The following is a 72,089-nucleotide window of genomic DNA, read 5'->3' as shown; positions in this document are numbered from 1 at the left end:
CTCCCATCTGTTAATAAACAGTGTAAATGGGACAGAATTCATCATTTGCTTTTGGAGACACAAAGGTTAAGTGCTTTGTCCCACCCTACAAATCAAAACACTGTCAGAGCCCAGAAGGGAATAGGGAAAATTGACAAGACTCTTTGCAATCTACCAACACCTTTCTCCACAGAACTATTAGTTGACTAAAATACCTTCATGAAAGTCAGAAAATGGTAGTTAAAGAAAAACATAAAGCACCCAGAGCAAGTGATTAATGCTTGAAGTAAAACTACAAGAGAGTCCAAGTAGCAATATTCGGTTAACAGACTCCAATCTTCTCCACATTGAAAGGCAAGTTGAATTTGTTGAATTTCATCCCATCCATGCTATAAAACAAATGAGCTCCATTTAAAGAAAGAATTTCAAAATTCTCCAATGATATTGACTCATTTACCCCTCATTTCCAGGCTTATTAGATAGGGCAGATTGCCACCTCATCATATCTGAAAATAGTTTGGGCAACATCTAAAGAAAAATATTTTCTGGACATTATTCTTTATCTGACTTCTTAAAGTACCAAGGGACAGAGATAAATATGTCTTAAAAATAAACCAGAAGGTATTAGCTGGATGCCTCCCCCATTCCACGCTTGGGTTCAACAAATCTTTACAAATTTCTTCCTCTCAGAAGTTCCCAAAGACTTAATATTCCACTACGCACTGGGTAAATCCAGCTTAAAATCTTTCAATGTCTGTCTGTTCTAATCAGGAAGAGAGCTAAGTCCTTATCGTGGTCTACAAGAACTTACATGATCTGTCTTTTCTCTGACCTTACTTTGTCTCCCCGCTAGGATGTAAGTTCATGCAGAGATGGATTTTAGTTGGTTGTATTTACAATTTGTGTTGCAAATTTTATAATATTTGGTTTGGTGACTTTCCTAAGACACATAGTCTGAATCAATGGACCTGATTCAGGAATCTGAGATCTCTGAGATCAGAAAGTCCTGACAGTCCTAGCCTTCCCAGACCTTGGATTTCAAGCTTCCAACTCAGGACAAATGTCTCATTTGACTCCTTCTACATATAATGCCCCTTCTTTCCTAGATCACTGCATTGTTTTTCCAAGTTAAAGAAGCTGCTAAAGGCATGGGTCCTGAAGCTGTGGTGAAGACTGGATCCTTAAATGGATACATTAGCTTCCTTCTCTGCCATGAGCACAAAATGCACCATCTTGGAACACCATTATTTCAAAGAGGAAGAAGTCAACAAGCATGGATGAATCAGCAGAAAGTCACTTTCCTTCAAGGGCTGCTTGTTATCTTTAGGATCATGTCCAAATCTCCTAGCATAGTGGAAAAGACATGCCATAATCTGCCTCTGCCAGTATTTTCATCCTCATCTTTCATCACTCTTTCCTATGAACCCAGGGCTCCAGCCTTGCCCATATGCCTTCAGTTGCCAGAATGTTTCAGGTTCTTTCTTTTCTTTCTGACTTCTACACATGCTGTTTGCAGTTGCTGGGAATTTCTTGAAGTACAAATGGCCTCTCCTCTGGGAAACATGTGCCAGGCAGAGTTAAGGGCTTCCATTTTGTGCATCCATAGTACCTTGAAGTATACTTCTTTAGAGTATATTTTTTGAAATTTCTGTGTTCATGCGTTTCTCCTCCACTAAATCTGGGGCTCCTAGAGGTGAAATAGGCTTGTCACAATACAGGTGTTTAACAAATATTTACTAAGTGGAGAATTTGATTATTAGAAATACAACCATAAGTGCATTTTTTTAAATGACAATGAATTAGAAAGCCTAATCTTTCTTACATAATTTTCCAATTTTCCCCATGGGCTTTAGATGTTGATCCTATAGATCCTTCAATTGTCAGTCTGGGCATCTGCTAATGACTCTTTAGAATCACAAAGAAATAGTCTTATAAATCTAATAGCGAAAAAAAAGTTTAAAATTCCTATAGAAAAGTATTTTAATTACTTTATATTTGCCCATAATATATCATATTATACTATGTGCACCATACAAGTGAGATTCCATTTTGTTTCTGACCACCCATGAGAGGTCATGGGAGAGGAATTTATCAGGAACAGAATGCTCAGGTAGGTTGATGCTACTACATTTGATTTTTTAAAGCTGCAAATATGGAGGAAGGAATGTTCCTGAATGTGTTATTGCATGATTTATGATCCTCTCAGTCCTAAGAAGCAAATTAAAGTCTAGCAGATGGTTCTCCAAAGCCCTGTAACTATAGTTACATGTTTTAAAATCAGAAACATCTTAGTGAATTGTTACTGAATTGTAGAGCTTCTTCATGCCACAGAAACGCTTCTCCACCCAGAAGAGGGTATAGCACTGAGTTGGGCAGCCCACCTGCTGGCTCAGTGCCTGGCAAGAGCCTTCCCAGAGGCCTGCGCTGTGCTTCCCAGGTCTCAAGGACCAAACCATGTACGTAGCATTGGTCCCATTGGATGGATGACACTTGCTTGATATGGAGTAACTAACTTCCCGAGAATGTAAGTTCATGTGGAGATGGATTTTAGTTGTTTTTATTCATGGAAGTACCCTAAGCCCTTGATTCGTGCTGGCACACAGTAGGTATACAATAACTGTTGAATGAATGAATGAATAGTCCTGGTAGTTTGACCTCTCAGGAGTGCCTCTGTGTGACTATCGTGGCCCTGTGTGTTCCCCAAGCACTGAGAAGTGCTTGCTGGGAGGAAGGGGATCATCAAACTCCTGGGCCTGAGCTCTGAAGAGTATAGGTCTGCTCCTCTCCTGACCCAGCACTCAGCCCAGTCTTGCCCAGATTCCCATTTGAGCTTCATTCACATGATGGAAATCCATTCTTCTTCAGTCTCCTGAGGACACTGTTTGCCTACAGCTAGAGATGGCTGCTGTTTGCTTTGCCAACCCATTGAACTTGCATATTCCAACAAACGATGCTCAGTAGCACCTGCCTCCTCTCTGGGATGTAATGGCACATCCTGGCCCTTCCTCGAGCTCTGCTTCCCTGTGGGTACACAGCCATGCCTGTCCAGAAATCCCTGAGTTTTGAGAGAAATCATGAGCCCACTGATGTGCTAGCACTGAAGCAAATAAGGTCATCTGAGAGATACTGACGCATCCATATAATTGGACACTTGAGCTATTTCTTTACGTTGGTTGATCCAATTTTCGGAGCCAGTTCTCCTTGCTTGAGACATAAAATCCCAAGTCCTGGAAGACTCAGCTTCTCCCTTTCAACGGAGTTTTTTCAGTCAAGCCGCTTTAGAGATTATCAAGGGTCATTTTAATCAAAATGAAAGACATCTCTTATTAAGATGGCTTTGCTGACAAATAATTAAGATGTATTACTAGCATATACTTATCCCAGATGGCTCATTGGTGTCCATTTGAAGTAAGCATATGAAGCCCATAGTCCATGCCTCAGCTTTTTTAAAAGCAATTTATAACCTAGCTTACCATCCTAACTACCTGAGAAGATTTTAATCCTAAACCTGTCACCACCTATTATTTTCACAGGGTCCTGACAGTTCTACATTAAAACAGTTTATACGTAAAAGTTAACAAGGCCTAGAGAGAGTGATTTATGTTTTACGGTGTGCAACAGTCAACTTTCTTTCCCTGGCCAAAGATAGCCCAGAGCTCTCTATGGGCTGAAGGGAGAAAATTATCTTGGAAAGATGAATGGCTTGTGCCTTTGGGCAGGTGGCTGATGAGTGGTCCTGGGCCCAAGTCCCAGGCATCAGGCAAAGCTTATGGATGTGAGGAACCGAGAGCAGCACCTCCTCCTTCCCCACTCCTTTCCGGCATTACCGCCCTCCTGGGTCTCTGTCATCTTTCAGGTATTTGGTGGCATGAAGAAAACGTTAACTTTCCTCTTTATAAAATGTTGATGACTCAGAAATTATCCTGGATTCATCAAAACTGACAGTGAGGACTTGTAAATCAGTCCTGTTTGCCACTGACAAATACGGACGGATGAGTCAGAGGAGCAGGAGAAGTGTTTACGACAGAGACCACGCCCCCAAAAAACCACACCCTAGGAAAGACAGGGCAGCCAAATGCTTTCTCTCTTTAAACCTGAGCTCCCTTCCGTGGTGTCCCGACCAACACACCTTCTGAAAAGCTGCCTTTCTGGGAAGAGCCATCCCACTCCCACCCCAGTTGTATTAGTTTGTCCAGGCTGCACAACAAAATGCTACTAACTGAGTAGTTTACACAGCAGGAATTTATTTTCTGACAGTTCTGGAGACTCAAAGTCTAAGATGAAGGTGTTAGCAGACGGTTTCTTCTGAGGCCTCATTCCTTGGCTTCCAGACTGCCGCCTTCTCACTGCGTTCTCACGTGGTCTTTCCTCTGTGCACACACACATCCCTGCTGTCTCTGTGCATTCAACTTTTCTCTTCTTATGACTCCAGTCAGACGGGATTAGGGCCTACCCTAATGGCCTCATTTTAACATAATCACCCCCTTAAAGGTGATTTCCAAATACAGTCACATTCTGAAGTAGTAGGAGCTAGGGCTTTGGGAAGGGGGGATTTGGAGAGGTTGTAGTTCAGCCCATAACACCAACTGATTGCAGAAGCACTGTAGCTGAAAATATCTACAGAGGAAGTAAACTGAGGAGTTTCTCTAACTCTTGATCTGGCCAAAATAATCCCATTTTGAGGAATAAATATAACACTCTTGACAAAAGGAAGCAGAAATGCCAACTTAGAAAGGAAGCTATCAAAGAACTGAAAAACATCTCAGCAAAACAAACTCCTTTCAGGACATTCATTTCATTTTCTTCCTTTGATGCAGCACGGATCAAATCTCCATCTCTCTTTTTCTTCTTTTTAAAAGAAAAAGGGGGCTTCTCCTTTCTCGTTTTATTCAAAGATACCATTAAAGCAACATCCTCTCTTTGCCACAACTGCATTCCATTTTTGGCACCCAACTTTCTAAATGTGAACAGAAACTAATTTAGGGTGCTCAGTCTGAAGCTGGAATGGAAGGTATTTCTCCATCCATTATTTCAAGTTATAATAAGCCAGTGTGATTGGAGTTGCTCCCAAGAGAAGCAGGCCATAATATTTTCACTGTCACCATGATCACAGACTAAGATAAGAGGCCAACATGCTATTTTTACTCCCGATTTTTTACTCCTGGTGTTAAATACAAGGAGAACAAGTGAAAAACAAACTGCCTTGGCCCCTGCCGCAGAGTACAAAACAGCCAACCATTTCCTTTTCCAAGCCGGCCACGATGTACGTCAAGGATGACACAGATACTATTGAGGTGATCTGATGCCGAGGAGATGCCTCTTAATTGTGTTTGCAGCGCAGAACAGAAAGCATGCCCATTCGAAGTACTTGTTGTATCATTTTTAAATCAAGGCCATCTTTTTCTCAGTGGTAAACGTGAAATGTTTTTAAAGGCCAGACTTAGCATAAAATCTATTGGTTGCCATGGATACCACTTACCACACAGGACTGCGCTCTGTGTTCAACTGTGTGATTTTCTCTATTCAAAGGTTCAGCATTGTCAAAAAACAAATTACTTTTTCTGTTGTTTATCTCAAAGTTCATTATGGGAAAGGCAATAATAAATAAGAAGATATGCATGTATAGAGGGCAGCAACGTGGGGAGTCACTTGGGCACCATGTTTTAAAATTCAGTATTTTACAATAATTATAGCCAAATTGGCTATTGTTAGGAAATAAAATGCATTTTGATCTTTTTTGTGTATGTGAATATAAAGTAAAGCAGGTACTTGGAAGTCTGTTCCCAACAAAATTACATGGTAATGAGGCTTTTCACACCTACACAGTACTTAGTTACAAAGCTCTGAAAGAAGGTTAAGCCCTGATAGGTTTGAAACTTGGTACCTGAGGCTTGTGGCTTTCCTCTTTATGGGAGAAAACGTGGGTTCGGGACCTATGCTTGCTGAATTATTCGTGCCATCTCTCCATCAGACATCTTTAGGGGTGGAACCCATTAGGCTGCTATTATTAAGCATGTGGGTCCACCCTGTCCTGACACAGCCCAGAAGCCTGCACCACTGCCCTTGGCTAATTAGCTGGAATACTTGCCGTGGGCCACGCCTTCCCCTCCCCACTTCTTCCCTCCCACCTCTGCTCCTAAAGGAAAAGTGGGGGGAAAAAAAACTCACAGAAAAGTTACATAAGTAGCAAAAGGGAGTTTCTCACATTACTGGAGGGTATGCAAACGTAATTTGTTGTCAGCAAGTTCCCATTGGCTGAAGCCAGGTGTCTTTTGCTGTAACTCCCAATTAATCAAGGAATGCCCTGAACATTGACTTGTTACTTATTTAAGATGCTCTTCCATCACCTCTCCAGCACTTTTTAGACGCCTTCATTTGGGTGATTTGCATAACAATGAGGTAAAGGGGAGGCCTGAATGAAGGCATCTGTTTTTGAATGTGCTTGTGGCTTTGGGTGCCTGTAGTAATAGCCTGGAGGGCGCTGGTATTCTCATTTGGGTTCACCGTAAAGCAGTACAAGGATGCCTGCTAATATGCAAATTCCAACTTGTCACCACAATTATGCCTATAGCTGGTGGAATTGTCAAGGCTGCAGAGTAACAGTCGACTTGTGGCTGGGCATGACCCACTTGCAAGATGCACTAGTAATTAATTTACATATTGCAAACATAAAAGCAAGGCAAAATGAAAGTGAGAATGCCCAGGGAAAGCTCCAGCAGTGTTGGTAATCTCCTCACTGTGCACTTGCCTTTGTGGGAAACTGACTGGGCCTGTCTTGCAGCTTCAGGACAAGGAAACAGAGGCGAGAACCTTAAGCCAGGAGTTTCCCTGGCTGGAAATCGGAAGTGGTGGCTGTGAAACAGACGCAAGGAAGGCAGGGTTGTAATCTGTTTTGTTCACAGATGTATCTCAGTCCCTAGACATTGTCTGGCACACGGTATATACAAAAGGTATATTTGTTATTGAGTTAGACAACAGACAGTACTGAAAGGTAGTTGTATTGTCACCTGTGGCAAATCCACGTGGGTCTGCAGCATCCTCAATGCTTGCCTCCTCAGAAGAAAGAATTCAACTGAGGGGCATAAGGCAGAGCGAGAGATCGAGGCAAATTTAAGAGCAGGAGTGAAAGTTTATGAAAAAGTTTAGAACAGCAATGAAAGGAAGTAAAGTACACTCGGAAGAGGGCCGAGGGGGTGAATTGAAAAATCAGGTACGTGGTTGACCTTTGACTTGGGGTTTTACATGTTGGCATGCTTCCGGGGGATTGCATCCCTTCCCTTATTCTTCCCTTGGGGTGGGCTGTCCGCGTGTGGGGTGGCCTGCCAGCACTTGGGAGGGGCTCGTGCACAGTGTGCTTGCCAGAGTTGCACGCATGCTCACTTGAGGCGTTCTTCCCTTACTAGTTCCTCCCTTGCAAGTCAGAATGTTCCTAGAAGGTCATCGGCCAGTTAAACTCTGCCATTTTGCCTCTTAGTGCACATGCTTGAGAGCCCATTCACCCAACTCCTGAGAGCTTACTGGGAAGCCGATGACCAGTTTCAGGTTCTTCTATCTATTGGGAGACTATCTTTCCCTGGTGCTGACTGTGATCAATTATTGTTTTAGAGAAGCAGTGTAACAACCACTTGACCATCACCTGATGTTTGCCTGATATTCCCGGTTGGGGGCCTCTCTTGCCATGCTCATGGATGACTAGCTACCTACTGTAGCTACCTACTATAACAGTATCAGTTAAACACAGCTTTGTGGCAAGCAACAAGCACCAACTGTGCTTAGCTTATGCAGAGACAGTACTTATAATCTTGCCGTGGGGAAAAGTAAAAAACCAGACAACAGGAATCAGGGTAGTTTTAGGAGTCTAGGAGGAAGAAATCAATGGAGGATAGCTTCAAGATGCTGCCACTGGGATGGTGTAGCTCCAACTTGTTTCAGCCTTTTTGTCATTCTGCCCAACATTCAAATTTTGAGGAAGAGGTCTTTTACCTTAGTTTGGGTTATGCGTCCACCTCTGGACTAGAAGTTTTACCTGGAGCACTGGGGGCATGAGTTTGGCTAGAAACTACAAGTCCCAGGCTCCCTTGCAGCCAAGTGTAGTCAAGAGATGAAGTTCTCATCAATGGAATATGAGTTAAAGTAATATACAGCTGTTTACAGGCCTGGACCTAAAGACACAGACTGGACACTCTTCCATGCTCTACTTCCTTCCTGCTCGACAGAAATGGCAAGGACTGGATCAACCATGGAACTGTGTGTTCAGAATAGCAGAGCTGCCCCCATAGCCTAGGTCCCTGCATGACTATGTGGAGCAGAACCTATCTACTGGCTCTGGGTTGTTAAGACAACCAATCATTTTTCTTGTTTGAGTCATTACATTTTGAGGTCTCTGTGTTATGTCTACTAAGCTTTCACTTTTTCTAATACTAGTGGTGAGAAGAGAAGCAGCATTCCCTACCCCAGCCAAGCAATCTGTGAGCTTCCTTTTTTTTTTGAGACAAAGTCTCACTCTGTCACCCAGGCTGGAGGGCAGTGGTGCAATCTCAGCTTTGCTGCCCAGGTTCAAGGATTCTCCTGTCTCAGCCTCCCACGTAGCTGAGATTACAGATGCCTGCTACCGTACGCAGCTAATTTTTGCAGCTTTTAATAGAGACAGGGTTTCACCATGTTGGCCAGGCGGATCTTGAACTCCTGACCTCGTGATCCACCCACCTCGGCCTCCCAAAGTGCTGGGATAACAGGTGTGGATACTAGAGGTGGGAAGAGAAGCATCATTCCCCACCCTAGCCAAGGAATCTGTGAGTTTCCTTTCCTTTCATCAGAAGGAGAAATGAGTATTTGGAAGCACACTCAATAAATGCCCACAGCAATAGTTGTTGTTATTGGCAACATGATCATTGTGCACGGGCTACATTCAGCATAAGTATTCCCAGCTCCTGCTCACAGACTAAACTATCTTGTTTGAAATCCCTAACCAGGAAGCACCCCTTTCTTTGCCACTCACAGGCATGACTTGCCCCAAGTTGCCAAGTGTGGTGCAGCTCTCCTCCACTTACTGAAATGCCAATCATAGAATCCTCGTTTAAGGAACCGGTGGTGAATGAAGTCACAATTTACTATAAAATAAAAGGAATTTAAATCTTGTGCCTGCCCTCTTGTCTCTGTAGCTACCACCGTTTGTGATACAGACTAATCTTTAACACTGATGAGCACATGCCCAGCCTCAACAAGCCCCATTTTGCCCTAACAAGGTTAAGGAGAAGTCACTGCCAGTGAAATAAACAACTCATTAGTTTGGGGAGAGAATAATCAGCAGAAGCATGGACTTCTAATTTGCGTTTTTATTTTGTGATTTATTTTCAATCAATCAGCAAGTACTTATCGATTGCTTACTATGTGCCTATCCATGCTTTCATTTTGAGTAGAATAATGCATTGTTTTCAACCTGAGTATTATTGTCAGTGTTTAATAAAACATATTGGATTTTTTCCTAATTAAAATACAGACACACACCCACTGATGGACTTTAACTCTTGCTGTGGCATTAGTGGTAACTTTTCTACTTCATGCTGGAAATCAAAAGGAAAATGGGATTTTATTTCAAATAATTTCATTCTTGAGTAAACTTTTTCTGGAATGTGCTTATTTCATTGATAATGGCTTTATTTTTTTTCCTTTCTTCAATTTACTTGTATTCCACTGTTGTACCAATCTCTTTGCCCAATTTTGGCATTACACAAATCTGAGACCTTTCATTATTAACTGTGCAGGTGTTTTTTTTTTTTTTCTTTTCTGAGACAGAGTCTCACTCTGTCGCCAGGATGAAGTGCAGTGATGCAATCTTGGCTCACCACAACCTCCGCCTCCCGATTCAAGCGATTCTCTTGCTTCAGCCTCTCGAGTAGCTGAGACTACAGGCACGTGCCACCACACCCAGCTAATTTTTGTATTTTCAGTACATTCAGGGTTTCACTATGTTGGCCAGAATGGTCTCGATCTTCTGACCTTGTGATCCACCCACCTCAGCCTCCCAAAGTGCTGGGATCACAGATGTGAGCCATTGCGCCCAGCATCCATGCACGTTGCTTAACCAGTTCAGGGTTTTTTTCAAATGAGAGTTAGACTTACCTCTCTATTCTTTCCAACTCTCAGCCTGAAAAACTTTTAGAGATGGTCTTTCCTGCTTTGCCCAAGTACCTGGTTCTGATTAGGCCAGCTCTGATCACCAGCGTCGAGACACAAAACCTCCTCGACTGCTCAGCCACCTCCAATCCTTAAATTTTCCTTGGCCATTGGCCTGCTGATCCCCATAGGGAATGGCTTGCTCCTCACCCCAAAAAGAAAAAGAGAAAACACTCCAATGCTTCAACATTCTAGCAGAGAGGTGCAATTCTGGCCAGAAGTAGAGAGCCGGTCCTTTAGTGTAAGAAAAACCATAGAATGAGCTTTGCTTATGTAGAGATGGGTAGAATCTCATTTAGGGAACAGGCTTAAACAAAAAGAAATTATGGGTTACTGGGCAGGGGGGTTCTTGGTGTATTGAAAAGGAATGGGTATTTGTGGGGAGGGAAGTCTGGAGCTAGAAGAAAAGTTAAGATAGTCTAAAGGAGAACACTCTATAATGACAGAACTGTTTCATATCTTTACTATCCAGTATAGTGACCATTAGCCACACGTGGCTATTGAGCACTTTTACTTTTATTTAATTTTAATTCATTTCCATTTAAATAGTCACACACAGCCAGGCACAGTGGCTCACACCTGTAATCCCAGCACTCTGGGAGGCTGAGGCAGGTGGATCACTTGTGGTCAGGAGCTCGAGACCAAGCTGGCTGACATGGTGAAACCTCGTCTCTACTAAAAATACAAAAAAAAAAAAAAAAAAAAAAAAAGTTAGCTGGGCATGGTGGTGCACACCTGTAATCTCAGCTACTTGGGAGGCTGAGGCAGGAGAATTGCTTGAACCCAGGAGACGGAGGTTACAGTGAGTTGAGATCGCGCCACTGCACACCAGCCTGGAGGACAGAGCAAAACTCTGTCTCAAAAAAGAAAAAAAGTTACACATGTGGCTAGTCTCTTCTGACTACTGTTTTGGACCATGCAGGTCTAGGTAGAAAGCCTCAGCAAATCCAAGATGAAGCCTTAGAAACAGCCCGTGAGAAACTGCCTGCAGTAAGGAAGGCTTTCTGCCATGCGGTGACAGTATGCTCTGTAGCGTTGGGAATGGAAGGAGGAGGGAATATGAATGGAACACTGGGAGGGGAGGGTTAGGAGGCTTTGACAGGTCCTTTTAGCCTTAGTATCCAAAAGGGTTGTGACAGACTAAGTCAATGAAAACAGAGGCTGGGTAGAGTTAGAAGTGATCCCAGGGAGGACAATGAAGGTCTGATCTGCAGGTAAATGTAGGCAAGCTAGGTGAAGAAAGAGGATTGCAGGCTGTTAATATCTCTGCTGGACAAACGCCCACCTGCTGCAGTGCCACAGCAGAGCTTTGGAAGATACGGTGGAGAGGGTGGGACTGCCGGGGACCCACAGGGCAGAGGCCAGCCTTCCTGAGCCTACTTTTGGGACAGAAACATTAGTCCTCTTGAGTGGTGGAAGTAGGAGGTTCCTCAACAGAGGGGATGAGGCCTCCCTTCAGAAGCTGCCAAATGTTGCCTTTGTCCCAGGAGGTCCTTCCCTGGAGTGCTCCAGTCTGATCATTACCCCCACCCCTGTCATCATCATCTTCCTCCCAGTATGGCCTGCGTACTTACAGAGAGGAAATGAGCAAAATCACTTGACATCCATGGGATGAACTTGCAGCTACAGTGGCTGCCGAATAAATTAGGAGGCAAATCAGTCTGAGCACCCACTTACAGGTACCTGAGGTTTCAAAGTAGCATAGAGCCATGTAGGCCTTTCAGGTGCTCCCCAAGTGGCTAGACCAGGGATCCCCAACCCCTGGGCCACAGACCGGGTCAGTGGCTGGTTAGGAACCAGGCCACACAGCAGGAGGTGAGTGGCGAGCAAGTGAGCATTACCGCCTGAGCGCAGCCTCCTGTCAGATCAGCAGGGGCGTTCGATTCTCACAGGAACGCGAATCCCACTGTGAACCCCACATTCGCATTCAAGGGATCTAGGTTGCATGCTCCTTATGAGATGATCTGTCACTGCCTAATGATCTGTCACTGTCTCTCATCACCCCCAGATGGGACCATCTAGTTGCAGGAAAACAAACTCGGGGCTCCCACTGATTCTGCATTATGGTCAGTTGTATAATTATTTCATTATATATTACAATGTAATAATAATAGCAATAAAGTGCACAATAAATGTAATGCCCGTGAATCATCCTGAAACCACCCCGACCCCCAGTCCATGAAAAAATTCTTTTCCATGTAATGAGTCCCTGGTTCCAAAAAGGTTAGAGAATCAAAACATCCTCCCTTAGCAGAAAGGCCAAGGGCTATCTCCAACACGAAGGCCTTTGCTCCTCCTCCCGCCTGTGACACGTCTTCTCTGGCTCTCTGCTGACAAGAGGCTAGTCCCCATGTGGGTACACAGCTCCAGTTCCTCCTGAACCCTGGTGCTGACAAACAGAGGGCTCAGCTCTCCCAGCCTGCCAAATCTAGTACTCTCATGAACACTACATTGACTTAATTATTTTAATTGAAAAAAATAGGCGACTAATGATTATCGCTCTCTTAGCCAATACCTAATGGAGCCACAAAGCTAAAAGAACTGAGGTCCACTGTGAGTTTCAAAGCCTTGTTATTGCAGAATGGCTCTCACGTTTGGGTTAGGGCGGGGAGCTGCCACCCTTCAGGGAGGGATAGTTAACATAGTTGATGTCAATGCATTTCTTTTGCTTTTCATGGAAAACCCACCCCATGGCTCTGCCTGAGTCAAAAGGGTTCTGGAGTGCTTATGCTTTCTTGCTCAAGAGAAAAATAGCCTTTTGCATAATTCTGAGAGCAAGCAACATGACTCTCCACCACATCTTGGAAAATTCCGAGATACACAATGCATAAGATGAATAGAGATCCCAGCAAGCAAGCCGTGATAAGGAGGTGTGTAGCATTCCACGCCAGTCTCCTGCCTGTGAAGTGACATAAAAGCCCAGTTAGTGCTGAGTAACGGCTGTTTTTCTTGTCTACAAATTCCAGTTGTATGAAAGCAGCACGCAACAAGGAAACCCCATGTCTGCTAATAATGGAAATTGTTTGAGAGTTCTGAAGAATTGGTGAACAAGAGGGGGTTGCACTGAGGTAGCTTTGGGAGTTTATGTCTTGCCTGAAGATTTGGACACAGGCTTGTTGCTCTTAACTTAGCAGCCTCAAACAGGGACGAGAGGAAATTTTGTGCTTAGGTGGGATGGGGGAGGTGAGGGGCATATAGAATTTGAGGGTCTGGCCAGGCACGGTGACTCAATCCTGTAATCCCAGTGCTTTGGGAGGATGAAGAGGTAGATCACCTAAGGTCAGGAGTTCAAGACCAGCCTGGTCAACATGGTGAACCCCATCTCTACCAAAAATACAAAAATTAGCTGGGCGTGGTGGTGGGCACCTGTAATCCCAGTTACTCAGGTGGCTGAGGCAAGAGAATTGCTTGAATCCAGGAGGCGGAGGTTGCAGTGAGATGAGATTGTACCATTGCACTCCAGCCTGGGCAACAGAACGAGAGTCCCTCTCCAAAAAAAAAAAAAAAAAAAAAAAGAATTTGAGGGTCTGTGGAGACTAGACAATCTAGTATGGGAACCTCCTGTAGGTTCTTCCAATCTCTGGCCAGTTACTACCACATCCTGAGTTCTGCCCAAAGACCTTAGAAGGCCAGAGCAGAGACACATTAGCAAGAAGTTTTCACCTCTGGATCGAGGCATCCTCCGCAAGCAGGCTCTCAATTGTCCTTCCATCTGCTGCTCTCTCACTTTCTAGATCCCAGGTCATGGTGGGGACATGGGACATGGAGCCTCATGACCACCCATGAGGTGGCCTTGGTGTATAGTATTATGTCCAGTTTTATAGATGAGGACGTCGGGGCTTTGAAAATGGGAATGCCTGAGGCCGCGCTTCTACCAAACAGCAGAGGCAGAATGCAAACCCAGCCTCTTGAAGTCATGCTCAGTGTCCTTCATTACCTTTCCCCTCCTCTACAGATGCACTCAGCTCTGACCTTCACCTTGCCCTTTGGGCCCCTACCTTGCTTTGCCCTTCAATGTATCCATCTGGCTCCCAATAGCCTGCTTGTCTCAGCCTCCAGTGCCTGCCCACACCCCTGCCTCTGCTTACAGTACTGCTTCGGAAAGGTGGTTGCTGGTTTCCTCTGTTTCCAAACTCCTGACCATCTATCTGCCTGGTTTCTGACCTCAACTTCAGCCCACTCCAGGTCTGACTGTGTTGGGTTCTAGCTGTCTCTGTGCTTCATGGTCACATTTGCTAGAGGACTGCCCATGAAGCTGGGCCGTATTTGGTGGAAGCTGGGCCAAACAGCAGGCCATCAGCCAATGACCACTCTGAGATGCTGGGCCAGATGGGAGAAGCAAAGTCAGAAGCCGAGGAATGGAGCCAAAGGTGCATCTGGGGCAGGAACCCATGCATAGGTCAGCAGAGTATGAGCCATGGAAATATGCCAGGCAAAGGCAGATAAAATGGGGTGGTTCTGGAGGCCATTCCATGACCTCTGGCCACCTACCATGGAGTAGCCTGTGAAAACATGGCCAAGCATGTTTTACTAGTGTTTCAACCATATTATCCTGTGTGCGGAATTGGGAGGCCAGACATAGAACAAGAGAGAGAAGCGGGGTAGGGTGGTTCAGATGCTTATATTCACAGTTCCCTGGGAAGAACAGAGCACACGATGTGGGACTGTCCCTGGTTGACTGCTCCTTGGCCTTGAGGCAATTAGGACTAGTATTTATTAGCCCAGGAGTGTCAGACAGTGGAAGGCACTGTAGGGGTGTGGATTTAATTGGCTACTCAGAAAGGGGAACTAATCAGCCTCTGGCCAGTGTGCCTCAAAACTGGGTCAAGACAGCATTAATAAAAGCTGTATTATTTATAAGTGGGTTGTGATGGACTCCTGAAGAGAGTTTTATATATATATATTTAATATATTTATAATATATAAAAAATATATATTTATATATGTATATAATATATATTTTTAAATACATATTATATATATATAACTAAAAGACTGTCGTCTCAAATATATGTACATATATGTATATATACACACATATATATACATACATCTCAAATATATACATATGTGTATATATATCTACATATATACATACATTTGAGACAGAGTCTTACTCTGTTGCCCAGGTTGGAGTGCAGTAGCATGATCTCGATTCACTGCAATTTCCACCTGCTAGGTTTAGGCGATTCTCCTGCCTCAGCCTCCTGAGTAGCTTGGATTACAGGCACCTGCCACCATGCCCAGATAATTTTTGTATTTTTAGTAGAGACAGGGTTTCACCATGTTGACCAGGCTGGTCTTGAACTCCTAACCTCAAGAAATCCACCTGCCTCGGCCTCCCAAAGTGCTGGAATTTACAGGTGTGACCCGCCGCGCCCAGCCTAGTTATATTTTTAATTACCAAAAGTAGTATATAGAAGTTGAAAAATTCAGGCCAGGCACAGTGGCTCACACCTATAATCCCAGCACTTTGGGAGGCTGAGGGGGGCAGATCACGAGGCCAAGAGTTTGAAACCAGCCTGGTCAACCTGGTGAAACCCCATCTCTAAAAAAAATAAAATAAAAAGATTTTAAAAAAAAGAAGAAGAAGTTGAAACATTCAATAACACAGTGAAAACTGATTTTATAAATGACTCTCCAGCATTACAGGGGAAACTGCTATTCATAGATAAATATACATTTTTTCAGAACATTGGCTATGCTGATAGATAATGTGTATTTTGAACATTCATGCATATACACATTGTTTTGTAGTTTATAATAAAGATTAAAAAGCATATCCTATGTGGGATAATTTCCTTTTTTTAACTCAATAATACATCATGGGTCTTCTGCCATATCAATACATACAGACTGACACCATTCTCTTTTAAGGGCTGCATAGTATTCCATGGTTTGGCTCATTCTACTGTTAATTAATATTTGTGTTTTCTTCAGGTTTTTACTATTACATTGACTAAATGAACACTGTACACACTTGTATGACTTTTCTGAGGAATAAGTTCCTATAAGTGAAATTTCTGGATCAAAAATTGTATGCATTTAAATTGTATTAGTTGCTATTCAATTTTTCTCTAAAAAGATTATACCAGTTTATATTCCCTCAGAAGTTTATGACTAGACATTAAACATTATTGAACTTCATTTTTCCAATCTATTGCTGGGAAATGTGACTCTGTTTTAATTTGTGTATATCTGATCACTAGGGAGGTATGTCGGTCTTCTTAAATGTTATCTGTTTGAATAGCCCCACCTATAAATTAACTCTTCTGGTCTTTTTCCATTTTAAAACTTCATTCTTTGTAGATTAAGAATATTAACTTTCGTCCATGTCAATTATAAATATTTTTATTAGTCTATCATTTGCATTTTGGTTTGTTTACAGTATTTTGTTCTGTATAAAAGCTTTTCTGTTTTATATAGTAAAATCTGCCAGTATTTTCTTTCATGACCTCTGGGTTTCCTGTCTTGTTTAGGAAGGTCTTCCCGATAGGGTAAATTTTTCAGGGGAGTGGGCTGGGAGAGACAACATTCCCAGCAAGGATGTGATCCTGATGAGGCTGAGGCTGCTGGGGGATGGGGGAGAGGTGTTGCCAGTGCAAGCCACTTTAAAGTGCTTCTTAACTTTTTGTGTGCCATATGCTTCTCTGTGATTCTGATAAAAGCTATGGACCTCACTTATAATGTTGACTATGATTTCAGAGGTTTTACAGACCACCTGAAGCATATCACAGACCCCCCTGCTTATCTTCCTCTGGTTAAGAGCCCTCCCCAAGGTTGCGGGGAGCCAAGATCGCGCCACTGCACTGTAGCCTGGCGCCTGGCAACAGAACAAAACTCTGTCTCAAAAAAAAAAAAAAAAAAAAAAAAAAAAAAAAAAAAAAAAAAAAAAAAAGAACCCTCCCTATTGCACTGGTAAATATCCAATCTAGGAAAACGTTGCAAGTGATTTCTGCTGTCAAATATAGACCCTCGATCGACTCCACCAGTCAAATTTCACCTGGGAAGCTGGTTATTTATTCTAAGGCAGTTGCTTTCTGCAACCCACTTGCCTACCCTGGAAATTCATGACTCCTTCGGCCCTGAATGCACAGACGAGCGTCACCCTTCTTTGGGACCAGCATTCCCAGCCCTTCTCAGTAGAGCAGCCTTTTTCACTGCACCCATGTGTTCCCTACAGTCACTCTGACTTCGCTGGATTTCAGACCTGGGGAGGTGACGGCTGGGGCTCTGGGCCAGGAGCTGGAGGGCCGGTGTGGGATTGTGGGGAGGGATACTAAGAGTTACAAGACACCATCAAGGAGATTAGAATCTGCCTGCCTTCAAAGAGCCCATGATGAAGGACAGTAAATTTAGCAGCAGGATCTTACAAGGGCTCTGTGCTGTTCTGATCTAGAGTGCTGTCTGTTGAGATTTTGCCCTTTGCATATGTCCTATGATGTTATTATCTCTTGGAGGTCTAAGTTGGAGTATCTTTTTCTTGTTTCATTTGCAAGAAATCTTTAATTTTGGCTTATATTCTCTATCAACTAATTTCTTCAAAGGTTAGTCTTTCTAAAACCACAAAATGCTGGTTGCCTACAACCCACTTGCTCCTCCTTCGTCCTTTGGTGTGTCTGTATTCTCTCTTCATTGTCAGCTACAATCAGCATTCTCCACGCTGTGAAGATGGAAGGGGAGTTTTAAATTTCTTTTGGTGGAAAAATTCCTTTCTACTTCAGGGATAAATGAGAATTCATTTCTTCACCATATATAAGTGCCTGGTGATTCCTGTGTAACACAATCAAACATTCTCTCCTGCACCTCCTCAAAACGTACACACACAATTACATAAGACTATACATAGTCACCTAAGAAGAGAGCCTCCTTAACATTTTATATCATGTTGTATAAGCCAAGGGGCAAAGCTGCCTAAAGTAGGCAGTATTTTTAGTGGTACAGATTCCTGAGCCCAGCCTGGACTTTGGATTAGACGCCTTGAGGGTAAGCCCTGAGGGTCCCTATGCCCAGCCTAGCTAACTTCTCTGGTGGTTTGCCGTATGTAGCCAGCCAGGCACAGGTATGAAAACTAGGATCGTTTACAATGACAAAGAGTAAGTGCATTGAGTATATTATATAATCATACAAAGTAAAAGAAGCAGAGAAAGTTTCTTCTCCTTGAAATTGGGGAAACATTTACAGAAGAACGAGTATTTCAGACCAGCCTGAATGAAGAGAGCTCACCAAGGAGCAGGCATTGTAGGCAGCAACAGAGCCAGGGTGAGATTCAGAAGTGGGCATGGAATAAAGGGGAATTCTGCCGATATCCTGGGAGAAATGAAGAGGACGAGCTGGCTTGCTTCAGGTTTTGTGATCCTTCGCTCTTCCAGGATTCCCTACTTTGATGAGAAAGCGCTTTCATCCTCAGATTTGTGAAACTGGGCAGAGGGAAGATGTGCATTGATAGCAATGAAGTTCCCAAGCAGACCAGAGGGGTCTCCCCAGCTGGAAATCCCTGCCTAGAGCTGTACCTCTTGCCTGAGCAACCCACCATCAGGGTCTCCAAGGCCACCCAACCCTTGTTGCACATTAGAGTCACCTGGACCCTTTTGAAAAATACGAATGCCCAGCCCCCTTCCCCAATATTCTGATTTAATCGGTTTCGGGTGAGGTCCCGGCATAGGTATTTTTTAAAGGCCCTAGATGATTCTAATGTGCAGCCAGAGTTGAGAACCACTGACCTGGCCAGTTGGAGCCAAGCAGCTGGGAAATTCTTGTTGACCTTGAGCCTCAATGTCCTCATTGGTTCTGGGGGACGTTGCCGAGGTGATGGCCCGGTCTCCAGTACCTCCCTGTCTTCTCTTCGCAGGCATCTGGTTCTCTCTCCCAGCCTCTCTACTGCTCCCCGTGGCGTTTTCCTCCCACTCCGTTTTCCCCTTCAGATCTTATCTGTTATGCTTCGGTTCCTGCGGACACAGATCTCTGCTAACTGACAAAGACTGCTAATTACTTAATCAGATAAACTAATTGCTGTTAACACTACCTGACTGAAGCATTCCCTTGCAAGTAAAACGCTACCTCGAGCCACTAAGATTGTGCTTCCCCAGGAGCCAAGAACAGCCTCTACAGCGTGATTTTCAGGCAGAGCCGGTAGTGAATACCAGGGCCTTGCTGTCCCTCCGAGCCTACCACGGAGGGGCTGTATCTTCGGACAGAGAAAGTGGGATAGAGAAAACCGCAGCTTCCCGACCTTACTGGCTGTTCGAAACCAGGCCATTACCTGGTTTCTCTGTTATTTAAGGGGTAGCAACACTTACCCTCCAGAATGATCACTAATGGCCCATAAAGGGATGCGGCATGTTGTAGGTGTTCTGTAAATATTAGCCTCCATTTTCCTTCCGAAGCCCAGATTCAAATACTCATTTTGATAGCTACATCTCACTTTTAACACCCAGGGATTAAATATGTAGCTAAGCTATGTCTCTCCCATCCTGCACTTGGGCAATTCTTTTTTCCTTTTCCTTTTTCTTTTTTAGACAGAGTTTTGCTCTGTTGCTTAGACTGGAGTGCAGTGGCATAATCTCGGCTCACTGCAACCTCCACCTCCCGGGTTCAAGCAATTCTCCTGCCTCAGCCTCCCAAGTAACTGGGATTACAGGTGCCTGCCACCATGTCCGGCTAATTTTTATATTTTTAGTAGAGACAGGGTTTCACCATGTCAGCCAGGCTAGTCTCGAATTCCTGATCTCAGGTGATCCCCCCACTTCAGCCTCCCAAAATGCTGAGATTATAGGCATGAGTCACCATGCTCGGCCTCAGTTATTTTTTTCCTGTGGTGAAATAACACATGACATGAACTTTCCCAGCTTAACCATTTTTAAGTGTATTGTTCGTAATATTAAGCACATTCATGTAATTGTACAACTATCACTGGCACACTGTATTGTACATCTGTTTCCAGAACTCCTCATTCTGCAAAACTGAAACTCAAATAATATGTCTGCACTCCCTCCTCCCCTCAGCTCCTGGTGTGAGCAAGCACAAAATCACCACTGAGACAAAGGCTAGGCCAAATCACAGGGTCTTTATTGCCGGCGGCCACAGAAGACACATGTCTCTAACCCGAGGCCCCGAAAGGAGGGTGTCAAGACCTTTTATGCCCGTAAACCACCTCCTAGGCGGAGGTGGGGACGAGGGGCTTTGGACATTCCGAGGACCAGGGGACTTTGGACATTCTGATTGTTACTTAAGTGGTTCACAGAAGTCAAGGTAAGCGTTACTTTACACATTGTCTGGGTAACGTGGAAATTACAGACCTTAGTTACTTATTACAAGTCTTAAAATGGCGTTGGGGTCAAAATGGCGTTGGTTTGGACTGCTTGCCTGTCACATTAGGGTTACAGAGAGCAGTCTCAACGGAAAGCCGAGATGTGGCCGAGGTATGCAGTTTATGGGGCATTTACCATGTCACACCGGCAACCAGTATTCCACTTTCTGTCTCTGTGATTTTGACCACTCTAGGTACCTCATGTAAGTGAAATCATGGTGCAGTTAACTTTTTAGATCTAAAGATTGAATTTTATATTTTTTTCATGTTAAATTCTCTCTTGCTTTTTTCCCCCCCACCCCAGCCTTTCGGCATTTCCAGAGCTTCTGGATCCTTATTTTATCATCCAACATGGTGGCTAACCTTCCCAGGTCTGTGCCAACAGCAGAGATAGGCAGAGGGCTCTCGATGTCTTCACTCAAATCATAAATAACATTTTCGAAAGAACAGGGCAAGAGACAAGACCCTTCTGCACCCTGCACGTCCAAGATGATGCTGGCAAAGTAAGCAAATCTCTTTAGTTTTAATATTAGTTTCAAACTAACCAAACTGCATTCTCATTCAGTTCACAATCTTGACTGCCACTTTCTGCAGCAGAAACTAGTTTCCTATCTCAACATCCATTCTTTTCTTCATCCTTAGTAACAGGACTCTGATTTTTAGCTGCTCTGATCCCAGCTTCTCTTGAAACTACAGATGGTCATGTGCCTCATTCTGGTCAATGAGTTGTAAACAGAATTCTTTTGCAGAACTTCAGGCAAAACTCAACACGGCGGGGTAGATAGTCCTGCCTCCTTCCTGGTGCTTGAATGTGGATGTGAAGGCTGAGCCTCCAGCAGCCATCTTGGATCATGAGGTGACCTTGAGGATGAAGGAGAAAGGAACCTGGTCTTTGCTGACCATGGGACCGTATCATAGCAGCCTGGGATTGCCTAGTGCCAGATTTTCTTACAGAAGACAGAAAAAAACTAGCAAATTGTTTAAGCTATTGAATCTAAATCTAATGAATGATGAAAATAATAAATACTTTGTTTAAAATCCAAATACTCTGTCTTTCTCAGAAAGAAGACAGGGAAAAAGAAAAACGAGAGAAAGAGAAAGGAAGAGGAAGGAAGGAAGGAAAGAAAGAAAGAAAGAAAGAAAGAAAGAAAGAAAGAGAAAGAAAGAAAGAAAGAAAGAAAGAAAGAAAAGGAAGAAAGGAAAGCAGGGGAAAGAGCCTCGAGTTTTCTGATGCAAATCTGGAATTCCTCCCATGTCTGGAAGAGTTCTATGCATCTACAGCCTCTTCAACCTTTGAAAAAGAGTTTGGGAGGTCATTAGGAAAGGGAGAGAAACAAAAAGGGAAATTTGTCAGCATGGGTTTGAGAAGATCTCCTGATGTGAAGAGCTAGAAAAGCCTTTCTTTGGAGACCTAGACCATTTCTAACAGTTTCCTTTGAAATCACTAATTATGTTCTAAAAAAGAAGGCGTCATTGGAGCCAGAACCAGCAGCCAATTACCCACAAGAAATCACTCACTGTGTGGGCTGCCTTTTCTCTCTGTTCGCATAATTTTAAAATGCAATTTCTAGAATCATGCTAAATACTTGTAAACAGAGATTGGTTTAATTGCAAGGAAACAATTTCAGGGGATAAAAAGGAATTGTTTCTCCTTGTTTTATTGATAACAGAGCAGTCCTCTTTGGGTCAGACTTATAGACTTACTCATTCCATTCTAACTCCTCACCCAAAGTCAGGTCCCTCTGCAATCCGGTGAGAGGTACAGACTTCAGGAGAAGGTAGAGGTTGAGGTTGCTGTGGGGTAGTGGAAAGAGCATAGCATTTGGAGTTAGAAGACCTGGGTTCATCGTCCCAGCTCTGGCACTTTCTAGGTTGCTTCTATTTTAATTTTTTTTTTTTTTTTTTTTTTTTTTGAGACGGAGCTGGAGTGCAGTGGCACAACCTCGGCTCACTGCAACTTCCGCCTCCTGGGTTCAAGTGATTCTTCTGCCTCAGCCTCCAGAGTAGCTGAGACCACAGGCACGTGCCACCACATCCGGCTAATTTTTGTAATTTTAGTTAGAGATGGAGTTTCACCATGGCCAGGATGGTCTCGATCTCTTGAGCTTGTGATCTGTCCGCCTTGGCCTCCCAAAGTGCTGGGATTATAGGCGTGAGCCACCGTGCCTGGCCACTTCTATTATAATATTATAATAGCAAGTCCCTTAGCCATCCTGAGCCTCAGTTTTCTCATCTGAAAAATGGGACTGCCTGTGGGAGGATTAAGTGGGTGATGTATATGTGTGAAAACCATAAAGTGCCCCAATGGAATACGAGCTCCGTGAAGTGGCTCAGTTGCCTGCTGCCTTTCCTGTGTTCTGGACAGTGGTGCCTGGAAGATTGAATCAGTTATTTCGTACCAATCAAAACTGCCACATAATGAAAACTATAGAGTGGCAGGGGCCTACTACCACCTGTGTTTGTTTCTCACAGGTCCATGGGGTCTGGCTGATCTAGGCTGGGCCTGGCTGATCACCACTGGGCTGATTCAGATGAGCAACTTAGCCAGGAAAGCCATGCTTCTCTCAAGACTAAGGGCTAGCTGGAGCTCATCCTGGTCATGGTGACGGCAGAAAGGCAAGAAGCAAGGCCAGCATGTCTACGCTATGCTTACTAACATCCCATCAGTCCAGGGAGGAAGACATGTGTCCAGGGCTAGGGATGGGAATTTAATTCTGCCCACATAGACACTGCAGTTACATGGCAAAGGGCGTGAAGAAGTGGGCCATTAATGCTGTCTGCCACAAGGTGCAAGTGGAATACGCATGGTTTTTTTTTTTTTGTTTGTTTGTTTGTTTGTTTTTTGAATGAATGAATGTTTTCTGAATGAATGAAGACAAATTGAAAACTCCTGAGGCTCTTAAAGCAAGTTCGTACCTTGGGCGTCGATGCTGTCTGTCTTCTGATGCCTGTCATCCTTTAATCAATGAAAGAACGGGAGGAGAAAAAGTTACAATTGGACAGAGCCATGGAGTAGAAATAAATGAGCCTCCAGCCTTCCTCTGTGAGCCCTGCCCAGCACCTAAAACCTTCAGCTCTCTCTTAACTAAATTGTTGCTAAGATGACAGTTGATCTCTAAGGCGTTATCTGAAGATGTTGAGTCCATTTGAGAACTGGAGGGGCAACCAGGGTGGGAAAGTATGTTTCTGTCTTCTCTAATCACAGGGACTCCTTTGATCGTTTCTTGAGTTGAAATGAAGAAAATAAGGCACTTAAAATTGTAACAACAACCCAAAGAACCAAACACTGAAATTATTAATGGTGGCTCCATTTGAGGAATTAGATTAGGGATAAGGTAGATGAAGAAGATATTTTCTTTATCTTTTATAATTTCTTGGGCTGTTGGGAAAAAAACTGTTTGACCATATGCTTGTTATTTTTATAACACATTTTTGAAAAGATTTAAAGATGCAGGCTGTGAAACTCCCTTCTTGTATATGCTTTCAAACCCTAGAGGGATGACGCTTTGAAGGCCGGACCACAGGCATTGGCTGGAGAAGGGAGGCCAGGGGCCTTGCCCAGAACCATCTAAAATCCTACTCCGTGATGGCAGCTTGCCTGCTCTACCCACAAGGCCTCCATCTAAAAAAGAAAAAGAAAGCAATCCCCCCCTTCCTCATAATAACACACAGAAGAGAGCATGAATGAAATTAACATTCTTGTCTGCTCACCCAGAATAAAATGTCACTGGGTGAGTAAGAAAGCGATTACTTCCAAGGCTGAATGAGCAAACTCTTTAGGCAGATGGGAAAATCTTGTTGTACTCCTGATTTTGGGGCTATTTCCCTTGTCTTTCCATTTCTTCCTGCCTCCTCCAGGCTTCCTGCGGGCCGGTGTTTGCAGAAAGAGTGTGTTTGGGGGCGCATATCCTGGGAAGGCACTGGCCTCTTTTTAGCATTTGCAATTTGGTTTTTAAATGTTGCTGTATAGCAGGAAGGCACAGTAGGAAAAAGCATGTGAGTTAAAACGGATTTTTTTGGAAAATGCTGTTTGCAGCTCTCGTCTGAGTAAGGCTTGGATAGCTCTGTTCTGAGAGTTTATTTCTGCTGCAGTATGATACAGGTGGAGAATGACCTGCCCGCAGTTTTACATTGCATAATGGCTGGATGGGGTCCTTTTGCTGCTGAATTGCTCTCTTATATCACAGCTGATCAAAAATCTGTTGGTTTTCTTTGGGGAGAGACTCAGCCCAGCCGCCTCTGAAATGCTGAGAGGGGAACAGACTCTGGAAGTCCCTAGTTCCTTATTTATTGCTGAGACCAAAAGGTCTGTGTGTGGATGCCACTGTGTGTGTGCCTGCTTACTTGTCACTGTGTGCTGAGATGGAGGCCCTTGGGAGGAGAAAATCTCGGAGCAAAATGACTTTTCCAAAGAAGAACATCATCTACCTTGTGCTCCTGTCATTTTGGCCACAGAGAGCAGAACAAACCATAAAAATCAAAGCTCCAGTCCCCCATAAGCTGAGACAAATGACCACATGCCTCAAAGTCACGCCAACCTTGAAGCAGGTAAGAATGGGCCTGGACTGCCAGATGCCCCTCCTTGAAACTCACAGCTTGGAAAACTCTTCCTGTAGCACAGTAACAAGTCCTCCAGACTCAAGCTGATTACAACCCAGCGAGGACTTGCCCTCACAGATGCAGGAACTGGGAATGAGAAGAGGGTTTTGCTTCAGCCTGGATTGCGGGCTCCCTGCTTCTCTCCTCTCCCTGCCTTCCTCTTGGCTCACTTTGCAGAGATTTTCAGCCTATTGCAGCATCTCCCCATTAAAGTAAATAGTGCTTTCCCGAGAGCACATCTTCGATATTTCTGCAATTGTGCCATAGCCTGCTAATGTGTAATGCTGTAGTTTAATAGTCTATTAAAACACAGCACTGCACATTAAAATCTCTACTGTATCACTGCAGATCTACTTAACAAAGGCGAGGTCCCCAGAAAGCACTATTCACTCGCTGAGAGTTGCTGCAACAGAACAGGAGAAGAGTCTCTTATGGTGGAAAAATTTAAAGGGGAAATGGGATAGTGAAGAGGACCTCTGTGTATCTCCTCATCCCCAAATAGAGCAGCCCCTTTGCCTGTCTGAAAGGAACAAAATCTGTGGGTGCTATGGATTGCAACTGGAAATTCTTGGAGTTTAATAACTAATCCCTGTAGATCAAATCTCATTACTCAGATCTTTATTTGGAAGCACTTCAGTTTCCTCTCTCTCCCTCTCAGAAAGAGACAGAGTTCAGGAAAGCTGCCCCCAGCCTGGAAAATGCACCACCAGCTCCTCCCTCTAGAACAATTGCCAGGGCGGAGGAGGAATTCTTCAAACAGCTGTAAATCCTCCCATCAACATCTCCCTCCTTTAGAAACTACAACGTATCTCCACATCAAAGCCTCCCCTCAGCTGCCAAGAGAAAGAATCAATAGTGTAACAAAAAGGAAGCAACCTGAATGCAGGGTGTGTGGTGTAAACACTTCTACTGCAAAGAACCCACATATCACCTTAGAAACAGAGAATAAAACTCCTGGTGCTGCGGCTTCTGATGGCCCCCTGCAAGCTAGCCGGTCAGAATACCTAGTAGCAGCTTTGCGGCAGAGTTAGGTCCGGGAAGAGAAGAATAAGGAAGACAGCAAGACAAGGATGGGACTTTGCAGGTGGGATGGTCAGAATCAAAGGCAAAGAAAAGGTAGGTGAGTCAAGAGAGACACACTCATTGGAATGAGCATCAGAAGCTCTGCCAACAGCCATGCTGCCATCCAATCACTTTAAGAAGGGTCAAGTCACTAATTTGGACGTTGTCATCCACCTAACGAATGCAGATCCTCTGTTTCCCTGCAGCTCTAGTGATTCCATGAAATCCCAGTAAACTCACACAGTGGGTGTGTGTGTGTGTGTGTGTGTGTGTGTGTGTGTAAGGGTACACATCTTTAATCATCTTAGTCTTTAAACTCTCAGTGTCACTTGATAAATGTTTCATTTGTTGAGTCACTATCATGCCTGCAGTGTTTCTGTGTCATAAAGTCAGAGCTTGCTGGAATTCATTGTGGACTTGTATTTTCCAAGCAAAGCCCCAAGTTACCTCGATTTGGTCATTTAAACTAGGAATTTAAATGACCAGTTTAGGAGTGTCTGCTCCCGACTCCCTGGATGATGAACATGTGGCCACCTTCCTCTGGAGACTACGTAGAAAGCAGAGTGGCCTGGCCCCTCCTGACTCTCATAGAGAATGCAGTGGCCCCTCCTGACTCTCACGGAGACTGCAGTGGCCCCTCCTGACTCTCACGGAGAATGCAGTGGCCCCTCCTGACTCTCACGGAGACTGCAGTGGTCCCTCCTGACTCTCAAACAGAGACTACAGCAGCCCCGCCTGACTCTCATAGAGAATGCAGTGGCCCCTCCTGACTCTCATAGAGAATGCAATGGCCCCTCCTGACTCTCACGGAGAATGCAGTGGCCCCACCTGACTCTCACGGAGAATGCAGTGGCCCCGCCTGACTCTCACGGAGACTGCAGTGGCCCCTCCTGACTCTCACGGAGACTAAGTGGCCCCTCCTGACTCTCACAGAGAATGCAGTGGCCCCGCCTGACTCTCACGGAGACTGCAGTGGTCCCTCCTGACTCTCAAACAGAGACTACAGTGGCCCCTCCTGACTCTCAGAGAGAAAAGTGGCCCCTCCTGACTCTCACAGAGAATGCAGTGGCCCTTCCTAACTCACAGAGAATGCAGTGGCCCCAGTGCTTTTCTGCCTATGTAAGAAACAGAGGGTGTAGCCACAGTTATTTTCAGTAGTCGTCTCTTCTTTTTAAAAAAAAAATTTTTTTTTTTGTTTTGTTTTGAGATGCAGTCTCGTTCTGTTGCCCAGGCTGAAGTGCAGTGGTGCAATCTTGGCTCACTGTAACCTCCACCTCCCGGGTTCAAGTGATTCTCCTGCCTCAGCCTCCTGAGTAGCCAGGATTACAAGCATGTGCCACCACGCCCAGCTAATTTTTGTATTTTTAGTAGAGACAAGGTTTCACCATGTTGGTCAGGCTGGTCTTGAAATCCTGACCTCATGATCTGCACACCTTGGCCTCCCAAAGTACTGGGATTACAGGTGTGAGCCACTGCACCTGGCTGGTTTTCTCTTTTTACTCCTTCCCAAAAGGTCCAGTTGGGGCAGGGAGTGGAAGTACGTGGTTCTTTATCAATGTCCAGCTCTTTTTGGATATGTTCACATAACTTCATGCATTTTGTGAGCTAACTTCACACCTGGCTCCCCCTTACCCTTCCAGTAGCTCACCTTCGCAATGTTACCGTGTCCTCACCTACCAAACTTGAATTTAATATAAATTCAAATCTTACTGTCATAACACACTTGGAGTTGCCTGGGATCCTATCTGGGGCAAAGTGGACACAAATACATGAATAAATGAAGATAATTCCTTGGCTTTTCTCCCACAGTTGTAGGTACAGGTGTGTCTGGGGCAGGGAGGTAATGGAAGACAGGGAAAACAGAACTGCCTTGGTGACTTGGGGTAGAAATGGGTGGGAAGCTTTTACGTGATATTTAAGTGAAATAGGATAACAGTAAAAAGAAGTATGAGGTCTTCGGCGTGTCTGAAAGCATACTTGTATGAGGAAAAGCAAAGAACCATAGGGACAATGTGATGGGTGATGTTTTTCTTTCATTTTCAATTCAATATTGAGGCACCGAGTATTTAGCCAAGAAGATCTCGTGTCAGGGAAGGACCAAGCCCTATTGAGTCCTCCATTGGGTCAGTGACTGGCTTTCACATGCATGATCTCATTGAGTCCTCGCAATGGCCCTTCCACAGGAATTGTTCCCATTTTATAGATGGAAAAACAGGTAGAAGTGGGGTTAAGTCAGGGGTCCCCAACCCCACGGCCAGAGACTGGTAGTCCGTGGCCTGTTAGGAACTGGGTAGCACAGGAAAAGGTGAGCAGCGGCAAGCCAGCATTACCACCTGACCCCTGCCTCCCATCAGATCAGGGGCAGCATTAGCTCCTCATAAGACCACAAGCCCTATTGTGAACCGTGCATGTGAGGGATCTAGGTTGCACATTCCTCATGAGCATCTAATGCCTGATGATCTGAGGTAGAACAGTTTCATCCCAAAACTACCCCTAACTCCTGCCTACTGTCCATGGAAAAATTGTCTTCCATGAAACTGGTCCCTGGTGCCAAAAAGGTTGGGGACTGCTGGGTTACATAATGGACCCAAGGATACACACCAGTAAGGGGCAAAAATTAGCATTTCAATACAGTTTTCCTATCACCTTCTTATATGACATCTTGGGGCCACTTAGCCCATTAAAAACTTTGGGCCATAAAATTATGAATAATCCAATGCCTTTGAAATTGCCTTTGCAAAGATGATGACAGAGAGAGAAGTCTAGCATGGCTGACTCCATCTTGCTTCTAGCCTCACAGGCTGGCTGTCTTTGCTCATTCCTAGGCATAGACCAAGCTAACCATGGGATAGATTTAGTTTACTGTTTAACCTTGAATCGAGGATGATAATGATAATAGTCCTACCTAAAACTGATTTCTTCCTGTTCAGAGACTAGAGCTGCCTTTGTAAGACTAATGAAAGGCCACAAGATTAGGATTATGGGAGGAGCCCAAATTCTGCTAAAATGTAGGTACATTTCTATAATCTCTTACTTCTCAGGAGTCATGTGGCCAGGGGACACAAGATCTGTGACTTCTCCAATTGCTCCTATAGATGACATCACTATGGTAGAACCTAGGATTGGTCCTCTGAGATGTTTTTTCTGGCTGACCCCACCCAGACTTGTGACTTATCATGACTCAACCCCTCCTGTTGCCCCCAACCCAAGGGTGGATTTAGCTCACAGAGACTATGTTCCATATCCCTGTGATTCATCCCCAACCAATCCACAGCACCCACTCCCTAGTCCCCTGCACACCACACTATCCTTGAAAAACCCTAACCTCCAAGCCTTTGGGGAGACTGAGTTGAACAGTAACTCCCTCTCCTGTGTGGCTGGCCTCTTGTCAATTAAACTCTTTCTTTACTGTGATGCCACAGTCTCAGTGACCTGTTTTTTTCTGTGTAGAGGGCAAAAAGAACCCATCAGCAATTACATCGTCTCCCTCAAGGCAAGTAAAATCTGAGAGATGGCTATAGAAAATCCAGGAATGGCTATTGAATTAAGAAGGAGCAAGATAGGACAAAGTAAATGTTTTTAGGAAAGTGGCAACACTTCCGGTTGGTCTAAAGGATCTATGGGGAAGCAGCTGCAGACCTAGTTCACAGCTCCAGGGCCCTGCCACCGCCATAAGTCTAGAAATGACCCAGATTCTTAAACAGAGGTTTCTTGTGTCCCAGGAAGAGTTGCCCACCGACCAGTTTCCTCACCTTCAGCTCATGAGGCAAAGGGGGCAGAAGGCAGGCTGAGTGCCTGCAAAGGACAGAGAGGAGGCATCCAGGTTGAGGGAGAAGAGATCCTTATAGGTGAAAGAGATGCGTGGTTGGGCTGGGAGCCAGAGCTGACTTCCCCTCCCCTCTCCACACTAGGAACTGGTAATTGTGCACGCATGTCTTTGTGTGAAGGGCTCCCAAACTGAAGAAGTGAGAGTAACACCCTCAAGCCCTGGAGAAGAGCAGAGGGTAGTAACTACTGCACCCTTATCTCTGCTCCCAGCTGGGAGGCTGATGGATGCTATTAAAGTGAGCCTCTGAGTAGCATTTGTGGTAGCAGGGGTGGGGCTGGCGATTGGAGAGAGAAAGAAAGAGAAGAAGAAACAGAGAGAAGCAGCCTGGGAAATGCTTGCTGCATTCCTTCTCAAAATAGTCTAGGTGGGAGGGGTGATAACTGACAAACGCAAATGCATGATTCGGAGGATTTCATGGCTGTTGCCCAAGATAGTGCAGGGTGGGTGCCACCTGAAGACCCGGGTCTAAAACGCTCTTGGTTGCTACCTTAGATGCAAGAACTTAGAACTATATTTCTAAATTAGAATAATCACATTAATGCAGTCTCCTCCCTCAGGCTCCTCTTTAGGTTTCTAACACAGCACTGAAAGAGAATTCAGGAATAAAAGATGTGAGCTCATGTCTTTATCAGCTATGTGACCTTGAGAACTCCTCTTAATAACCTCTTTAGTCTAGATTGCTCATCAGCAACTTCACAGGGCTGTTACTAAAAAACAAGCGCCAGTGAAGGTGAAAGCATATTGCATACTGTCATACGAATAGTGTTTATTTGTTACAACCAAGGTCTAGCCTTGGGAGGTCCAAAACACCACCAGTTTAACTGGATAGCAAGATCTTGCCCAAGTCCTCCGGCTTCCTTGAAACGAACTCTCAGGGTCCAGTGCAAAGTCCAGAAGGTATTGGATGCCCTCTGCAGCTTTCATGGGGCTCTGCTAGGGAAAGGCCAATGAACTTACTCCCAAGAGGCCAACACGTGGCCAACAGAGGGACTCCGAAAGTGCTGCCCGCTATATGAGTGCTCTGCTAACAAGGCCCTCTCAGGCATGAGGCCCCTGAGGGGTGTGGTGGTGTTCCTGCAGCCAGGCAAGGCAGAGTGGACCATGCAATATCTTTCAAGGAGACCCTGAGTCCTTCTCTGCCAGGGAGAGGACCTGGCCCTGCCTTTGTTTTAGGAAATGGGGCTGTTCAGTTTTATATCTTCCACTTTCCTCACCAAGGATGCACACACAGTTAAACCTTAGGTCCAGCTGGAGAGACAGGACATCATCAGGCATCTTGACATCTCTGCTGGCCGTGGCAGGTAGGTTAGGGCACGGACCAGCATTCCTCATCACCAATCGTAGTGAGTGGTTTCACAAGCACTCTCCTCTGCATGAAAGCACCTGTGTGCTTCTCCGAGCACGCGGCTCCCGGCAGTGGGGATCCTGACGCCCTGTGCTCCTGCCATCGGCCTTCCTCAGTGGCCCCATGTTGCAAGATGCAAAATGAGATGAGATGCAAAATGCCGGTACACAACCAGCCCTGTGCCCTTGGCCCTCTTCTTCTGGGTGTAGTCACTGTGCTCCCCACACCTTTTTGGCCACACCCCACCAGGTGCTCCTTTGTGTTTTTCCTTCGTCTTCTACTAAAACCTAGTATATGGAAAGAAAATGATGTCATTGATTATACTGAGACACAGATCTTAGGTTCCTTTTCAGATTCGCTTGGCTGCAGCCTCCTTCTCCTCCATCTCTTTCTCTTTTCGTTAGTGTCCCCACCTGTTCTACTTCCCCCCTCCATTTTATTTTTTAAAAAAGATAGTGCTATGGTTTGCATGTCCGCTCTAAAACTCATGTTGAAATTTAACTTCCATAACAGAATTAAGAGATAGGGCTTGTAAGAGGTGATCAGGCCACAAGGGCTCCGCCTTCATGAATAGCTTAAAGGGATGCCTTTATCATGGGAGTGGGTTAGTAACTGCGGGCGTGGGCTCCTGATTACATGGTAACTTCAGCCCCTGTTTTCTTTCTGTCTCGCGCACTTGCTCACCACGCGATGCCTTCCACCCTTGTCAGATGCCGACGCTGTGTTCTTGGTCTTCTCAGCCTCCAGAGCCGTGAGCCAAACAAACCTCTATTCTTTATAAATTACCCCATCTGTGGTATTCTCTTATAGCAGCAGAAAATGGACTAAGACAGATGGTAAGGCAGACTTTATTCAGGATGATCATGGTAGGTACAAGGACTACTTCGATGAGGTTTTGCAGTAGGGGAGAGAGATTGGGCTTCCTGCCCCGCCACTTTTGGAGCTGAATAAAACACCACCATGTAAGGTATGGGATCTGGCTGCCTGAGATGAGGGACTGAATTACATAATCTGGAAGTATGGGGGAGTAGCTCCCTTTGGGAAGAAACTTGACACATGGGAGAGGAGAGACAGGCGGGAGCCTAACAGATTCCTCTCCCTTCTCCCTCCTGTGCACTATTCTGGGAGATGAGGTGTGCTTCTTCTTGCAATCATGCCAAGTAAACATATCTGCTAAGCCCCTAGCTGTCCTCCTGGCTATTACAGTCCAGCGTGAAAGCGCTCCTACGGAATCACTTCTCACCTTGACCTTCCTCACCTTCCTTTGACTTTTACCACCCGTCTCCTTGCCCAGTCTCCGCTTTTCTAGAGGACAAGGGCCAAGACATCTGTTTAATTTTATTGAGAGATCAAGGTTCACCCACTCTCTTACTTCTCCTCCAAGGTATTGGACACATCTCTAATTGTGGCCTTTGTATTTGTTAATCATTAAAGGAAGCAAAAGAGGAAGAGGAGGCGTGAATCAGGGGAGGAGGAGAGACAGGAGGTTCCTCTCCTGCTCCTAAAAGCTCACTCCATTGGCCTTCTTTTACCCTGAACGGAAAATCTGCCATGCTTCTAACTACAGAGTTCCAGGCATTTTAGAAGCAGACAGGCTTGAAGTGCAGAAACCTTGGTGAGGTGGGATTTTGGGAGAATAGTTTCGCAAGCCTTTTTCAGGCTGAGCACAGCTTGAAAAAGGCCCTTTTCTGTCTATTGACAAGAAACTTGCCCAGAAAGGCAAAAATCATAGCAGGTATAGTTCAGCTACTTCGAAGGACTTCTGTTCTCTCTTTTAAAACAATATAATCAATGAAAGGATTTGGAAAAAATGAATTGTAGAGAGCACAAGGGGTCTTGAAGTGGGTTTTCATCTGCATCGCTTCTCTCACGGAGATTTACTTTTATTTACCTTTTGAAAGATGGGGCTGTGTCAATAGCAGCGTTCATCCATCAGTCAGGCTGATGAGCACAGAGGTAGGCTGTCCTTTCGCCTCTCCTGCTTGAGGAGCTGGAGTTCTACATGTGGTATGTGTGTTTGCAACAGGCTGCTGGGAAGCAGGGATCAGCTTTCTGGCAGTATCTGGTAAATAAGAACATCTCCAATGTGCAAATTGCAGAAATTGGCTTCTCCCTCTACTCCTTTGCCGGGAAATGAGGAACACACAGAGGAACACCGAATGCCTGGGGAACGTCCACTTTCATGTTACTGTATTTAGGTGTTGTGTTTGGTGGGTTCAGGGGAGACAGCAGAGGGGGCCGTACTAGAATGAATGGGCTGGAGGCTGACTTGGCCGAGTCCTATGGGTCAGAGAAGGTAATGTCAGCCACTAAAGAGCAAAAATGTCACAGGAGGCTGGGTACGGTGGCTCATGCCTGTATTCCCAGCACTTTGAGAGGCTGAGGCGGGTGGATCACGAGGTCAGGAGTTCCAGAGACCTATCTCTACTAAAAGTACAAAAATTAGCTGGGCATAGTGGTGTACACCTGTAATCCTAGCTACTCAAGAGGCTGAGGCAAGAGAATCGCTTGAACCCAGGAGGCAGAGGCTGCAGTGAGCTGAGATCGTGCCACTGCACTCCAGCCTGGGCGACACAGCAAGACTTCATCTCCAAAAAATAAAAAGTTACAGGATTTCTATCCACTTCCACATTTATGCAGACTGAAACTCCACATGCCCCAAACTGAATTCATCCTCTTTCTTCCAAAGCTCATTCTCCTCTACTGGCTCCTCTCTCACCCAACTGCTCCAGTGAGAGGAAGGAACTGAAGCCATCCTTGACTCTCTTTCTTCCTCATCTCTAAAACTCATTAATACATGTTATGAATTTTTATCAGATTATAATATCTCTGGAACCATCTATCCTCCCACCTCCGCTTCTCCATCTGAGTCCAAGCCCCGGAGCCTTCTCGCCTGGATGACTGCAATGGCCTCATTTTTGTTGTCTCCCAATCCATTCCTCAGCCTACAAGAAAATTCATATTTTTTGAAGCTAAAGATCATACTGTTATCCATCGTGCTCTAAAACCCCTGCATGTTTCCCATTGCCCTTTCAGTTGAGGCTCAAGTTTCAAAGTCCTTCCCCACAATCTCCGAGGCCTTCCTCAGTGCAGTTCTGCTCTTACCCACCTGCCCCCCACTCTCTTCCACTACCTCCCTGCTCTTCTGTGCCTCCAGACCTTTCACATGTCCACACTCACCTCAGAGCCTCTGACTATGTGGTTCCCTCTGCCTGATGTCAGGGTTCAGAACATGACACCCCAGAGTATGGCTCCGTGGTGTGCCGGGTACTTTGAACTGACAGAGATTAGAAGGGCCTCAGAAACAAGGTCACTCTGACTTGCTCCTATTCTGTGTTCTCCCTCAAACAGGGCACAGAAACTAGAATTCCTCATCCCAAAGCAAGCCATAAAACCTAGGAAGGTCTCTGACCTTCTCCCTTCCCTGCTGAAAGTCCTCCTGCCACAGGTGTCCTGCCCCATACCTAGCAGGGAAGCAGGTCTTACAGAGACACAGAAAAGAGTCTGGAAAAACAGGCCTTGCAGATCCCAACCCCCACCCCAGTTCATTCCCATTAGATCAGGCTCTTTTTTGTTCAGTTGTGTTTCTTCATAACCATGGACTTCTTTCTTCAGGACTTGCATAAAAATGTAACTTTCTCTGAGTTTTAGGGTCTGCGTTTCTGAAGCCTTCATGTCACATAAAATTGTGTTAAGTAGGTTTGTTGTGCTTTCCTGTGTTACTCTGTCTTTCGTTAAAGAGGTTGTCAGTCATGGTCCTATGACTGATGGATGAAGAAAAGGTACAACTTTTTCACCCCTACCCTGGGATAGCCCTTCCTTGCTCTGTTCCCTTCCAGCACTTCTTAGCCTGGTGTCATTCATTTACCTACGTTTTTGTATTTCGCACTTGATTCAGCTCCATGGGGGAAGGCACTATGTCTGCTTTGGCTCCTCCTCTATCCCTAGCACACAACACAATGCCTTGCATCTACTAGATGCTCTCTCTCTCTCTCTCTCTCTATATATATATATATATATGTGTGTGTGTGTGTGTGTGTGTGTGTGTATTTCCTTATTTGTTTCACAAATAAGGAAACTAAGGCACAAATTAGTGACTACTCAAAGTCTCTCTCTCTCTCTCTCTATATATATATATAGATATATATATGTATATATATGTGTATATTTCCTTATTTGTTTCACAAATAAGGAAACTAAGGCACAAATTAGTGACTACTCAAAGTCCCAGGGTTAATAGTGGGTTTGAACTCAGGATGCCTGCTGTTTGAACTCAGGAAGCGCTGGCCCTCCCTACTCCACCAAGCAGCCTTCCCAGCAGGTTGGCAGCCCCTCCTCCCCTTCAGGTGGGAGTGGAAAATTCCAACATATATAGAATTCCAAAAATTCTATATATGTAATATATATATTATATATAGAAGTAATAAGATTATGGTAAAACTGCTTTGGAATTATAAAGGCTATGTAATACTGTGATTTCTACTTCTGCCTTCTAGCTCAGAGAAGGCAGGATAGAATAGTCTATTATCATTTGAACTTGAGTGTAACTTATTTATATCTGTGTGTTAAGGCTTCCAGATATTTGCATCTTAAGCTTTTTATTTATACCTGCAGAAGGAAGGGATTTGTGCCTCTTTAAAGGAATTTCAGGCAACAGCCAGCAGGTGGGTTCATCAAGGAGGGAACAGAACGCTTTCATCACTATTGTTATTTCTTTTTTTACAGTTTGGAAACTGAAAAACAAAGAGACAAGCAGCTGTGGGCAAAGGAAGTAGATAGGTGTGGCCTTTGGATAACTCGCCCAGCCCTCTTAGGAGCGCTCTCCTCACCTCCACTCCCACTTGCGTGGGAGGAGGGGCCGCCAGCCTACTGGGAAGGCTGCTTGGTGGAATGGAAGGGCCAAGGCTACCGGAAGACATCCTGAGTTCAAACCCACTATGAACCCTGGGATTTCGAGTAGTCACTAATTTGTGCCTTAGTTTCCTTATTTATAAAACAAAATTCTAATCCCTTATCTCACAGGATTAGTATGAAGATTAAAGGATATAATGTATCAGAAAACTCTTGGCCTGATGCAGTGGCTCATGCTGGTAATCCTAGTACTTTTGAGAGGCTGAGGTGGGCAGATAGCTTGATCTCAGGAGTTCGTGACCGGCCTGGGCAACATGGAGAAACCCTGTCTCTACAAAAAATACAAAAATTAGCCAGGAATGGTGGCATGCACCTGTAGTCCCAGCTACTCGGGAGGCTGAGGTGGGAGGATCACCTGAGCTTGGGAGGTCAAGGTTGCAGTGAGATTGGAGTGCTGCCTCATTCCAGCCTGGGTGACAGAGTAGGACTCTGTCTTTAAAAAAAGGAGAGAGAGAAAGAAAGAGAGAGGGAAAGAAAGAAAGAAAGAAAGAAAGAAAGAAAGAAAGAAAGAAAGAAAGAAAGAAAGAAAGAAAGAAAAGAAAACTCTTTATAAACTGCAAATATAAATTAAAGGTGATATGGTTACACCACTAAACCAATCTTCCCAAATACAAAAATTAAGTCTGACATTCCTTCACCATGGGCTGCCCCCACCACTGAAACTCCATGAACATAATCGCGTATCAAAACCAACGCTGAGTATCTGCCTTTCTCCCTATTACAGTGGTCTGCAAACTCACAGGATAGGTCTTAGCTTTGATGTCCCTAGTAACCTGTAGTGTCAGATGCTCAATATGCCTTGAATAAACATTGGGTTAATAACTGTAAGGTGGGAAGCACGGAGGAGGTAAGTCTGAAGAAAAAGGCGAAAAGGGAAGAGTGGGCTAGATCTCTAGGGAAATTTACATGTTCTTGGAAATCAGGAAGGCTGGAGGTGCTGGATTAGCTGGAGTGCTCCTCCTTACGTCTTTTGGCTCAAATGCCAACTCCCAGAATTCACCTGGAGTAGAGTGAGCTTCAGGGATGCTTAATTTAGCAAGGCTGAATTCAGCTTTGGTAGTCTCTCCTTGGTTGGGGTCGGGGGAGGGAGTGCCCTGCTGAGCTCCAGGGAGCAGTGGTATACTAGGAATATCTAAATTTGGGAGCCTTTCAAAAGATGCATATCCTTGTCTCATGCCCTGACAAAGCTGATAGAGCTAAAATTCAAAGGAACATTTCTTTCTAGTCCCTGGAAAAAAGCTAAACATCTATCCATCTATTAAAAATCTGCTAGGTCCCTGCTGTGTGCTGTACTAGGTGCTGGAGTGCCATAAAATGAATCACACTCGAGGCTGGTCACAAGACTTCTCTTCCACTTAGAGGAATTGCACGGGGGAGGCAGTGCTAGTGTGGATCCCAGCTTGGGGAAAGCATATGCCCCCGAGACCCCTCAGGTCTGGCCCTACCATCTCTCTCCACCAGTCCAGCCTCACCCTAGCTTGTGAGTACCACAGGTACCTATTTCCAGGAACCCTGGGAACTCCTTTTGACCTTGCTGGAAAACTGCAAGTCACCAAACAGGAGCTTGGCCATGCAGTCAACATTTGGAACTACTCGATAGCTTCCTGGAGCCAACAAATAAGGAAATCATTTCTTTGATTTTGAAATCATCAAAAAATACATGATTTTGTTTTAGTAAAGGGTAATGGCACTCCATTGTGATTGGAAACTGTTCTCGCCTAGGTCTGCCTGGAGCCCATTTGTCAGCACTGCTTGAGGCCTGGGAAGTGACGCTCGCCTGAAGAATGGTCTGAGGACATCTTCCCCAGTGGTTGCCTCTTACTCATGTGGCTTCCAAGTTTTCAGGTGGTAGAGCTGGAGGCAGAGAGAGCATGCCCCCGAATTGGACAGCAGAGTGTCCTTCAGCTGATAGAAGATCACTTCAGGGCAGGTGGAGCAGTCACAGAAGAAAATGGTAATTACTCAAATGCTCCTGTGCCTCACTTTGAATCTATCCGGTTCTTCAGCTATTTCTGCACGTGAAGGAAGAGGCTCCTTGTCATTTGAAAAGATTGCACCAAAGTGGCAGTGTTGACAGAGGCTTCGCCGTCAGAACCACTTTCTCAATACATTTAATTAGCAAGGGCTGCTAAGGGTCCCCCGCCAGCCCAACACAGGCCCGGATGACACCTGAGGTTGCCACAGTCCCAGCCAAACTCCCTCAAGCTCCATTTTTAGATGTGCTACAACCAGCTAGCTTTCAGCAAGTTCCCCTCCCACCCCTTTGCCCAACGCTGGTCAGCTGGGGAGCTTGACTGTGAAGCTTTCTTTCCAGGCCATGGGGAAAGAACCAATGGAAGCTGCTTCCTTTCATGCGTGCAGTATTTTTGAACAAAGAGGCCTGTATGTGCTGCAACAACAGCGTCTCTGGATCCTGAGTGTGGGCCCCGCTTGGCCGAGGGTCAGCAGCGTGGTGGAGGGCATGCATTGGAATACAGATTGCCACCGAGCCTTTGGGGCCATGCCTATCATGTAGCTGGGCCTGGCTCTGGCAGCCCGACATTCAGCTGCCAACAGCTTGCAGGCCTGTTTGCTGCATGGCTAGCATCCTGTGTGGTGATGTGCTGAGAGTCCCAGGCTCTCTTTGCATATCAGAACGCTGGTCTCCCTGCACCTCGCATGGGATGACTGCATCTGGACAACTGAGATGTTCCTTGCCATTGATCAAACGCTCAGCAAGCTCAGAAAATACAGCTGGAAACTCCTTGGAGCCCTCTGCCTGCTGCTCTTCATTCACAGCCTCTCTCTGCAAAGCGGGGCTTTATTATTCTTGGAGAAACACAACTATCTGTTACAAGGTACTGTCTTGAAATAGAGCTGAAATACTTCAGATTCTGATAAAGATAAGAAATATTGACGTGGCCCTTCCCTTTATTTTCTAAACAGTTACCACTCCTACAATCATAACTCGTGATGTCACTGTGGGACCAGTGTAGCTGCAATGCATACTTGCCCTTTTAATCCAGCTTTAATGCTTTTGTACAAGCTATTTGCAAAGTTACATAGACTCTTCAGTGTGAAAATTGGCTGTTTCCTTGTATCGAACACTCAGCAAACTCAAAAGGAGGAGAAGTGTGCTGCTTTTCTACGACATCTGTGCATCCTTCATGTTCTCTGGGTCCTCACGTCCACTGACCTCCCCGTCTTCTCCCTATTCATCAGACTCCGCCTGCCCTCTCTCCCTTCATTCTGGACTCGGTGGCTCATCCGGCCTCAACAGACACTCACAAAGCAAAATTCCAACCTGACAACTTTGTCTTTTCCCCGTCTCTGGGACTGAGCACCCTGGGGAAATGGACCTGCCTGCATAGGCCAGGCCACAACAAGTTCATGGTCTCAGACCTCTGCTGGGCCCTCGGGGCCACTCACCTCACCTTCACCTGTCCTGGAAGAGCTCCCTCTCCTCTGCCCCTAGGTGACCATTCCAAGCCGTCTAGCACTCTGTTGGTGGCATCTGTCACCCTACTGGATTCTGGGTCTGTTTTAGAAGACACGGGATCTTTTCCTCTTCGGCTCCTCAATGCCCGTCTCTGTGCCTGGCCCATCACAGGTTTTCAACAAAAGATCACCAAGGTCTTCTGGGGCCAGAGCTGCTGCTCCTTCTCCTCAGCTTTGTGCTTTCTGCGCCTGCAGAAAACTCTTACTTAACCATCTGTCTCATACTCAGCAGCCCAAATCTGTCTGCAATGTCAAGGCCATCAGGTCCAATGTCCCTCGCTTTCCACCCACTTCCTACAAACACCTCTGCAGCCACCTCATCCTCGCCTGTCAGTGTCTGAGGTGTGTTTCTCCTTCTGTGTCCTTTGCTCGATCCTTTCATGTCTGCTGCAGACTGATAGTTATCTCCTGCTTCGTTTTTTAAAATTGCCTCCATCTCCCTTGATTATCCTCCAGTTCTGTGCCTCGTATCTCCCTCTCGCTGTTGCTCAACTTCCCTCCTCCCATTCTCTTCCAAACTTCCAGCGCCTACGCGTCCGTCCGTTCGCCCTTTCAGCTCTCTGGAATCTGGCTTCTGTTTCCACCCACCACGCTCCTAAAACTGCTGCCACTGAGGTGACCACCAGCTTCTCTGATAACAAACTGAATAGACTCGTCTCAGTCGTTTCCTGACGAGGACATTCTGTGGCATTTGAAAGCATGGTTTGCCTTCTTTGGAGCTTCCTGAGCCCGGACCTTCCATCTGCTACGTTCTCGTTCTTGATGCTGCGCGGCCCTCTGCGCGAGCCCGTCTCCCCGCCCGCCTGCTGCGTGCCTGTCCGGGTTCCCCAGGATTCTCTTCTAACTCACTGATCCTCTTGCGTTGCCACGCACACTCCCTGGAGAAGCTCATCCTCTCTCGTGGGACAGGCAAATTACCCCCAAATCCCTGTCTCCAGTGGATCTCGTTGCACCTAGCTTCTCCCACAGGCAACACGAAGCCAACGCCCCTAAAATGGCAGTGGGAGCACAGTCATTTTCCTGTTAAACTGCCCGCTCTCCCCATCTTGCTGAACGGCACCGGCACCTTGGCCCCCTGCGGGGGAGGGGGCTACACGCCTCCACTCAATAGCCACGTCCGCCCGTATCTCTCTTCTAAGACTCTCTTAAACGTCTCCCCGTCTCCCTGCTATCCTACTACCACCATCCACAGCCGCCTGGATGTTTGCCCTGTTTGCAGGCCTTACCGTCTTCTTCCTAGCTGCTGCAGTGACCCCTCTGAACGGTGGAGCTGGTCTTGCCAAGTCCCTGCCTCAAACCCTGTCGTCGTCCCTCTAGCCCCACCTTAAGTCTGGACTCTATGCAGACCCTGCAAGGTCTCCCGGGCCAGAGCTGCTGCTCCTTCTCTGTAGCTTTGTGCTTTCTGCGCCTGCAGTGCCAAATCGCCGGTGCTGGCTCTGGTTCTCCCCTCAGCCCAAAGTGCCCTGTCCTCCTCCTCCCCTACCCACTCATCTCTTCACTTGGCGGACTCATTCATCCTTAACACCAGGTAAGTTGTTCTCCCTTCATCGCTCCTCCCAGACCGTCTTGTAAATGCTCCTGTAATGCCCTGACCCTATCTCCTATGTCATGGATTGAATTCTGTTCCCCAAATGAGTATATTGAAGTCCTAATCCCAGAATCTCAGAATAGGACCTTATTTGGAAATAGAATCATTGCAGATGCAATTAGTTAAGTTGATGTTCTACTGAAGTAGAGTGGGCCCTAATCCAGTATGACTGGTGTTCTTAAAAAAGGAGAGATGAGGACACAGACCCACACAGACCTACAAGGAGAGCACTACAGGAAGATAAAGGCAGAGAGGAGATAATGCTTCCGCAAGAAGGAGCACCAGACACGGCCAGCAAACCTCCAGAAGTGGGGCGGGGGGTGGTGGTGCATGGAACAGAGCCTTCTGTGGCAGGTCTCAGAAGGAACTTCTGGCCTCCAGAAATGGAAGACGATACATTTCTATTGCGAAACCACCAGCACGTGGTACTCTGTGACAGTAGCCCTAGGAAATGAACACACCCACCATTGTGCTTTTGTGTTGTATTGTAGTGACCTACCTGTCCACGTGCACAACTCCCCATTGTGAACTTCCTAAGGGCAGAAAAGGTGTCTTAATTTATCTTAGTAGCTCTAGTGCCAAAAATCATGTGCAAAACATGAAAAAAACTCAGTGTTTGATGAATGAATTAATGAAAGCACAACATCCCCGGAAAGTCAGACAAACAAGCGACTGAGAGGCGTAACTGATTTGTGGTACCTCAGCCCCTACATTTCTTTATTGAATCTGTCCATATCTTCCTATTCTTTATGGATGGGTGTGCTGGTTATTCTCCGCTTGTCCTTGCAGAGGAATTTTCTGCTTATTTTCTGGCTATGGCTGCAGTCTTCCCGGGAAGCCCTTTCCCAAGGTTCCAAATCTTGGTGGGTTCTGGCCACCTTGCTCTGTCCCTTTATCCCTTCAGGCCTAAGGATGGCTAGGACACCTCACTGTTGCTAGTCCCAGGGGCTCCATTCCTAGTGTCCTCTTAATTCTGTCCACTCCTCTGCAAACAGTTTCTTCATTCAATGCTGGCGAGCCATCTGTTTCCTGCTGGGACCCTGAGGAATACAGTTGGTAGGCAGGTGGGTGGGGACAGAGATGATAACCGTGGTTCAAAAATAATCACATTTTAAAAAATGATCTCCTAAATCCCATTGCTTAATTCCCTTCCACTTCTGTTTTTAAAGTACCACATACCTAGCATTTTTACATAAAGCCTGCTATTTGACCTATGCATTCGTTGTACATTTGACTAAACACAGAAAGTATTTTGTTTAATTTGACATTTTGTTGAACACTGGTAATGGATCTGGCACAGTAATGGGCATGGAGGATCCAAAGAGGAAAAGATCCTGTGTCTTCTAAAACAGATTCAGAATCCAGCAGGGTGACAAACGCGCCACCAGCAGAGCACAGGGTCTATGAGGGCAGTGTGGAGGGCGCTGTGCTGGCTTTGGGGTGGGTCCCACAGATAACCACTGAAATATGCTTTATCTCCTCCCCAATCTAGACACCTTGGAGCTACACTGGTCCTTCTACTGTCATTATTTTTCACAGAATCACCTTCATATTTTCTCATCAGAGAGATGCCTTCTAACAGTCAAATACACATAGGATGCTCTTTTAAGATGTTTTGGGGTCAAACTTCCATCTTCTATTTTATCTTTTCCTAACATAATAGATTTCTTATGTTGAAGAAGATTTTATATGATCACTTGGACCGGTGATTGCCAATGCTGGATGGTTACTAGAGGGTTTCTTTACAAGCAGTCTGTCCTGAGCCTTGTTGCCAAACGACTGAATCAAAACCTGAGGGAAGGAGGGGGTTGGGGAGAAGGAGATCTAGGTGGTCAGGGTTTGTTTTCAAGACCCTGTGATGATTCTGATCTTTAGTCTGGTTGGGAAGCACTGGTCTGGGTTAGCTCCTTTTTACAGCAACTGTAATTTAGAACAGGGTGTTTTTTTTGTTTGTTTGTTTTTTCCTAAGAGTGGTTCCTTGGCACCTGAGTGTGTCACACTGGCATAAAAATAGACATATAGATCAGTAGAATAGACGTGAGAGTCCAGAAATCAGCCTTGATATTTACAGTGAATTGATTTTTTACAAGGGAGCCAAGACTATCTAATGGGAACATTCTTTTCAGCAAGTTATGCTAGAATAATAGGTTGCTCACATGCAACAGAATGAAGTTGGACCCTGAACCCCCCCACCTCACACCATATAGAAAAATTATTCAAAATAGATCAGTAACCTAAATGTAAGAGCTAAAACTATAAAACTCTTTTTATAAAACTCTAGGAAAAAACACAGACATAAATCTTTGTATCTTTGAATTAGGCAACGCTTTCTTAGATATAATATCAAGTGTTCAAGAAACAAAAGAGAAATAGATAAGTTGGACTTCATCAAAATTAAAAACTCTTGTCCATCAAAAGACACTATCAAGAGAGTTAAAAGATAACTTACAGAAAGAGATAAAGTATTTGCAAAGAATATATCCGGTACAAAATTAATATCTGGAATATATAAAAAGCACCTACAACTCAGGAACAACAAAAACCACACAACCCAATTTAAAAAATGGGCAAAACACTTGAATAAACTTTTCTCCAAAGGAGATATACAAATGGACACTACTCACATGAAAAGATGCTCAACATAACTAGTCATTAGGAAAACATACCAAAATCACGGAGGCATATTTCCTTCGCACCTACTAGGGTAGCTATAATAAAAGAGATGGACAATAGCCAGTGCTGATGAGGATGCAAGGAAGTTGAAACCCTCATACATTGCTGCTGGGAATGCAGAATGTGTCGGCTGCTGCAGAAGACAGTTTGAGCAGCACCTCAAAAAGTTAAGCATAGAATTATGAAATGACCTAGCAATTTCCGCTCTCTTAGCTATATATCACTGAATTGGAGACACAAGTCCATTTACAGTCTAACTCAAAAATGTTCATGTCTGCATTATTTATAATATACAAAAAGTGGAAACAATCTAAGTGTCTATCACCTGACAAATGGATAAACAAAATGCAATATAGATCCATATGGTGGAGTATTACTGAGTCATAAAAAAGAATGAAGTACTGATCCATGCTACAGCAGAGATGAACCTTGAACACATTATACTAAATGAAAGAAGCAAGTCATAGAAGACCATATATTATATGACCCCCTTACTAGGAAGTATTCAGAATAGACAAAGGCATACAGACCAGAAAGCAGTTTAGTAGTTTCCAAGGACTGAGTGGAAGGAGCGAGTGGCTGCTAATGAATGCGAGTTTCTTCTTGGAGTGATAAAAAATGTTCTGGAGTTAGACAGTGATAATAGTTGCACAACTTTGTGAAATGCTAAAAACCACTGGATTGTACACTTTAAAAGGTGAGTTTTATGACGTGTGAAATATATCTCAGTTTTTCAAAATGAATTAATTTTCTTCAAAATTGCCTGGGCATTTCCTGGGTATCTGTATCTGAAATAAATCCCCAAGATGATTCTTAGGCTTGCTGATATTGGAAAACCATAGCCATAACTATCTCCCTTGTATCACTTTATATCCTCTGAAAATATAAAGTATTTAAAATCTGTTTTAAAAAAACTAAACTAAACAAGTTAAAAATGGACAACCCAGGGCATAGAAAGTGACCATTCATTGAACAAATGTTTAGCTGCTGCCTGCTATATAGCAAAGCAGGCTGGGCCCAGTGAGCTAGACACAAACCCCACTATAAAAGCCTTAGAGTCCAGGGGGAAGGCAAACACGCAAACAAATGGTTGAAGTACAAAAAAGATGTCACAGCTGTGACGTCTGCTTCAGTGGGAGTGTGTCCAGAGCAGAGCAAGGTTGATCAGGAGCCGCAAAGCCAGTCCAGGGGATCCAAAGGGTGAGGCAATATTTGAGTTGAGGCTCAAGAGCTGGGGACCCAGGAGGATGGGAGAGAGTATGAGACAGGGGCAGAAGGAACAGCAGGTGCAAAGCCACAGTGCTTTAGGAGTACTTGATGTATTAATGCAACTGCAAGAGGCTGAAAGAAAATGCCCCAGGGGAAGAGGCGGGAGAGGAAGCAAAGGGTTACATTTCATGGGCATTGAGGAGCCACTGGAGAACTAAGAAAAATACTGCCCTGCTCCCAGGTTGGGAAGGTGAGTCTGATGGCAGGGCTGGGGATAGGAGAGCAGCACAGGGCTGGAAGGCTGGTGGGGAGAAGGCTTTGTCTCAAATGCTGAAGGTCCAGACAAGGACAGGAGAAGGGAGAGGAGAGAGATTGATTCTATACCTGTTTAGGAGGAAGAGCATCTAGTCCCTGAGGACAGACGGAATGCACAATAGAACCTTTAGCAGCATCCCCAGCCTCTACTCACTAGATATGAGTAGCACTTCCCTGGGTTGTAAAAACAAATATATCTCTAGAGATTGCCTGGAGGGCAAAATCTGGGAGACAGAATCTGTTCCAGTGGAGAACATTGGCCTAGATTAACTAAATCCTGCAATGGAATATGGTCTCATTTCCTTCAAGGCGAATCTTTGGTGTGAGGTGCATTTGAGTGCCTACGTGATAGGGGGCTGGGATTCCACTGAGCTCACAGATCTGCTGGTGTGACGCTTTTTCGACTTGTTTGCTAGTAAATGTCTCTGTGTGAGGCAGAATCTGGTCTGAGGCTTGCTTTGATTATGAGGTTGTTGGAAGCAGACCTGTAGCCCTTCCCTTCCTCTAGCAATGGGAAAATCCCATTAGCTACCAGATAGATTGTAATTGTGAACAACCAACCTGACTTTGGTCAGTTTGTAGCTGAGTTGTCAAAAATGATTTGTCATTTTCTGGCTGGACCAGCGATGGCACTCCCGAAACAGGGGATCTCAAGAGAGTGCCCATGGCCAAGGGCAGGAGGGAGGACGCAGTAGAGCCAGCCCTGAGACCAGGAACTTTTAGAACACATGGAAAGGACTTCTTCTGGGTTTCCCAAGTGATTGGTTTACAAGAATTATCACCCCCAAATTATGGGCTTGTGATGACCACAAAATGGCCCAAGCATAGTTCTGCCCGGCTTTGAGGCCAAGCAGATCTCTTCAACAGAGAGCTTCACTCTGATAGCCATGGTGCCTAGGTAACAGTCTTAGAATGTCTGAGCAGGCCATGACCTTAGAGAGAGCTCTGCTCTCACCATTCACAACAGTTCTGCACCCCACATCAGTTCTAGGTCTGGAATCTGTCCACCTCTCTTCCCTCACTACCACCATCCTAGTCCAAGTTACCATGGTCGCCGCTTAGACTTCTGCAATCGCCACCTAACTAATGCTGTAGCTTCTTTTTTCTTCCCCTGTACCCTGTTCTGCACACAGCCACCAGAATAATTATTTGTGAGTAAATCTCTTATCACCTCCTGTTGAAATTCCTTCAGCGGCCTCCCTTTGCATTTAGAATTGTTCCCCTGTCTTTACAGGTTTATAAAGCCCTTCAAAGCCTCGCCCCAAACCTCATTCAACCCTTGCATCTCCGTTGAATTCCAAGCACCGTGACTCCCTCTTTGTTTCTGGAATATGCTTAGATCTTTTCTACCAAAGGACCTTAGATGTTGGTGATCCCTTTTCCAGGTCTTCAGATGGCTGGCTTATTCTCGCCCACAAGGCTCAGCTCAGACCACACTCTTTCAGAGAAGCCCCGCCTGCCTTCCCCTTCTGCAGCAGCTCCTGGTGTCCCCACCCATGCTGTCACTGCACCTTCTTACTCTTAGCAATTGTTTTTGTGACGATTGATTGCCTGCTTCCTGCCTCTAAAAGACAGGATTCTTGCAAGCAAGAGATTGCACTGGCCGTGGTCGGCATTTCATCTCTGGTGCCTAGCATAGGGCCTGATGTGTCCCAGGTGATAAACTGATATTTGGTGAAGAGATGGATGAACTAAAGTTTTGTTTGTGCCAGAGTAAATCCATCCAAGTTGTATGTGCAGAATGATGGCCAAATGAGATCTTTTTATATCCCTGTCTTCCCTATCGAGAGCTTTGCCTTCTCTGAGCCCTGTAGGAGCCTAATTACAAGTCTCTAATCATGTGGGCCCCTACTCTCTCGCTGAAGAGCGGAGATGCCCATGTTTAAAGGCAGGTCCTGGGTCCTGCAGCCGGACCTCTTAAAACTGCTGCTTCTGCTCTCCTTTTCTTTCTCTTCTGCCCTCCTTCCATCTTTTTCTCTCTGGCTTGTTCCTGAAAAGTTATATGTTAATTGAATAGTTTAACATCAAATTCTTCTTCCTGTTAACTTGCGGTGGAGCTTCAGAAGCCTCATGATTCTGTTCTAAAGGCTCTGATTGGCCACACTTTAGCCCATCGGCCTCTTTGTGAAATGATTAATGATAGGTAAACAAACACTTACACAAAAGCATTAAAGCACTCGCTATTTAGAGGTCCCTTGTGGTGAATCCTTTTTGTAAATGGAAGAACTGTCCGGTTTATCTCCCCTGTAAATATGGATTTTCCTATTTTGGAAGCCTTGTCGGCTACAACTGCCCCACTCATATGAATCCAAGATATGCTGCTATCACTGCTCTCTCCTTTCACTTGATTATTCCATTCAGTCATTCAGCATGCCTTTATGGAGCACCTACTAAGTGCCACAGATATTAACAACACAGCCTGAATGATGCACCTCCTGGCAAAGGAAATAGACAAGATGATGATCACAGCACAGTTTGATCTGAGGAGAGGCCCCTCACTAAACCCCAGGAGATCAGGGAGTACTTTTATGATAAGCCTTGAGCTGTCTAGGGGAAGATGAGTGGCAGGTAGCCAAGCAGATGGGAGGTGAGGGCTCAGAAAGGGCAAAGGACCACCATGTTCAAGGCACAGAGATCCGAAAGCGTGGCCTTTCAGAATGATTTCGGCCAAGTGTGGATCTGAGTGCCAAGGGACGGAGGCTGGGGGAACAGCAGCACTGTGCAACCACATAGAGGATTCAGGCACTTATTCTTAAGGTGACGGAGAACCAGTGGCAGGTGTGACAGAGGAAATATGAAAGACCATGAATAAACCTGCTCTGTTAAAAGATTACTGGGACAGCTACTGTGGAGAACAGATCAAAAGAGGGGTCGGGTGAGTGGCAGGGAGACCTGTTAAAGGACATCAGAGTTACCCAGGTGAGAAATAATGAAGCTTGAGGCAGAGATTTTTATCCTTGGACACAGAAGCACCCAGAGAAGGGGGTCTGTATTAGCCAGGGTTCTCTAGAGGGCAGAACCAACAGGATAGATTATATATGAAGGGAGTTTATTAGGGAGTAGTGACTCACATGATCACAGGTGAAGTTCCCCAATAAGCCATCTGCAAGCTGAGAAGCAAGGAAGCCAGTCCCCAAACCCCAAAACTAGTGAAGTTGACAGTGCAGCCTTCATTCTGTGGTGGAAGATTCGAGAGCCCCTGGAAAACCACTGGTGTTCAGTCCAAGAGTCCAAAAGCTGAAGAACTTGGACTCTGATGTTCTAGGGCAGGAAGCATCCGGCATGGGAGAAAGACAAAGCCCAGAAGACTCAGGACAATCTACTCCTTCACGTTAGGCCAGTCTGGTCCTTCCGTGTTCCTTTGCCTGCTTTTATCCTTGCTGTGCTGACAGCTGATTAGATGGTGCCCACCCACATTGAGGATGGGTCTGCTTCTCCTACTCCACTGACTCAAATGTTAATTCCCTTGGGCAACACCTTCACAGACACACCCAGAAACAGTATGTTGCATCCTTCAATCCAATCAAGTTCAAACTCAATATTAACCATCGCAGGGTCCTCACTGGGTTTTGGAGAACTGGAAATTCTTGTGTGAAACTGTATTTGTGTGTGTTTTCCTGAAAAGTGAATGCATAGTTTTCACCAAAATTCAAGGGGATCCATGACACTGAACCAAGGCCACAGCAGTGAGGTTGGAGAGAGATTTAGAAAGAGTCACTGGGGGCCAAGCACGATGGCTCATGCCTGTAATCCCAGCACTTTGGGAGGCTGAGGTGGACGTGGGTGATCACAAGGTCAGGAGTTCGAGAGCAGCCTGACCAACATGGTGAAACTTTGTCTCTGTTAAAAATATAAAAATTAGCCAGGTGTGGTGGCACACACCTGCAATCCCAGCTACTTGGGAGGCTGAGGCAGGAGAATCACTTGAATCTAAGAGGCGAAGGTTGCAGTGAACCAGGATCATAACACTGCACTCAAGCCTGGAAGACAGAGTGAGACTCCATTTCTTTTTTTTTTTTGAGACAGAGTTTTGCTCTTGTTACCCAGGCTGGAGTGCAATGGCGCGATCTCGGCTCATCGCAACCTCCGCCTCCTGGGTTCAGGCAATTCTCCTGCCTCAGCCTCCTGAGTAGCTGGGATTACAGGCACGTGCCACCATGCCCAGCTAATTTTTTGTATTTTTAGTAGAGACGGGGTTTCACTATGTTGACCGGGATGGTCTTGATCTCTTGACCTCGTGATCCACCCGCCTCGGCCTCCCAAAGTGCTGGGATTACAGGCTTGAGCCACCGCGCCCGGCGAGACTCCATTTCAAAAAAAAAAAGGGAGTCACTGGGAGACTGGGAGAACTGGGAGTGTGACAGATGGGATGTGTGGGGAAAGGAGAGGAAGGAGACGAGACCAAAGGCCAAAGGCCAAAGTCCAGGCTTCTGGCTTGGGCCGTGACTGGGAAAATCATGTATCTTTTACATAGAACTCTGGAGAAAGCAGAGTTCGAGGGTGAGGTAGGAGAGGGGGAGGAGAGAAATTATTTATGCATTCAATTATTTATTGAGCCTTCACTCTGTTTCAAGTACTGTTCTAGGTGCAAGGATTCAGCTAAATAAAGAAACATTCCAGGAATGGTAAACAGACAATGAACACATTCATGGAAGGTGGTGATAACTGCTTTCAAGAGAAATAAAGCAGGATAAGGGGACGGGGAGTGACAGTGATGGGGGTAGTATTTTAGATGGGCTGATCAGAAAAGCTTCTGTGAGCAGCTGACATGTCTGCAGAAACCTAAGTGAAGTGAAGGAGAGAGTTTTGTGGCTGTCTGATTTGGGGTGATAGCATTTCAGGGAGAGAGAATAACCAGGCCAAAGCCCTGTGAAAAGAGCATCTTTGACTTACTGGAAGCATAGCAAGGACGCCAGCTCAGCTTGTGCAGAGTGAGTCACGAGGAATCTAGATGATGAAACAGAGAAGGGAGCTAGAGGCTAGATCACTTAAACCCCAGAGCCTTGAAGACCATAGCAATAATTATTGATTTTCTTCTAAGTGCAATGAGAAAGCATGGAAAAGCACTAAGTAGGGAGAAAGATTCACTTCACTTTGGGGCATTTGAGTTTGAAAAGGTATATGAGACATCCAAGATGTGAGGGGTGGTACAGCAGACAGTAGATAAGAACCCCACAAAGCAGAGGACTTCGGGTACATTTACAGGAATCATCACCACAGAGGTGGTAGCAGAAGTCATGGGCGTGGATGGGTTTGACCTGGAACGTTGCAGAGTGTGATGAGAAGGGGAGGAATTCCAGGAGAGCCGCGGTTAAGGAGGAGAGAAAAGAGGAAGAATTTATGAAGAAGCTTGAAAAGGAGTAATGAGGGAGAAAGAAGGAGAGCTAGGGACAAGGTCGGCATCAAAGTAAACTGGGGGAGGTTTTGAAGGAGGTCACTGGCTTCAGAGGCTGCAGAGAGGGTAAAATTAGGACTAAAGAAATATGCTTACATTGCCACAGTCTATAAGGTAGTGCCGAGGGACAGGATGTGGGAAGATTACGGGGGCGCTAAGGAATAAATGACTGGTGGTGAATCAGGGTAGATGTCCTTTCTGAATGATAAGCCTAGTCCAGACATAGATGTCTACACTTTCTGGGCCTTGTCCTTGAATCCTTTCTGGGCCATCTACCTTGGCAAATCAGGGTAGATGTCCTCTCTGAATGATAAGCCTAGTCCAGACATAGATGTCTACACTTTCTGGACCTTGATGGCCAAGCTGCAGGTTCGGTTAACTGGAGGACAGAACCAAAATATCTTAGTGGTAAACTGGTGGGCAGATCAGGAGGTTGTGGTCATGGGGGTCTGTGTAGACTAACGAGGAAGCAAAATCAGGAAGATTCTGATGAGGTGTTGGGGGGTGGCAATAGAAGAGTAGAGATCTGAAGTTCCTGATAAGCATGAAGTATAGACAAGGAGGTGAAAGAGGATGGCAGGGGTGGCGGGGAGAAAAGGAGGCTAAGCTCCAGGTGAAATATGAGAGTTACGAATTTGAAAGATGAATCAGAGAAAAGCCAAGGGTATGGTTTTATGTGAAGATGGATAGAGTGGAGCACAGGTGATGTTCACTGGCTTCAAGAAGAGAAGAAATAATTCCATTAAGGTAAACTAGTGATACGGCTGGGCGCAGTGGCTCATGCCTGCAATCCCAGCACTTTGGGTCACCGAGGTGGGTAGATCAACTGAGGTCAGGAGTTCAATATGGTGAAACCCGATCTCTACTAAAAATACAAAAATTAGCTGGGCGTGGTGGCATGCATCTGTAATTGCAGCTACTCGGGTGGCTGGGGCAGGAGAATTGCATGAAACCAGGAGGTGGAAGTTGCCGTGAACGGAGATTGCACCACTGCACTGCAGCCTCGGAGACAAAGTGAGACTGTTTCAAAAGAAAAAACAGAACAAAAAAAAGGTATGCTAGTGATAAAACACAGCCATGGCAACCAACTGAAGGGGGTTTGCCCAAACAATTTAGTGGGTCCCAAGCAGCATTCATTTGTTTCTTTTAGTGGAAGGAAATAGAAAAAAATAGAAATTATCAATGCATCATTCTTAACAAAAAGAATGTTTCGAGAAAAGTGTGTGTGTGTGTGTGTGTGCGCGTGTGTGTGTGTGTGCGCACGCGCATACTGGGTCAAAATGTAAAATACATTTCTTATTTTAGGTTGTTATGAAAAAATATTGGAAGCTTAGATGACATAAGCCTCAAAGCAGTTTTTGCAGGAAGGTAGAAGGGCGTGGAAGGTGAGACAAGACATCGAGGCTTCAGACTCTTTTGACCTGAGTCACATGGGGCTCAGTAGAAGTGGTGACAGACCCAATGGTTGAACAACACGGATAGTGCATGCTTGGTTCAGAGATGCTGCTGAAGGAAACTACCTCTGAGGTCCATAAACTCTAAGAACTAAGATCTTCCAGAACAAGATAAGATCATCATGAATGGTATTATTTGGCAATGTAGGCTCGAGATACAAGATTCAGGAATCATAACACCAAAACAATCAATCAAACACTCTTGTTTTGCAAAAGAAGCCAGGTCTGGCTTAAATTTAGCTCTGTCAAAACATGACACAATCTGTCAGTGCAGTGCTGTAAATGCCGACTCAATTTCTGCTAAGGGTCTTCATCTTCAGAGTCTTATGTGAGCAGAGAAGGTGAATGCCTATTTTTCCCTCTTAGTGTAAATTTTATTTGATTTTTTTCCCTTTTAGAGTCCTTGGTATCTTTTTCCCCAATACTTTATTCTCCTCTATTTCATTACTGTGTCATGTGAAATATGCCTGAGCACCATGAACCTGGGGACTAAATACTTGAGATTGGTTTTAAGAATGAAGGCAAGGAAGAGCAGGTCTTAGGTTTCCCAAACACTGCGGGGAGTGCCCCTGGAGTTTGCAAGTGCCCTGCATGGCAGATCAATTGTGACTCCAAACACCCATTCCATTTTCTCCCGAGCATGCAAAGAGATCATTTCCCCAGACTCCTTTGCAGTTAGATGTGACTCAATTTCAGCCAAGAAATGTGGACGCAGAAGTAATATGTGTGTTCTCCAGGCCTGGCCCATGAAAACTTACCACATTCAACTGCATCTTGCTTCCCTAGCTGCAGGTTGGATGTGAATGCCAGGACGGCATTGGAAGCCGCTTGTCGTTGATGGCAGAGACTGGGTCATTTTGGGGCCTGCATGACTGCATGTAGCAGAGAGGTCCCATGCTCAGCTTGTTAGACTTTATGCAACAAGAAGGGAACATCTACTGTGTTGAGTTTGTTGGACTTTGGGGTTTGTCTGTTACAGCCGCTCGCATTAAGTTAACTGCACCTTGCTCTAGTGCATCCTTAGATGATCAACCCTGGGTGACAATTGAATGCCTGTGTTCGTTTACAGTTTGCCTTTGAAGCCAAAACAAGTTGCTGATTTAATTGTCTTTCTATGGAAGCCTAGCCTAATGTTTTGAAAATAAGCTTTTTTAGTTCTGTTTTCATTTTGATTTGCATTTTTATTTTCTCACCATTGTTGAAAAAAATAAGCTGCATGGTACTTCCTGCTTTTCCACCCCCCGCCCCCTGCCCCTGCCGCCCTGAGTCCACACCAGCCATATCTACCAGAAGATACTTCATAATACTGCTGAGCTGATTGCTGATTTCACTTTAAGAAATTATGTTTCCTCACTTTGGGAGGTCCTCTACTTAATTTACAACGGAAACAAGCCAAGTGTTAGTGGAAACCCCCAGTGATTTTAAATAAAAGTGACAATTATCACACATTGGCGTTACAAGATGCCAGGCACTGTGCTAGACCTTTGATCTATGTTATCACAAATCGAATAACCCTTCAAGCGAGGCATTAGTACATCATTTTCGTGATTTGAAACGGAATCTGGAAATAACTACAGGATGTACCAAGGTCACATAGCCAGGGATTGGTGGAGCCAAGACTGTGACTCAGACCCGACCGGCTCCAAAGCCTGTTCTTGATTGATTTGTTTCTCAAATGTGTGTTTCTCAGTTACCTTAGGTCTGCTTGTTCCTTCCTCTTTCTTTCCTTTGATGCCAATTTTACTGACTCTGCACATTGACTGCTTAATACAGTGTACCCTGAATTCAGCCAGGACCACCTAATTTTAACAGAGGAAACAGAATTCAACCTTTTCAGTGCAGGGAGTTCAGGCCCACCTTGATGGGTATTAGAATATACAAATATTTGCATAATTCCTCTGGCAAACATATGAGCATGCAATGCTCACTGTTACTGAACCACAGCAAAAGCATCATCTATTGGCCTCCTTTGAATCTGTCTGGCTCACAGCGAAAGCTTGCTGGTGGACTTTAAAATTCTTGATGTCAGCCCGACGCAGTGGCTCACGCCTGTAATCTCCACACTTTGGGAGGCTGAGGTGGGCAGATCACCTGAGATCAAGAATTTGAGACCAGCCTGACCAACATAAGGAAACCCTGTCTCTACTAAAAATGCAAAAGTTAGCCAGGTGTGGTGGTGGATGCCTATAATCCCAACTACTCGGGAGGCTGAGGCAGGAGAATTGCTTGAACTTGGGAGATGGAGGTTGCAGTGAGCCAAGATTGTGCCACTGTACTCCAGCCTAGCTGACAGAGCAAGACTCCATCTTAAAAGAAGAAAAAGAAAAAAAAAATATTGAGGTCAGACACTATATTGAAAAAGAACTTTGCAACCACATCCTCACTTCATTCCTTGCACAGGCCTGAAACTTGAGATACGTACGTTGAATGAATGCTGAGTTAGCATGTTTACATTTGAACACAATTTCTATTAAAAATGAGTGCCTACCCTAAGTAACTAAGGGCAAGTTGACCACAGGCTGATACAACTCACCGAGAAGTGGGGAAGAGGCACTGATTGCTTGTTTTTATGATGCGGTCATTTTAAGGGTTACTGAATTCCAACAAAGTGATGTTGGTCGTTTCAGGCCAGCAGATATTTGGCACTCGGTCTAGTTCCCCTTCTTCCTTCCAGCAAGTTTCTGAACTCTTCGGGAATAAAAACCTGCCTAAGCCAGCACTTTAGGGGGCAGATGGGTGGATCATAAGGTCAGGAGTTCCAGATCAGCCTGGCCAAGACGGTGAAACCCTGTCTCTACTAAAAATGCAAAAATTATCCGGGTGTGGTGGTGGGCGCCTGTAATCCCAGTTACTTGGGAGGCAGAGGCAGAGAACTGTTTGAACCTGGATGGTGAGGTTGCAGTGAGCCAAGATTGTGCCACTGCACTTCAACCAGGGCTAGAGAGTGAGACTCAGTTTAAAAACCAAAAACAAACAAACAAAAAACCTGCCTAAGGGCTTGAGTTAGTGCTGTGAGTCCCAAGAGTCCCAATCGGGCTAAGAGGACTGGCTCTGAAGTTTAGGTTAAAATCAAGGCCCCATCAGCAGCTAGCTCTGTGGCTTTGGGCAAAAGGATCAGGTTGGCACGTTTTTCTCAGCACAGAAATAATATCACCACCACCACAGGATTATTTAGCGACTAGCCCCTGTAAGTGAATCCTGTAAGGCATTCAGCATAGGGCTTGGCACTGAGGAAGTGCTTAGTAACAGTGAGCCACTTCTTCCATCACTCTGTGTATTGAACTGGACAGCTCATCGTGGCCCCTCACTAAGGTCTTAACTCATCTAGTAAAAGAAGCATTCTGCCCTGCGTGCTGGGATTGGCACCGGAAGGAAAGAGTCTTGCCCTTGAGGAACTTAGAGTTTATATTCAGAGTTTAAGTATTTAGACGCACAAAACATTGAGCAAGTGACTTCACCTCTCTGTGCCTGAGTGTGTGGAAGGTGAGGGTGAACAGTAAGCAACCTTCCAACCCAGTGTGTCCATGAGTCTCAATGTTGGCTGGAACTCAGCTACAGACAGAAGGAAAAAATGATTAGTCACTATGCTGGTAAACATAGCAAGGTTATCTCCTTTTATTAATAGACTAGGCTATGCAAGCCATAAAAATAGGGTAGCTTCAAAACTTAAATTCTCAGAATTTTAGTTACTGTTGCATCTGATGAAATGTGAAAAGGGACTTGTGTTATGTATGGACTTTGTAAAATAATCTTCTATCTCTTGCCGCAAATCAATTACTTATTAGTTTTTATTGCCGAGGAAAGGAAAATACATTACTATTCATTTTAGCCTTTTTCTTATCGATTCTATGAGCATAGTGCTACTTTTTTAAAGAAAAATGATTACATTTATTTGTTCATTACAAAAGACCTATACCACATTATAGAAAATTCAAAAGGAGAAAAAGCAGAAGTAAAAAAAGAAAAGCTTTCCACACTGCTTAGCAACTGTTAGTGTTTAAGTGTTTACTTCCATTTTTCTTCTGAATATTTTTACATCAAGTATTGCATTTTCTCTATACACTAAGTAATGAACATTTACCATGTCCCTACATGGATTGTGTAATGATTTTTAATTGTAGAATAATATTCCCATGAAGGATATCTGTTTCCTTTGACCATTTTCCTACTCTTGTCTTGTTAGAAGGCAGTAGATCGGGGTTTCTGTGGGCTGTGGTGCCAGGGCTGGGTTGAGACATGGCTCTCTTATTTCCTAGTAGGGTGACCTCAGTTAGGCCACTTAATCTCTCCAGGCCTAGATGTCCTCATCTAGGAAAATATGGGCTATATTAGTTCCAATCTCGTCAGGTCATTGTGAAGACTGCATGAGATCATGTACGTAGAAAGCTCACGAGTATCTCTGGAACGTTGAGTTTGCTGATGTTAGTGGCTGCTGCTACGTAGCCTACATTCCAATCTGATGACTGGTTTGATTTTTATAAACATCCTCCAAGAAAATGCACGTGAAACATCAGGCCACGTCATTTCATCTCTCACGTCACTTTATCTCTTGAGATCATTTGCAAAGTGAAAGGGTCATCAGACTATACAGTGTGACCCCAAAGGCCCCTTCCCCTCAACACGTGATATTCTTGGCTAATACTGAAAGCAGCTATCACCACTGCAGGGAAATGACCTGTGGAAACTACAGCCCTGCCCATGAAGAAGGAAACCTGCAAGGGCCTGAGGGCTTCTGCAAATCAGTTTATCTTTTCATCCAGATAAACATTTGACATTTGTTCCGACACCTTCCTTCCAAAGGCCTCTCACAGTTCAGTCTGTGTTCTTCTCAGACCTCCATTTTTCAAATGGGTTCAGCAGCCGGTGCACTCACCCAAAGTTTTATTTATCCATTTCACATTTCTAATGTCGCTTCGCTGCTGTGATCATTTTCCTATGCGGTCATTTAAGGAAGATAAATTGAACTGCAAATCTCAGTAGAACAGGCATTGCTCTTAGTCATTCCCCAATGGACAGAGAAGATTTTTCTCACTCGTAGCACAACCTGCTTGTGCTCTCCCTATAACCTCCCAAGAGGAGTTTTTAATTAAAAAAAAAATTCTTCAGACACTAGAGTAGTTGGATGAGCCACCTCCCTGGCCCGTGCACTGTTACCCCTAACATTCAGACCTCTCAGATCCCAAAACCAGCTGCCAAAAGGGACTGAACCAACCTCACCTTAGGATCAGAGGTGCCCCTGCCAACGAGCAGACGTCATTAGCATAGAACTGACAGCCGGGAAAGCGTCCCACCCACCACCTCTGGCCTTCTGTTCCCAGCAAATTTCAGTGGAGCCAGCCTTCCCATCCATTCCCTAGAGAGCCTCTCCAGTGGGTACACGACTGCACTAGAAAGGGAACATTTGGATGGAGATAGAGGCCTGGCCCACAGGGCATCCACTGGGAAGCAGAATATAGCATACGTTTTTGTTTCTTTGGTGTTTGGGGCTTTTATTTATTTATTTATTATTTTTTTTTTTTGAGGCGGATTCTCGCTCTGTTGCCCAGGCTGGCGTGCAGTGTTGTGATCTCAGCTCACTGCAGCCTCTGCCTCCCAGGCTCAAGTGATTCTCTTGCCTCAGCCTCCTAAGTAGCTGGGATTACAGGCCCTCACCACCATGCCTGGCTAATTTTTGTGTTTTTAGTAGATACGGGGTTTTTCCATGTTGGCCAGGCTGGTCTCGAATTCCTGACTGCAAGTGATCTGCCAGCCTTGGCCTCCTAAAGTGATGGGATTACAGGCATGAGCCACTGTGCCTGGCCCAGGATGAGTATTAAGGTCAAGTATGTGGGCTCTGGATCCAGGCTGCTTAGCTTTTAATCCTTGCACTGTTTATTCTATGACCTTAGATAGGTTATTTAACCTCTCTGTGCCTCCATTTCCAAAATAAGAATAATATTAACGAAGAGCTTTTCACAAGGCATGTGAGGATTACATGAGTTAGCACATGTAAAAAAACATAAAACAGGCCTGGCATGTCCCAAAGGTGTAGTAAACAGCAGCTCACACCATGAGTGACCAAGGACTATGTGCTAAATGGGAATCCATCCTCTCTGTAAGGGGTGGTCAGTAGTAGCAGGAAGACTGTGGGTTTTAAGGAAAGACCTGAGTTTGAATCTCATCTCTTTCAGTAAATTGCAAGACCTCTCATACCCTTAGTGTCCTCATCTGTTAAATGGGAGCTCTTTCTCTACCTTCAAGGCTGACTGTGAGGGCTCAATGGGACAAGGTGTGTTAAACGCTCAACACAATGCCTAGCACGTAATCAGCTTTTGAACATGTGAGCTCCTGACACAGCCGGGCTCAAAATGGGAGCCAGGCTCTCGCCAGGGTGTTTAGAGGCAAGCATTGTTTCATTTATTCCTCGTGTTTGCTTTGCTGCTGGCAACCTAGTCTTCACCATTCCTGGGGCTTGGGTCATCAAAGCCATTTTAAAAGTCTCTATTTTCCTCCAGCATCTCCCTCCTGGTGGAGAGATGCCTGGCCCCGGCTCGGGTAGCCTGTGTTTTTGGGTCACACTGCAGGTTTCCAGTGCCTTGGCTGCTTTGCTCTTGCACAAACCAACCACCAAGAGCCCTTTTGCTTCCCCACTGCCCCGACCCATCAGCTGCAGTCCATCTTCCCTCTACTACGGCGACAAAATTGGTCCTCTTCGAATCGACAGGGCCTATTCTCCGTCCTCCTCTGTTTGCCTCTGTGGAGGGCTAGGCACCGTGGAGCAATCCTTCTTTCCTTTCCTGGGACTGTTTTCTCCACTAGCTTCTCCTTATACTGTGACTTTGTTGCCTCCTCTTTTTCCAGGATCTAGCTCTCTCCCCCAACCGAGAATCCTCTCCCCACACGCCCTATCCCACTCCTACCTCCCCAGGCCAGACGTTAGAGCGAGCCAGAGTCCCATCATCCTCACAAAAGACTTCCAGAACTCTGGAGGTTGCAGAGAGCACAAAAGACTTGCCTGGCATATTGCTCCTTAAGACCTTGGAAAGACAGAGGCTGCGGGCGTTTTCTGTGCATGATGCTTCTTTACTCCTCTGGTTGGCAAGTTCCTCCAGGGCAGACACAGAACCTTCTGTATGAGAAGGGCTCTGTCAACATTGTTGATATATTATGAGTCGCTCCCATTTGCTGAGTGAGGCCAGGATGTGTATGTATCTATGTGTGTGTCTATCTGTGTACATATCTATGTGTCTATGTATACATCTATTGGTCATCTATTTATCTATCAGCCATCTATCTCATCTGGTCATCACAATAATCCATGAAGTAGCTAGTACTGTGTTCATTGTATACCTGAAGAAATTGAAGGTCAGAGAGAGGAAAAAAAGAACTTGACTAAGACCAAACAGCTAGAAAGAAAGAGGGCCCAGGATCATCATTCTAGTGTGCTTCCAAGGCCTGTGCATGAAATCAGTCGCCTCTGAACTTTCTGTATTGGGCATCTGTTTCAGAATATATATATCTTTGTCATTTATAACTTATATGTACTTACCATGTTATTAATATATTAAATGTATTATAAAACATAAACTATAAAAAATAGAAATTAAAGGAGAATGCCCTAAGAATAGATTGTGGTCTCTCACTAAAAGAAACCAGGTCTTGGGAGAAGTGTCTAATTTTTAGTCTGGGAAGTGCACCTGGGACATTCTGTCATACCAGAAAGCCAGGACGCTATCAATTATTATTGGGTCATGTCAAAAGGATGCGGAAACCAACTTGGAAAGCTTTCCATTGGCCAAAAATGGGACGTTTTGAGTAACTGCAATTGATTAAACCACACACTAGGAGAGAGAGAGAGAGAGAGAGAGAGAGAGAGAGAGAGAGTGTGTGTGTGTGTGTGTGTTTATGATACTAAAAAGATGCCCTTGTGATCATTTTTAGAGAATACTAGATGATCAATTACATCAAAAACTGGTAAAGAAAAAGAGGCATTTATTCTGCCTTTCCTATAAGAACAATGTCCCCGGATTAGCAAACAGATGATGAGAAGATTCTCTTGTAGAAGTATTCCAACTAATAAGTGAAGACACATAGATAGACTGAGGAGACCATAGGACAACACAATTTGTAACTGCTAGTGAACAAGGGATTGATAATGATTGCTATAACAAAAAGAGAGACAAGCAAAAATTACGTTCCCCCAATAGATGTCCATAGCACCAATTACAAAGTGATCTTGTCAGAAAGATTTGATTTGAACCTGATGGAGCCTCTTGATTTCCCATTTACAGAAACTGCAGGGGATGGAGGCACATGACAAATGATTCCATGGGAATGTAATCAGCAGAATCTGGCCTGTAGATTAGCCAAGAAAACCAACCCAAGTTTTTCAATCAAATTTTTTTTTTTTTTTTGCAAAAATAGAGAATAAGAGATGGGGAGAGGGACCAATACATTAAAAGAGACCTGAGGGACATATTTATGTATCACAATGTATGGACTTTGTTTGGATCCCAATTCAAACTGCAAAAGAAATTTGAGGAAAATCAAGGAAATGTGAACACTGATTGACTACTCAGTTATATTGTGGGCTTAATAGTGATGTTTCTAGAGTATAATGATGATGCTGCGGTTCAGGTTTTAAAAAAGAGGTCATGTTTAGATCCCTATACTGAAATATTGACAGATGTAATGAGATAGTGTTCGCAGTCTTAGATAACAAATAAAGGAGCAGGGGGGACAAGAAGGTGAGTAAATCAGGAAAATAAGACTGGCCATGGAGTTGGTAATTTTTGAAGTTGAATGGTGGGAACATGGGTACATGGGAAGTTCATTATATGACTCTACTTTTATATATATTTAAACTTTTAACAAGAAAGTGGTTTTGTCATGATGACATTAAAATACATATAAAGAGTTTTAATCTTTCCTTTCTTCCTCCTTCCTTCCTTTTCTTCCCTCCCCTCCCTTTCCATTTCTTCCTTCTTCCCCTTTCTTCCAGTGGGTTAATTGGAGGTGTGTCCTTAAGGTGTGATACCCACTTTGGGGATGTTTGCTCTTGCCCCCTATGCAGCATCACCTCTCAACCTGGGGCCCAGGAGGCTTGATCATGAGAAGTGTCTCTTCCATCCAGGAACCAAGGTTTGCGCTGCATCTCCAAACCTGCAGAGAATGACGTGTGATAGCCCATCTTGATAATCAGCACTGCTTACAGCCCCCACCACCAGAAACCCTTTATTCTGTGCAACTCAAATTCCCTTTAGAGCAATGAAAGGAATCTGCTTTCCAAGATTTTTTCAGAAGGAAAGATTTGCATTGTTTAAAGGAGAAGAAAAATCAGATGTTTAAGAAAAAGGAAAAAGACAAAATCTTCTTTTAAGAAGTAACAACCCTGCCAGCTTACTTGGGTCATGAAATAATGCTGTCGGCAATGACCTTGGGGTGTTCTATCACAGTCTCAGTACACTTTCTTCCCCCTGGGCAGTATTTTATAGTTACTGCTTCTATGCCCCATTGGCTCAGACATAATTTATTATTTGTTTACATGTTTCACTTACTCTGCTAAGGTGGAAGCCCAGTGATGCATTATTGCGAGAGCATCAGAGTGTGTGTATGTGTGTGTGCGTGTGTGTGTCATTGAAAGACTCAAGGAGATCTGACAGATTCTGAACCTGCAACTTTTCAGAACACAAGTGGCCTCCCCAGGTCTACGGGAGCCTCCTTGGGCTTTTGGCTCAGATCAATTGTGTCCTATGTCCCCATAGTTAGTTCCTTCTACTTCTCTGAGGAGCAAGACAATTCCAGGAAGACACAGGCTCCCTGGGCCTGTGACTTTCTATTCTCTCCTTTGACTTGTCTTCCTGTGTAAGGATCAAAGTCCTTCCATCTCTGGGGGGAACGTCACAGTTTACACAGCGCTTTCTTCCCGACAATAGCATAAAGAAAATAATACCTGCCCTTTATCTCCACATGAGACACTGAGAGGTCAAGGACATGTGCAAGTTCAAAGAGCAAGAGTGGAATCCGGCCGGGACCAGCACCCCATGGTGGAAGAGGAATGACGGTGGCTGGCCCAGTCACTTACAACTCTTGACCTGGGGCAGGTCACAAAAAGCTCAGGTTCTTCACCTGCTAAAAGATGGAAGTGATAGTGCTTACTGCACAGGGCTGTTTCAGAAATAAAACAGATTTCTGAAAATGCTCAGCAAAATGACTGGCATGTAATAAACGTGTAATAGATGCTACCAACATTAGTGGTCTTTGCAAAGCATTGTGTTTACAAAAGCTTTGGGGTCTTATAATAAGAATGGCAGTAGGTGACTCTTTTGTAACAATAATAATGATGGTAATAATAAAATAATAGGTGGCTTACAGGCACTATTTGAAGTCCCCTATGTGTATTAACCCTTTCATGTGTCATTAAGTCCTTTATGCATTTTTGCCACAACAAACCTATGTGGTAGAGGTAGCATTAGTACTCCCGTATTAGGGATGAAGGACCCAGAGGATAGTTGGGTGTAAGTAACCTGGCCTTTTAAAAAGAATTGGCCCACATCTGAAGAGTTTACTCTTTACAGTACTGGATCAGGGAGCCTGGAACTGTGACCCCGCCCATCCCCATCGGCACCTGCTGATAACTGGCCACCTCTGTAGTTTCCGCTCCCTGGCTTCCCTCTCTGGCAGTGAAGTTCATGATTTTATGTGCCAGGTATTCTTTGGGAGAGGAAACCACCGCCCAGAGGGATTAGCGACTTGCCCAAATCCACGTGGGAATCTGAATTTAGAGCCGGCCTGAAGATCAAGTCTGTGTTCTCACTCTCCCCTCCGTGTCCCCGGGATGCTGTAAGAATGCACAGGACCTTGGGACCCCGGTCCTCCCTGCTGCCTGCAGCCCTGGGGCTTCAGCAGGCCTGGAGACTCCCGCGCCGAGCCGCTGCAGCCGTCAGGGCCAGAGGGACGGCAACGCTCAATAGGGGGCGCCTGAGAGCCCAGGTGGGCGCTGAGCTCCTGACTTCCCTCCCTCCGGGCCCGGCCGACAGGGAGGGGTTAGGCATTTAATTCTCCGCATTCCAGCCAGGGTTCCAGTGACATAATGAGACCCAAGGAGGGATCTCGAGTGACTCGTCAGCAGAACCCCCAAAGGGATTTTCTATAGATAGCCAGGGCGTGTCTCGGGCTCGGTCCTCTGCGGCAGGAAAGTTCTTTAATTCCTGGGCTGGGCAACGCCCTGCGCAGCAGGTGGGTGGGGTGAGGCCCGCCAGGCGCTGGGTCCAGAGGACTCCTCGCGGCTAGGAAATGTGTGGCAGCCGGGGAGGGGACGCAAGGAGCCAGGGCCAGGAGAGGGAATTCCAACTATGGCGTTTTGGAGAAAACTATTCAGTTATTTGCCCTCGCTGACCCCACCCCACGTTGGAACTGCGGCTGCAAGGACACGTCTCAAATACTGAGCCTCACACAGCCTTTGATGCTGGCTCTGGAAAGATTCTGTGGCATGGGCCTGGCTCTCTTTGGGGAGAGAGATGCGTTTGGAATGTTGGTGTCTGGAGCGCTGTGATTGGAGGCTTGAGGTTTCAGAGTTCCTTAATTTGCATGGCCATGCACCAAGGTTATTATTTGCCATAATAGAGGGTTGAAATTTGAAACTCTGTTTACCTTCCAGATTCCAAATAAGCAACATTCCTATCAATAATGTCACATAAATAACGGCATGATAGCTGAGAATCCTGTCATTAGTAATGTATATGTGTGTATGTGTGTGTGTGTGTGTGTGTGTGTATATATATATATATATATATATATATATATATATTCATTCTGTTTGCTGGTGGAAAAGGATCTCAGAAGCTATGCATATATTTTACATAAAATAATAGCTAAGCTGCCAAGGGCTTTACCAATATAATTTCATCATGGGATTCTGGGCTCTTTGGTTTATGCCGCCATCAGAACCCCAAGACAGAACTAATTCATGTAACTGGGACAAGCCCAAATGCTGTTTTCCCATTCCCCTTATAAGTGAACTCAACTAATTTAATTGCCCAGACATTTGGTGGGTAGGATACAGGGTGGAGAAAAGCCTGTCTGATGTCCTCATTAACGCCCGAATAAATTCATTACAGGCAGCATATTGTTGTTGTTAAAAACATGAAGTTTGCTTCAAATAGCCTGAGTCTGAATCCTCACTTGGTCTTAAAGCTGTGAAAACTTGGGCAAGTTATTATCCTGGGGCCTCCATTTCCTCATCTGTAAAATGTGGTTGCCCATCCCTAGCTCTCAGCATGGTTGAGCGATTAAATGCCACTGGAACTGATGGAGTGGATGAGTTTAATACCTGTCAAAGGTCCTTCGTATAGTACCTGGAGCCTACAGTAACTGTCAGTAGATGGCTGCTTTATTATTAGCTCAATGGCAAAAGCAAAACCTCCTTGAAACTGTTCCCTGACACCACGAAGGCCCAAGAATCTTAGCCACTTCCATCCAGAAGCTTCTCTTTTTAGTTCCTAAATTCCCCAGATGCTCCACATTTGTAAATTGTATTATTCCCAGCCGGAGAGAACAGGGTGGCAGCCCCCACCCTGTCTGGAATCCCAGAAACACCTCTGAGATTCTGACCTAGCACAGCTGCCTGTTGCAAATAATTTGAGAAACGTGCCATGGAACAGATTGCAGTTCCACAGAAAGGTCCGAAGAGTGGGCCTTGTGTGTCTGCTGTGGATCTGCTTTCTCCTGCAGAGGAACCAAGGCAGGGCTCTGCCTGGAAGAGTACCCCCGGGCTCCTCAGTGAGGAGCTCGTGTGCCCCTAATTCCCGTTACAATGCCATTTTGTCATGGTGGATAGAAGGGCTTCTCTGTAGCTGTACACACAATTCTTGCCTGTGAGTAGATCTTAGCTTTGTAATACCGTACAAGATTATGGTTTAAAGTCTCGCCTCCACTCCGTACTAGCTGTGTGACCTTGGGCGAGCATTTCTTCAACCTGTTTATTCTTAAATCTGCAAGATGAAAAGAACAGTAAGTCTCTCACTGGATGGCTGGCTAGAATAAATGGGTTATCACAGGTAAAATGACCAGTACAGCTTCTGGCATAAAGCAGAAGGAGATAAGGCTGAATGCCCTTTCACAGAGAGGAATTATTGCAGCCCACAGGCAGCTAAGCAAGACCTTTACCCTCACAAGCAGCCCGATTATTGATACCACTCCCTTTCCCAAGGCTTTCTGCAAGTACGCTAAACTAAGTGACCTGAGAAAAGCCCTTTTGGGATCTTATTGCTGTTAACAATCAAAGGGAGAGGAGATTTTATTTAAAACATGTTTCTTCTGGTCAAAATATGGTCACCCTATTTTCCAGCTGGAACCTCCAGCACCGAAAGTCCCATATGATCTGGAGTAGCATTAGAGACTAAATATTCCTTGTCAAGCAATGACAGTGGACAGTCATTGGAGGATGGCAGCGGATGCCCCACAGGCTGCTGGCAGGGTCCCATGGAGGATGTGTGTGGAGATTCTCCTTCCCAATCAAGTGACTGCAGCTTCATAGTAGCCAAGAATGGGGATTGGATTTACACAATCTCAAAGCCTTTCTCCTTATTTTATGCAGCTTTTTTTTTAATGTACCTTTGCTCTCTTTGAAAATATTTTCTTCTCACCTGTGTGAGTAAACTGGTCACAGTCATTTTTAGGAACTGTGAATGTAGTTGAATTTATTTGCAGGTCAACTCTGCAGCTGCCAAATGCCCAAAACAGATTATTGGAGAGAAAGAATCCTAGCTACAGAGGAAAATAAATGAAGACGTTCTTGGTTTTGCCTCTAAAGTGGATACGGTGCCTTTTAAGTCCTGTGTGTCTCTCCCACAGCACCTAGAACTGTTCTCCACAGTGACTGGCATTTCATACATTGCACCGTCTAATTTAAAATTCAGGAAGGGACTAGAGGCATATGGAGTGGGGAATGGGCTGCAGAAAATAGATTTTCTTCTTTTTAGTGACCTGTTGTTTGTAATTGACACCATTATACACCCCAGAGGGCTAAGTATATAGTTTATAGTAAATCATTCAAAGAAAGTGTCAATATACAAGATGCTGCATATAAAGCCACCAGACACACATTCTTTTCTTTTTTCTTTTCTTTTTTTTGAGACAGAGTCTTGCTCTGTTGCCCAGGATGGAGTGCAGTGGCACAATCTTGACTCACTGCAACCTCCACCTCCTGGGTTCAAGCAATTCTTCGGACTCAGCCTCCAGAGTAGCTGGGACTACAGGCATGCGCCACCATGCCTGGTTAATTTTTTTGTATGTTTCGTAGATATGAAGTTTCACCATGTTGGCCACACTGTTTCCATCTCCTGACCTTGTGATCCTCCCACCTCGGCCTCCCAAATGCTGGGATTAAAGGTGTGAGACACCGCGCCCAGGTACTCTTTTAGATCATAATCATCCAAGAGGCTGAGCCTCTTCTTGATCTGCTTTCTATCATCCCTAGCAGCACGTTACATATGTATAGGCTCAAAAAAAAAAAAGTGCTAATTGTCATCTACAATAACGTTGGAAAGACCACTGAGCTGGGATTGCTCCTATATTTGTAATGAACCAACATATCTCTCTGGTCAGTCCTTTGGCTCTTCTGGGTCTCAGTTATATTTATAAGATAACCAGATCATTATCTCAAACATTTTAACCATCAAAAAACTTCTTGGACACCCTCCCCCAACCCTACTACCTCGTTCATTTGCTTAATAAATATCTACTGAGCACTTACTATACATCAGGATGTGTCTAAAAGATGGGTATATAATTTCTGAGAAAAACAGAAGCAGTTCTTGCCCTCATGAAGCTTATAGTCTAGTTGGAGAGACAGACATGAAAAAAACAGTCATGCACATAGAAATACAATCATAAACTGTGTTAAGTGCTCTGAAGGCAAACAGGGATCTATCGAAGCCTGATTAGGAGCTGGGGGAGCAGAGAAAAGACCTGGGACTGTTTTTTGTTTGTTTATTTGACTTTCCTTTCCTTCTTTTCCTTTTTAAAGTGGTAGGGTTTCACTCTGTCGCCCAGGCTGCAGTGCAGTGGCATGATAATAACTCCTTGTAGCCTTGATATTCTGGGCTCAAGCGATTCTCCTGCCTCAGCCTCCCAAGTAGGTGGGACTGCAGGCATACACATGGCTGTATTTTTAATGCTCTTTTAAAAGCCATATAATGATAAAGTGTTATTATCAACTGAGTAATGCTTTAACATTACTTGTCTTTTAGTAATCACAACAGCATCTGTATACATGTGAAAAATGATAGCTTGTTTATGCATGAGTTCATTTATTCAGTCTAGACTTGTGGATGCTTTGCACACATGGACACCCCGTAGCCTGCAAAGTCTATAGCCTCCTGGAGAACTGGAGACCCTTAACCAGAATATTCCTCATTTTCCACTGGCTCTCATGGCAACTTGCAGGGCTTCTCAAGAGAGGTGTTAAAGAAAAATGATTCCCTGCTCGGGACTCATATCAACACTGAGTGAAGGCTGGGACAGCCCTTTCCACCACAAATGCCAACATACCCCACCACTAGTGATTGCAGATAAGTGGTCTGACCAGTTCAGGCTGTCTCCCTGCTTACTTCCAGGCTGATCTGATGTAAATCAAGCCAAACATTCAAAACTACATCAAGCTCTGTCGATAGTTGGGAAGAGGAGACAGCAAGGTCCTCTTTGGCTCTGTACCCTGCACGCCTGAACTTAAACATTGTCAGTCTGTATTTTATCTCTCAGTGCTCACCTAGGTGATTGCATGTTACATCTCAAAGGAAAGTACATGTTTCTTCCATAATGGCCTCCTAGCTACATAAATGGCTGTACATATTTGATTTGTGTTTCCAGATTATAGTATTTGAGGCTTTCTGTCAAGCCCCTCCTTGGAAGTAGAAGTTTGCAATATTCGAATCCTTCTCGCATAACCAGGGACCCATGAATTCAAATAAGACGCTGGGTCCAGGATGGGAACCATCACCTTTAGTAGGCAAAAGCACCTAAGGGCAGATGAGGAACCCAAACTCTGCTTGCCTCTGCCAGTCCTTTCCAGGAGGAGGAGGGAAAGAGGAGGTTCGGTCTCTGTGAGGCCCAGGACCCAACTTCAGGCAGTTCAGTTCCTTACCTGGAGCAGGTGTGTAGAAAAGGAAGGTCCTTGCAGTGTCGATAATATCTCCTTTCCACCCTAAATCCCTGGAGGGCAGAGAGATGGTGTCTTCGTCATAGAACCTCAGTGGTTAGCTCAGTGGGCACACAATCACTGTTTGTTGAGGAGTCAGTAGTTCTGGAAAGGTACTGGAACTAGGTCACTAAGCCAGACAAGGGAACAGAAATCAGCCCCCAGAAGTACCAGCAGTTGAAGTCTGAAGGTAAAGAAGCAAATGAAGGTAAGCCAGAGAAGTCAAGGAGAAGGCAAGAGGGAGGCCTTGGGATAGCACTGCTCTACTTCACTAGCCCATGATAGGGTGAACGAGATGCTTCAGAAGTCACGGTGCAAACACGATTGGATACACTGGAGTTGAGTGCACCTATTGCAAAAAAAGATCGTTCACCTTACGGAAGGTTTGACTTCTTTCCTTTTCATAGGCGGTGCCTTATATTCATTGTAAATGCTGTTGTATTTACAATGCATTTTTTAGAGACTACCCCCCCAGGACTTTCATACATGTAAAGTGCACATTTATCTGTCACATGGGCTACTTATGTTTGCTCAGGAAAATGTCACATTTTAGTTTAGTTTCTATTTGGAGTATGACTTATTTGTACAATTTTTTGTTTTTCCTGGAGTTTCCGATCGCTTTGTTGTTGTTGATGGAAGAGACATATACCTTCCTTATTACATGCAGCTTTTACTCATTTTTCATATTCCTAGGAATTCATTCCATTCTTCTTGGATTCCATTGATATTCTGTTTTAATTCAGACTAACTGCTTGCTAGGTCAACTGACAAACAGTTGGGTCCCATCAAAATCTCAGACAAGAGTGAAGTGACTAAGTACTTGTAGGTAACTGGCGAGTACAGGCAGATGGAATAGTTGAAAGAGGGCTCAGCGTTTGCCCTGTGTTCCACAGCTCACAGCACACTTTCTCACTTGGATCTCCTTGACCCTCACCAAGGCCTGTGAATCAGGCACTGCACTCAGTCTTGGAAGAACTGGGTTCAAATCCCAACTCTGCCCCTTGCCAGCCACAGGCCAGTGTAAGCTGGGATGATTCACCTCACCTATCTGAGCCCCTGCTTTCTTTCACTTTATTATGAATCTGTCATTTATTTTGTAACCAACTTTTGTATTTACATGTCTGTGAATGGGTTTCTGAGACTTAATTTCAAGGTTTTTTTCAGAGTGATTCATTCACCTGATTAAAATATCAAATCATCCAGAGGTTTTGTAATGTAAAGAGACAGTCTCCTTGCCCCTTCTCTCTCCATCCTTATTTTGCTTCCCACAGAAAACAGCCTTGAAATGGCTTCTGTTTTTAGCTCTTGTGGTTTCTTACTCCATCTCCAAATGGTATGTTTACAATGGGTGTGTCTTGATCAACAATCTTGGTAGACATTATCCACCCACTTTCTTCTGGGGTAGATAAAGTTTTAATTCATGTCCCCCACTCCCTTGCAGGTTTTGAAAGTTCTAGCTATTTTAGTTTCTGAGTTACAGTTGTAACTGTAGATGAACCTCTGATTGTTTCATCAACAGTCAATGATCCCTTTGTCTCCTCATTTTTGTAAGATGAGATAGAAGCAAAATGATTTTCCTCTACCTCCCTACTCTCTTACCTCCCAAATTCTATCTACCCTGTAACCACAATTAAGTTTCCCCTGCTTTGTTTATAGGTGGATTCTAAAAACTGAAAACCAGTAAACAGTGCTTACATTGTGACTTTGTAAATATTGTTAATTACAGAGCTAAGCAATGTGCTGTGATTACTTTTCTTCTCTATAGTTCCCATGTCATGACCTCAGTGCAAAATGTTTCTAGCATCAGGAACAAATAGTCTTCTTTCTCCTACTCATCCATTGATCAGAAAATAGCACATTTAATTTAGTTTCTATTTGAATTGACTTATTGTACATTTTTTTGTTTTTCCTGAAATTTCTGATTGCTTTGTTGTTGTTTTTACTGCTTTGTTGTTGTTTTTACTGATAGAAGAGACATATACTTCATTATCGCATTCAGCTATTACTCATTCTTTGTAGTCTTGGGAATTCATTTCATTCTTCTTGGATTCCATTGACATTCTGTGACTAATTGCTTGCTAGGTCAACTGACAACAGGCAAGAAGGAATTTTCTGGATAAATTATTTTATTTTATAATAATTTTTTATATTATATAATAAATTTTTATATTATATTATAAAAGTCTTCCATTCTCTGGGAGTTTGCCTTAGTTTTTCTGGGGTTGACAAACTCAAATAACTTTCTTAGAAGGGATATATAGGACTAAACTTGGTTCTTGACTATCGAAAACTGCCTTTATTATGCACTCACACTTCAATGCTTGTTTAGTTTGGTATAGAATTCTTGTTTAAAATAATTTGCTTTCAAAACTTTCAAAGACTTTATTGTACTGCATTTTGGCATCTGTGCATTGTGAATTAGAAATCTGGTATCAGTTAATTAGAAAGCTGATATCAGTTTGATTCTCTCCTTTGCAGGGAACTTACTTTTTTCTCTTTGGAATCTCTTAGAATCTTCTGATTCCTGGTGTTCTGAAATTCCACAGTGAGGGTGTAATGAGGGTGCCTTACCGAATAACTGTTTCTTTTTTTTTTCTTGCTGGGAATTTGGCAGTCCTTGTATTTTGCAACTTCTGAGACTTTTCTTCTATGATTTCCTTGATTACATTCCCTTTGGTTTTCATTGTTCTCTCTTTCATAGATGCCAAAAGTCAGATGCCAACTCCTAAAAGTCAATGCCAAGAATGGTCTTTTGTGCCTATTTTCTTCAATTTTTTAATCTTTTTCTCTTTTTTCCTCTATGTTCTGGAAGATTTTTCCTCAACTTTTTATTCCATTATTTCTATAAACTTTGCAATCATATTTTTTAATTTCTGAGAGTTCTGTCCTGGTTTCTGATTAGTTTATTTTTTCTGTCCTTCTTTGAGCCAGTATGTATGCCACTGGCTTGATTATCTCTCACTTCCATGGAAATGTGGCAGGGAACCATAATACCAGAAGGTAGAATATCTGAAAATTTAGAAATGGCAATCACTACTTGATTATTAGTGATTTCCAATTCCTATGACTATTTTTGAAGAAATAATTGACAGTGGAGTTATTCTGAGGTAGGAAAAAAGAAAGCCTATCTAAAACTTCTAAGAAGAAAGAAAAGTCCATTTTTTTTCCTCTCGAATTCTTTTAGTCAGGACTGATCTTCAGCCGGTAAACCAGACAGAGAGAGGCTTACTGGGATTTAAGGCCAGTATCCATTCTGTACAGTTCTATCTGTTCTGCTTGGTTGGTGATGTTGTACCAGCTGAGTGTTTAAATACCACAAACAATCTTTCTCTTAGGCATAAATGCTAAGGCAAATTATAAATCTGTTAATGGCAATAAGAAAAACTACTAATTATTTTGATGTTTTCTGATGGATAGCATACTTTTTATTTTTACCTCTGAGAGCAGAACATGATACCTAAAAATTTGCCGGCACTAACAGGCAGATATAAACTAAAATATCAGCAACATAAAACTGAAATGAAATGGGTAGAAACGGTATAGTCAGAAAATGTAGAAAAAGCAAAATCAAATAATCACACATCAAGTCTC

This window comes from Saimiri boliviensis, chromosome 3 (genome assembly GCF_048565385.1).
Source record: "Saimiri boliviensis isolate mSaiBol1 chromosome 3, mSaiBol1.pri, whole genome shotgun sequence".
NCBI classification, from domain to species: Eukaryota; Metazoa; Chordata; class Mammalia; order Primates; family Cebidae; genus Saimiri; species Saimiri boliviensis.
Note: the sequence above shows the minus strand (reverse complement) of the source record.